The sequence below is a fragment of the Sarcophilus harrisii genome, chromosome 1 (assembly GCF_902635505.1).
Source record: "Sarcophilus harrisii chromosome 1, mSarHar1.11, whole genome shotgun sequence".
NCBI classification, from domain to species: domain Eukaryota; kingdom Metazoa; phylum Chordata; class Mammalia; order Dasyuromorphia; family Dasyuridae; genus Sarcophilus; species Sarcophilus harrisii.
In genome coordinates, this window is record NC_045426.1 from 495,065,451 (window position 1) to 495,137,539 (window position 72,089).

Here is a 72,089-nt window from a genome sequence, read left to right on the forward strand (position 1 = left end):
ATAAAAAGAAGAAAACTGATGTGAAGTCTTTTAACATCAGTAAGTCCTATCAAGGCACCAGCAGAGCAAGGAACAGTGGGAAAGCTAAGGATGATGAGGAAGTGAGTTAGACTTTAGCAGTATTTTCTTTTATTTTTTCTCAAAAGTATTGTATTTTTCCAAATACTTGTAAAGATAGTTTTCATCATTCATTTTTTTTGTTGTTGTTGTTGAGGTAATTGGGATTAAGTGACTTGCCCAGGGTCACACAGCCAGGAAGTATAAAGTGTCTGAGGTCACATTTGAACTCAGGTCCTCCTGATTTCAGGGATGGTGCTCTATCCACTACACCAACTAGCTGCCCCTCAGCATTCATTTTTATAAGATTTGGTGTTTTAAAATTTTCTCCTTTCCCTTCCTTACCTCCTTCCTCCCCAGGACAGCAAGCAAGGACAGGTTAAATATGTGCAAGTCTTTTAAACATATTTCTGTATTTGTCATGTGCAATAAAAATCAGACTGAAAGGGAAAAAATGAGAAAGGAAAAAAACCAAAGATAAACATATTATGCTTCAATTCATATTCAGTCTCCATAATTCTTTCTCTGGATGTGGATGGTATTTTCCATCCCAAATCTTGAAATTATCTTGAATCACCTCATTGTTGAGAAGAGCCAAATCCATTACAGTTGATCATCACATAATCTTGTTGTCACTGTGTACAATGTCCTCTTGGCTTTGCTCACTTCACTCAGCATCATTTTATGTAAGTCTTTCCAGACTTTTCTGAAATCATCTTTGTCATCATTTTTTATGGAACAATTATTTTCCATTACATTCATATATTATAAGTTATTCACCATTTCCCCAACTGATAAACATTCACTCAATTTCCAGGTTTTTTGCCACAACCAAAAGATCTGCTATAAAAATTTTTGCACATATAGGTCCTTTCTGCTCTTTTATGATCTCTTTGAGATACAGATCCAGCAGTAAGATGGCTGCATCAAAGGGTATGCAGTTTTATAGCTCTTTGGGCATAGTTCCAAATTGCTCTCCAGAATGGTTGGATCATTTCACAACTCCACCAACAATGCATTAGTCAGACCTTAGGTTTCATTAGAACCATGTGCTTGGGGGATTTCATCCCACATGAAATACTCTGTGAATTCTTCTGAGACATAGAAACTGCTTTCCTTTATTCTCTGTTTCTACACATCCCACTCTGTATCATGCTGCACTCATTGTTTCCACTCTTTTGGTTTTCATGGTGGTTTTCGCGTCATGAACACCAAATTCTCCCTCAATTGTGGTTAAGGAGTTAGTGAGTTGTCCAGGTACTTTGATTTCTATAGTTCCCCCTCCAGCAGAAAGCAGTGTGACAGAAGATGGTGCCCAAAATCACTATCAATGAAATGATTTTTCATTGAATGAAGTTGAAGCTGCTATTCTTTGTCCTGAAAAGTCAATCCTTGCACCCAAAAGAGAAACAAAAGAGTCTTCTCCCAAGAGACGGACCTTTCTCTCAGGAACCTCAATAACCATCCAAAAATATCCTGAATTTCTGAATTCTAAATCAAAATAAACTCATATCAGTGAGATTCACATGTTTTTTACTTAAAATACTTGTGATAAATAAAATCCAACATACCCAGATTGAGACCTAGTTTTCTGTCTTATGATTTTATGACTTATAAGATTATAGGACCATGGATTTCAATCTAGAAGTGTTCCAACTCCTTTGTTTTACACATCATAAAGCAGGATTAGTGACAAGTGAATGATATTTATTTTTTAAAAATTTAAGTCATTTGATTTAGTATATGGAGGGGATTTGGCTTTTGGTAGACTTAAAAAATTTAAAATTCCTGAACTAATTTCATACTTTCTCTGATGCCCCAGGAGTACTTATATGTCAATCTCAGGCTTACCCTATCATTGTCTCTCTATGTCCTGGGATTTTCCATTATGTTTGATAAACTGTTTTTTTGTCCTAATTTGCCACATACTCTTGTGGGATAATCTTTATACAATCAAAGCTCAAACTGATCCCCAAAATCAAGTTTAATTATTTGTATTGATAAACTTGACCCTGGTTTTTATCTGTTTTGGAATGATTTCTTACTGATTTATGTATAAACTACTTGTAAGTCTTGTTGATTTATAACTGGTGTTCTAAGTATGATTTTAATAGGAATAAATATTATATTTCCCTTCAAATCATTTCCAAGAATGGGAATGGGATAAAGCTCCAGACCTGGAGCTCATTTCAAATGGCTACCTCTATTCAACTTCCCTTATAGGTAGAGAGGAAGGATAGGAAGTGAGTGAATGAAAAGCACTTATTAAAGATTTCTGTGCCAAACACTGGGGAATACAAATTTAAAAAATCAATATAGTAAAGCTTACTGCCCTCAGAAAGCTTACATTTTAATAGGATGAGACAAGACATATAGGGGACTGGTAGTCAGGGAAAGGAATCTTTGAAATCAAGATTCAAAATCTACTTTGACATTCCTTTTCCTTAGGGTCAGTGGGTCAGAAGATTATAGGATCATAGATTTAGAGCTGGAAGGAAACTTAGAGGCTATCTATTCCAACTCTTATTTTACAGGTGAGAACACTAAAATCTGAGCACAGGTTCTCTGATTACAAATCTAATATTTCTTCCACTGTATCTGAGCCAATAGATATTTATTGTTAAGGGAAATCATCAGGTCCTACAAGAAGAACATTCATGGAGGAAAAGGCTATAGTCCAAGCCATGATTCAAGAGAGAATGAACCAGAGGTCATGGTTCCTCAGCTCAAGTTGATTGGGAAAAACCTAACTTAATGGTATAAATAGGAGATAGTAATGGGATCTGAAGCAATGGCCTAAACTAAGGGAGCACAGACTGAGGAGAAACACACTAAGAAGCAGTAGGTGGCAGTTTATCTCAGGCATCTTCCTTTTGCAAGATAGCCAGGCTCAGCTCAAGTGATCTCCCTTCTGTACAACCTTCCCTGATCTTACCTCCTCCACCTCCAAATCTCTACCCCATTTAGCAGTAAATATTTCATTTTGCATGTTACATAAAATTTGGTTGAAAACTCTCTCAGGTATGAGATGGTTGTTATCATATGTGTCTCTACTTTTATTTTATTCTTTGTGTTTTTCTTTGTCCATTTCTCCTTTCCAGTCACTCAAATAAGAAAGGAAAGGGGAAGGATATTATTCTTCCATGTTACTGAATATTTCTCTAGCTTCCCCAGCATCTTACACAAAGGTGTTTGATAACTGTAGGTGAAGTTGAAATTGACTAGACGCGGGGGTCCTCAAAACTTTTTAAATAGGGAGCCAGTTCACTGTCCCTCAGACTGTTGGAGGGCTGGACTATAGTAAAAACAAAAACTTTGTTTTGTGGGCCTTCAAATAAAGAAACTTCATAGCCCTGGGTGAGGGGAATAAATGTCCTCAGCTGCTGCATCTGGCCCACGGGCCTGTAGTTTGAGGACCCCTACACGGTAGGGGCTCAAGTTCATCACTCCTTGAAGTTCATGTATTTTCAGGCACTGGGAGGCACAAAAGCTATGAATCAGAATAGCTGACTATATAGGAGCGTTTCTGACACTACTGGACTTGAAGGAAGAGAATTAAACAGATAGAATGGATAGGGAATAAGGTAACATGAAGATGCCGTCTTGTCCATTTGATTAATTTCTAGATAAGACTTCCTTGAAACTACTCCCAGAAAGATGGCTATCCATTTTATAAACTAAGAAACTTTTTTTTTTAAATAAGAAAGCAATTATACACAAGTGGCTCCAATTCCAGTATTTTGCTGTGTTTTTATAAAAGAATGCCTACATAGGTGGGGAGCAGTAATGGTTGTCAAGTCAGAATGCCATAAAAAGAAATCATTGTATTTCCCAACTTGCCCCCATATTTTCCAGTTTCCTATTGATTTTTCTTCTTTATTTAAACAAACAAACAAACAAACATTACAGATTCTAAATCTCTGGGTTGTTCCTGGGAGCAGACAAAGTCAGTATTGGTCAGATTTGGAGGTTAGAAATGCCAATAATGTTCTTTTGAGATGCCAAGTTATTACTTATTACTGTAATAACTGTTAAGTTAAATAAAAAAGAACTATATGAATTCGTTGTTTGACAGATTACAGATGGCTTCTATTTATTTTAGCTTTGCTTTTTTTTTTGTAATAAAAGCTATTCTATTTAATTATTAATTTGTCTGATATTTCTGGTAATTCTAAGCTATAAATGACTATTAGCAGAAAAAATACCTACCAACCACCAAGGATTTTTTTCCCTATTGGTTCTTGATTCCTGGTAGAACACCCACCCACGTGCATGGACGCATGCACATGCACACACACACACACACACACACACACACATACAAAGAGAGAGAGGCAGAGAGAGAGACAGAGACAGAGATAGAGAGAGACAGAGAGACAGAGAGAGACACAGTCAGAGAGAGAGAGAGAAAGAGAGAGACAGAGAGAGAGTGAGAAAGAGAGAGAGAGAGAGAGAAAGAGAGACAGAGAAACAGAGAGAGAGAGAGAGAGAGAGAGAGAGAGAGAGAGACAGACAGACAGACAGACAGAGAGAGAGACAGAGAGACAGAGAGAGAGAAGGGGAAGAAGAGAGAATTATACAGATACCCAAATTTGGCCTGAATAAATATAATATATTTAACCATTAGTAATTTGATGTGAAAAAAAATCATTACCCTTTTTTTGGGAAGGAGTTGGTTATTTTGCTATTGTAGTCAATAGGTAACATTATATAGCACTTTGTGGTTTACAATGTACTTTTCTTGGAATTATACTGGTTAAGTGGCTTGTAAGTGGCAGAGTCAGTCTTATGAATCTCTCTGGTATCTTTTCCATTATGCTTTACTGACTAATTAAAGTCTCATGGCATTATAAGGGCTAACAAGGGCATGACCAGAAGTTGCTTGTTCATGAAATTTAACTGTGATTGTTAAATTATTTGCAAATTATAAAATAAGTAGTTGGTAGATATGTCCAAGAGTTTCTAAAATTGATTTTCTTATAACTCCTTCATCTTACATCTTTACTCCCCTGCCAGCCTAATCATCTCCATTTCTATTATTGGCTATTTTCAGTGTAAATTTTAGAACTATAAGTACAAATGCTATTACTTTGTACTTCTTATTCTTATGTCTTACTCTTTCCCCCATTTCTGGAAAAAAACTCTTCTAAAATTACTACATTATTAAAGTGGGGTACAAAGTACAATGGCATGTATAACAAGCATACCATAGTAGTCATTTTCTTGATTTAGGAAAAAAAGGATGCCATTCATGGTCATATGGAACTACCTACTTATCCCATGGTTCTTATGGTTAGGCCCTTTTAAAACTATAGGGGTCCCTACTAGAGCATTTACTCTCACTAGCCAGCCAGTTGATACTGTTATCTCAAAGCAAAGTTTTTTTCTTTTGAAAATGAGTAGTAAGAACAATGGCTATAAAATATTCTTTTCATAAACCTGGAAAATGGAAGCAGGAAAAGTGGGTAGGTATATTAAGTAAAGTGGCAGAGAGGCATACATAGGAAATGCATCCTGCCAAGGAATCTCACACCTTTAGCCTCATAGAATTCTAATGAGCAAATACAATTTTGTAAGTAAATATTTGCAAACCTTTTAGCATGGTTCATGGTATACCACAGGTGGTTAATAAATATTTTATTCCTTTCCCCTTCCCCAATATTTTTTTCCCACTTCATGGTATCTTCATTCTGCTTTCCTTTGACTAGGACTTGGGTAGACCTGTTCTTTTTAGGGGCTAATTCTGATCTTTCATTTGAACTCTGTTGGACATGCTGCTTCCTCTAAAGTAAATGCTATTATAATGTAGGAGGAGGAGAAAAGGAAGGACTTGTTCTCATCTACCTTAGGAGGCTTATTTCATAGTACTACCTTTCATAAACACTACATTATAGCTAGACCAGAGTACTAGTCAGTGATAAAACATGATCCTCTATGAGCCACATCTGTACATTCTCAGTTACCATTTCTGGGAAATGTTCTCTCATAATCTTAGTTCATTTCAATTCAATTTGACAAATGTCAAAAAAAAACCCATCTTGTGCAAGTGACTGTGATAGAACTCAAGGATGCATAGGCCTTTTCCCAAATTGTTCCTGTCCACAAGGATCTTACTGGGGGTAGGAAGGTAGGGAGAATATATCATATACATAGATAACCAAAGAAAAAGTTGTGTACAAAATGGCAAAGGTACAAAAAGGCAAAATAATAACTTGTGGCTTAGATCAATAGAGGTCTCATATATGAAATGACATCTTAATTAAGTTTTAAAAAACATAGATAAGGGGGCAGCTAGGTGGTGTAGTGGATAGAGCACTAGCCCTGAAGTCAGGAGGACCTGAGTTCAAATCTGGTCTCAGACACTTAACACTTCCTAGATGTGTGATCCTGGACAAGTTTCTTAACCCCAATTGCCTCAGGGGGAAAAAAAGCAAAAACACAGGTAAGGAAACAGTACAATCTAGGCATTAGAGACCACTCATGCAAAAATATAGAAACAGGATTTTATAAGGGATAGAAAATATATCTTTTTAATTGGAACAGTGAGAATCTTTACACAAGAGCAAGATGAAAAAAGACTGGAAAGGACTTTTGATTGTGGAGGACCTTATATGTCATACACTTGTTAGCTATTGAAATTTTTGAGTAGAAGAATGGCAACATCAGGTTGTTTTTAAAAGGGCAATTTGGCAATTATTTGGAGGATGGAATGGAGGGGAGAGAGAGAGAGAGAGAGAGAGAGAGAGAGAGAGAGAGAGAGAGAAAGAGAGAGGGAGGTGTGGTGGTGGTGGAGGAATTAGGTCATTGCAATAGTTGAGAAGAGAAATGATGAGGGCCTGAACATGGGGTAGTATTTGAGAGAGTTGAGAAAAGGAGACAAAATGATCTCTTTCTTGGAAATTGAAACCATTTTCATTTATTTTCAGAACTGGCAGAGTTGAGAATGGAGATTAAAAAAAATACTGATTCAACTTTGGGGGAAGAGTTGAGAAGCAAAACCTGGATTTTAGCATTTCAGTTGATTTGATTATAAATCGTAGGTGACACTTCATAACATAGGTCTTCCATGATCTTTATTTGTGCCTTACTCTTTTTCCTCTCAATAAAATACGAAAGCACAGCTTTTTGGTACTATTACCATTCTCTTTTCTCCCTAGTTACCAGAAGAGGAAAATATTTTGACTCTACCTCTTGGTAGAATATACTCTTCTCTTTTGGAGGATGGAACAGCAGGAATCATATCAACTCTTCAATTTTTTTGTAGAGAGTCAGTTAACAGGTTCCTATATGCTAGGCATTGTTTGAAGTGTTAATTAGTGGTGGATAAAAGGCTACTTTTTGCTGAAGAAAGGACTATTGATTTTTCTTTTCTTTTTATTTCTTTCTGCTAGAAATGAAAAAGTTTGCATGGCCTTGTGCAAGGAAGGTCCATCTCAGCCCAAGAAAAGTAATCTATTACCATCTTGCTCTTAAAAATAGTTTCCTGCCTTATATTTGAAAAGAATTCTTTTTTCTTAACATGGAAATGATATTTTATAAATTTTTTATATTTGTACTGAGCTATGAATTTTTATTATTAATCCATTTACTTGATATGTCTGAATTTGTACTGGATTTGTATATTTGTTAATTGAATTAAGAATTTTTATTATCTTTTATAAACAAAATTATCTTTATAATGAAATTTCATTGGTCTTGAATTGGTCTGTGGGATAAAAATCCTTATTCCAGTTTTTTTTTTTTCCAGCAATGGCAGCAGTGTAGCTGGCAAAATCTGTGGTACTTTCAGGATTTGAAGAACAACTGGACAGATGGTTCTCTGATATGAGGAGGGAGCAGATCCTGGTGTGTCCATGATTATCCTCAGTGTATCTGATTTTAACAAAAGAGTAAATTATAGAAAAGTCCCATTTCTTCCCCTCAGCCTACATATATGGATTCAAGTACATGTAAAAAAAGCTTAATTTTAGAACTGTTTTATAGATAATCCAGATTTATGTTCATAAGGGTAAATAACTTCATATCTTTATAGAAAGCTTACAAAAATATTGTGATTTTAAATAAACATCAGTATGAATTATACATATTATAAATTATAACAAAACACTATGAAATATTTTGTTAGATACATTAACATAATAATAATAATAAAAATAATTTATGTTTATATACTACGTTAGGACAGTTAGATGGTTCAGTGGACGGATAACCAAGACTGAAGTCAGGAAGATTCATCTTCCTGAGTTCAAATCCTGCCTCAGACACTTACTAGCTGGATGACCCTGAACAAATCACTTAACCATGTATGTTTCATTTTCCTCATTTGTAAAATTATCTGGAGAGAAAATAATAAATCACTCCAGTATCTTTGCCAAGAAAACTCCAAATGGGGTCACAAAGAGTTGGACTGAAACAACTGAATAAAAACAACAACAAAGTACTTTAAGGATTACAAATAGCAGACAATCATTTCTTTCTCACAACCTGGCTGTAGTGTAGAACTTTCTTCCCTTCCTTCCTTCCTTCCTTCCTTCCTTCCTTCCTTCCTTCCTTCCTTCCTTCCTTCCTTCCCTTCTTCCATGGTCCCTTCCTTCCTTCCTTCCTTCCTTCCTTCCTTCCTTCCTTCCTTCCTTCCTTCCTTCCTTCCTTCCTTCTTTCCCTTCATTTCTTCCTCCCTCCTTCCCTCACCTCTCTCTCTTCTCATTGAACTTGTGATTTTATTGGTAAAGGAGACTTTCAGTAAAGAAACTCTCTCTATAGCTTCACTGCTATTTAGAAACTTAGTTTCCTGGAGGTACACAGCTATCAGAGGTAGAATTTGAGCACAGTTTTTTCCCCTGATTGTAAGGCTAGTTTTCTCCCTACTATGCCACACTTTCTCTTTTAGTTGACAATGTTTGGTATTCCCATACAGTATTTTACCTAAGTTCTGAGCAGGTCTATCTCTGTTTAGCTTCTTAGGTGAGACTAGAATGGGTGAGTTCAGAGTAGTCTGTCCATAGATAAGTTAAGTAGGCAAGCATAATTATCCCCATTTCACATATGAGGAAATTGGGTAACAGGCTAGGAAGATTGCCCAAGATTTCACAAAAATCAAATGAGAGAGTTCTAGAATTGAGAGATGCATCTTCCAATCTAGATTCATTACTCTTTTCTTTATGGCATAATGTCTTATTGGGCAGGATATGAGCATATTTTAAAATCAAATTATAGCTTTTTTAAAATGTTCAATTTATAGTTGCACATTAAAAAAATTCTCTGAGTTTGATCAACTCCAGGATATTCATTTTTGAATAAAATAGCCAGTCATTTTAGTTTTGTATAATAAGGTTTTGAAAGACAGAGCAGCACTAGGACAAGATGATCAAAGTTTTACTCAAGGGCAGGAAATTAAAGGGCACTAACACTGCTATCCTAGAGTACATTTCCTTTACTGGGGAAATCAGCATTATTGTGCAGTTTAGGAAGCTTTATAATAAAATGGAACACGCACAATTCTCTAACAATAACACTCCAAATGAGTAGATTGTTGTTTTATTTCCTCTCAATAAATCATGAGAACATTAGCTTCTTGGCTCTGCTACTATATTTTCTTCTTGGTGTCCAGAGAAGAAAAACCACCATTTCACAATACTCCTGACATCTTTCCCTAGCCCCTTGTCTTAGGCCTACTTTTAACTTTTAACTTACTTACCTACTTTAACTCTTTTGAAATATATATCAGATATCAGCTTTGAAAATCATGATTAGCTCATGTGTTTAGGTCTCCCAAGACTTCATGGTGGACCAAATGGAAATCAAGTATTGGGCTCCAAAAGAATTCAACGTTCTCAATTATTTTTTCTATTGTCCTTTTCTATTTTTTTGAAAGGAATATGTCTTTTGGGGAATTCAGTCTTTTGGCTAACAAGAAGTTTCTTATCTTTTTGCTATGACCAACAGTAAAAATAGGTGAAAGAGCTTAATCAGGAAAAGCAAATGCATTCTGGGTCATTGTTTTCCTAGCAAAATAGAATTTTTGTATACTTAATGATTAAAAAAAAAAACTCATCAAGGTAGCAATTTAATTTAGCCAGTCTAGTTTAAGTTATGAAAGGAGAGATACAAAGGAAAATTTTTGTTAATGAAAAAAGTATTATCTTTTTTCAAGACATTTGGTTTACAGATTCGTAGAGACTAATATATTCAGAGCATTATAGGCTTTGAACCAGATGGGACTGAAGATGTTATCAAGGCTAATCCCCTCACCTTTTAATTTATAAGGAAAATGAGGCCCAGAGAATTTAACAGAGTTGTCCACAGTCATATAATAAGTAGCAGACTGAGATTCAAATGCAGAACTTCTGATTATAAATTCAGTTCTCTTTCAACTACTCCATATTGCTTTTATATAATTAATCTATGTAGTACATAGATGAGTATATTATAATTATAATATAATGATCCAATTCAAGGTTATTTCTGACTGACTTGAAAACTAATTATTTTTTAGATTTGTCTTTTATTTCCTTAAAAGCATAGTGCTTGACACATAATAAGCTCTATATAAATGTTAACTATTATTGTTGTTGTTGCTGTTATCCAAACCTGTGCAGAATAAAAGAAGAGTCAGAAGATTTTCTAATGCAGTACCTGGAGAAAAAAAGATTAATGGTCTTGCCATCAGGAATTAGACTAACTCTTTCAGAGTTTTTTCTCTGAATTCAGAACCAATCCTTCATTTGAAAAGAATTGTGATCTCTTTCATTGTTCTCTATATGTCATTCTTAGTGATGCAGTCCTCATTAACTGTGACATTAGGAATATAACATTAAACATCAATGTAAACAACCATATTTTCTAAAAAATTATTTGCATTTAAATTCATTGATTTCATGAAAAATAAAGAACTGAATGCTCATAGATTTTCATGTAGCAGCTTTATATATAATTGAAAAAAAAATGGAAGCAACCTAAATGTCTAGTGATAGGAGGAATGGTTAAATAAATTGTGATACATAAATATAATGGAATATTTTTGTTTTTCCTTAGAAAATTAATATTCATTGCTTTATGAATCATGTTGGGAGAGAAAAATCAGAAGAAAAGGGAAAAACCAAGGGAGAGAAAAAACAACAGATAAAAGAAATGAACATAGCATGGGTTGATTTACATTCCATCTCCATAGTTCTTTTTCTGGATTCAAATGGAGTTTTCTATCCAAAGTTTACTGGGATTTCCTTGAACCACTGAAAAGAACCAGGTCTTTCATAGTTGATCATTGAGCATTCTTGCTATTATTATGTACAGCGTATTCTGGTTTTGCTTGTTTCACTCAGCATCAGTTCATGTAAATCTTTCCAAACCTTTCTAAAATCAGCTTGTTCATTACTTTTTATAGAACAATATTTCAATATAATGGAATATTAATAAGAAATAATAACAGATAGTGTTTATATAGTGCTTTAAGATTTGAAAAGCACTGTATATCTTATCTCATTTAATCCTTCCTATAATCTTGTGAGTTAGATACTATTATTATTATTATTATTATTGCCATTTTAAAAATGCACTTGAAAGGGTTAAATGTTTTGCTCAGGCTCCCACAAGTGTGAAAGGCAGAATTTGAACTCAGATTTCTTGTGGTTTTATCCATTGTAGTAGCAAAATAATGCTAATTACAAAAAAAACCTGAAAAAAAAACCCCTCAACCCATTCTGATTTTTCTAAATTCTATAAAGTGGTTGCCCTGAGAGTTGATCATATGCCAACAGGCCATTTCTATTTATTTCTGATGTGGGAGCTGGTACCCACTACCAGACACATTATCAGCGAGAGAACTGTTAACATACAAATCTCTTAGAACACAGAAAACTCATTTCTGTTATCTTTCATACTGAGTGAGTTCCATGCCTAAGGTCAACTTTATCAAATAGAGACTATATGGTATGATTTAAGGTATAGTCCTTAAAATGAGATCTATCCTTTCCATTTCTATAACTAAAAAAATTGTCATAGTTATATTGTGGAATGAATGAATGTTTGGATAGTTGAATATAAGCTCCTTATTTTGTCTTTGTATTTTTACTCCTCATGATAAACTTGTTAAGTTTATCGTTCATTGTATTATTCATTGTTAATGAATAGGATGATTGAATTAAGACAACCCATTTTGATTCCTCTTATAAGAACAACCAAAACCAACCTGTTAGTGTAGGCCCCAGTGGGGTGTAAACAGATAACATGCCAATCTAATATCTAAAGTCTTTAGAGGCAATTCTGATGTAATTTTTTTCTATTCTTCCTGTTACAACTCTGCTTCTGAATATATATCATGTGATCATCAACTTAGAGCTAAAAGGAACTTTGGAAACCATCTGGTCCAATTCCTTTATTTTCCAGATGAGGAAACAGATTTAATGAAGTGATCTTGCCCAAGGTCACCTTGGGAGTAAAAAGTAGAGTTGGAATTTGAACTCAGATCTTTTGACTTCAAATTCAGTATTTTTGCCTTTGAACCGCATCCCTCCTTTTCCTCTGAGAAAATACCAGAAAGTGAGGAGCAGATACATCAAAAAAAAAAAGCAAGTATCCCTTTCAGCAAAATAAAATAGTAATCCCTGGCATCCCACAGAATCCTTCAGCCTCTATATGCTTTGGATCAGCAGAGAGATCTATCCTACTGCTTCCTACATTCTCATTTTTCACATCAAACATGGCAACTCTTCCATCTTGAATTTGAAATTCACATACCCATAGCAACAATATATTCTAGATGTTCCTGATAGACATAACCTAAATAAAAAAAGCTCTAGGCTTCTAAAATTTTAAAGTTGAGAGAGAATTTAGATATCTAGTCCATATTTTGAGCTGGAATTGAAGCGGTGATTTGAGAACTACCTAACTAAACTATCAAAGAGACACCCCATAGCTTGGTGTGATGGATAATGCTGGCCCTAGAGTTAAGAAGACCTAAGTTCAAATCCTGCCTTAGACATTTAATAGCTATGTGACCTTGGACAAATCAATTTCCTCATCTACAAGAAAAAAAGGCAGGACCCAGTGACTTCTAAGGTCTCTTCTAGATTTGAATCTCCTCTAGAAATAGGAATAATAATAGTATCTACTTCATAGGGTTATAAAGAACAAAGGAGAAAATACACATAAAATTCTTTATAAGACATAATGAGATAGCACATGTACATGCTAGCTCTTCTTCTTGTTATTATTATATATGATGGTCCATGTCCAGGACTGGCCATCGGATGTTTCATTCCAGATGCTGGGTGTTCTCCGTTTGGTTCCGTGTCCCCACACATAGAAGCTGAGTTCCCTGGTGTCTACATGTTTCAGAGGCTGTATTCTTTGCTCTCTGCTACCCTTTACTGATCTTCAGCTATAGTCCCTCTCCAGGGATGACTGCTACTCTGTTTCCATTGACTAGGATGCAACTACCAAAATCCTGTTCCTTTATAAGGATGGAATGGCTCTGCTTTACTGAGGAATTCAGTTGATCAGGTAGATTACCCTAAATTTGTTCTAACCATATGGTGTCTCAGAACTCTAGGGCCCACACTAAAACTTCTCTAATGGTTCCTTTGTAAATTTTCACTAACCCACTTTAAAACATAGATTAAGGTAGGGCTTTCATGAAATATATCTATTATGTAATAAAGATAAAAGGTATTACTGTGCCAGTTGGGGTAGATCCCAACGCCTTCTACTGCTTAGGTGAGTTCCTTTCCAGCCCAGCCCTACCTAGCTTCTACATCAACTAAATTTATTTTTAAAAAGTTCCATCTGAAGGTTCCTTCTTAGTGTTTGATAGTGCTTGCTTCAGAAACTAGAATTGCTAAATAGCAATTACTCCTGCAAAATTACCCCAGCAAATACCCCTGCCTAGAGGATATCTATCCTACTATACAAAGTATTTTCTTGAACATTAGTTCCCAAATTTTGTGTAATAAGGCCTTTATTTTTTACATAAAAATTGTTGCATACTTTCACTTTTTATAAAATAATGTACTCAATTTGTTTAGCTTTTATTTTATTCAAATAAAATTAAACATTTACCATAATTTATATCAACATTTAAAGAAACATTAAATATTCATTAAAATAACAATTTGCAAAGATTTTTACTGATAAAAACAATTTTATAGTCATAATTAATAACAATATAATAACATTATTAAATGTTTAGAGGTAGCATGGCAAAGTGTTAACCTCAAAGTCAGGAAGAATAAGGTTCAAGAGATGCCTCAAGCATCAATTAGCTATGTGGACAAATTACTTAGACACTTAGTGCTTCAGGTAGCTAAGACAATAAATTACATGTATGTTGAGGGAGTTTTCCTAAAGAGGAATTCTCTAAACTACTAAAGATGATTATTCTTGTAGCAATCTGACAAATTGTACATAAGATCTGATGTCGATAGAGATCAAAATGAAAGTTTTAACCTACTCCATTCTTCTGACCTGGCCAGAGTCAGTCTGACCTCGATGAGGCAGCCGGGGACCCTCAGACTCTTGGGACTCCCTTTATTGGTGCTGGACAAATTGCAGATACTCAATCAGCTTTAGCTCTACTATAGCTCAGAACTCCTGAACATTCAAGCAAAATTTAAATATTGTACAGCCTTGGTCTCCCTGGCAACAAGGACAAGAGGTAAAAAGTAGTCTATCATTGAATTCTTTTTTACCCCCCCTGGGATTAAATGACTTGGCCAGGTCACACAGCCAGGAAGTATTAAGTGCCTGAGATCAGATTTGAACTCTGCTCCTCCTGACTTTAGGAGTAGTGCTCTATCCACTGTACCAACTAGCTGCCCCTATATCATTAAGTTCTAAACAAAGACTGTGTAACTTTGAGTTTATACCCTTCAGGTTCAAAATAGCAAGAAGCCCATAGGAACTACTCAAGTCATGAGCCTATGATCATTATGATCAGTGATAGGAAGGTGGGGTAGATGGTGATAATATTAAGAAGACATACAGCAGCTCAAACTGGTCCAGTCTGCTCTGAATTCACTATTAAGAGTAAATTTGCTGTTAGTCTCATTTTTCTTAACCTTGATTTGAACTTTGCTTATATTTTTAAAAGTAAATATATTCATGAATTGTATCTGGAAAATTCAATAATCTTATCCATTGTTTTGTACCTGTCCCACTAGATCTTTTGTTCTAGCCAGAGAACACATTCCATAGTTCGTGAAACTCTGCTGGAAGTCTCATCCTTCATGATCACAATATTATATTCAAACGTCACTTCTATGAAATAACCTATTAGCTCAGTGACTCACCTCTTAATAATCAAGCATAATCTGCATTTCAGATCTAATTACCAATTTCATTTAGCATATGCTTACTATGCACAAAGTTGATTTAGCAATCCCATTAATTATGTGTAACTTGACTTAAGTAAAAGAAGTCTGGTGCATGACTAATCTTGCCTCCTCTCTCTACCATGGTTCTTACAGGTCTTGTTTCTTTTATCTTTTTTGCTTAAGGTTTTGGTATGGCTCTAATTTCTCTTCTTCATTCTTGACTTGCTTTCATCTCCTTACTTTTCTTTTCCTTTTCCAGAAACCTGGAGGCAAAAGATCTGCAGGATATTTGGAAAAAAGTCTTGACAGATTCTTGGCACTAAATAAGGTAAAAGAACAACTATTTCTTTTTTAAAAAAATTTAGATATGAATTTATTTGCACAAAAAGTATTTTATATTAATTTTCATATAGTTCCTGTGTTTGTTTGGCAAGTATACACTCAGGTATTTTGTACTGTCTAGATATTTTAAGTGGCCTATAACAATATTGAATTATATTGCTGACAGTGTAATTTCTCTATTTTTCACTTTTGATTAAATCTTTTTCAACTTTAACTTTGTCTGAGTTCAAAATTGTTATCCCTGCTTTTTAAAAATACTAAATTCTGCTCCTGTCCTTTATTTTATCCTTTTTAGAACCTCTCATTTTTATTTTTTAGTTAAAGGTTTTTATTTTCAAAACATATGCATGAATAATTTTTCAACATTGACTCTTGGAAAACCTTGTGTTCCAAATTTTTCTCCCTTTCTCTCCCCTCCCCTAGTTCCAAGTAATCTAATATATGTTAAACATGTTAAAAATATGTTAAATCCAATATATATATATATATATATATATATATATATTTATACTATTATCATGCTGCACAAGAAAAATCAGATCAAAAAGAAAAAAATGAGAAAGAAGACAAAAGGCAAGCAAACGACAAAAAGTGACAATGCTATGTTGTGCTCCATTCTCAGTGGACACACAAAAGTGAACACAAAAAAAAGAGAACACAGTCCACTCTTTGGGTGTAGATGGCTCTCTTCTTCACAAGATTTTTGGAAATAGCCTTAATCATCTCATTTTTTAAAAGAGTCACTTCCATCAAAACTGATCATAGTATAATCTTTAAAAAAATTTTTTTTATTATAGCTTTTTATTTACAAGTTATATGCATGGGTAATTTTACAGCATTGACAATTGCCAAAGCTTTTGTTCCAATTTTTCCCCTCCTTCCCCCCCATCCTCTCCCCCTGATGGTAGGTTGACCAATACATGTTAAATATGTTAAAGTATAAATTAAATACAATATAAGCATACATGTCCTAACAGTTATTTTTCTGTACAAAAAGAATTGGAGTTTGAAATAGTGTACTGATCATAGTATAATCTTGTTGTTGCTGTTTACAATGATGGCCTGGTTCTGCTCCTTTCACTTAGCATCAGTTCATGTAAGTCTCCCTAGGCCTCTCTGAAATCAAATGCCGATCATTTCTTATAAAATGATAATATTCCATAGCATTCCTATATCATAACTTATTCAGCCATTCTTCAACTGTTGAGTATCCACTCAGTTTTCAGTTTCTTGCCATTACAAAAAGGGCTGCCACAAACAATTTTGCACATGTAGGTCCCTTCCCCTCCTTTAAGATATTTTTGGGATATAAGGCCAGTACAGACACTGCTGGATCAAAGGATATGAACATTTTGATACCCCTTTGGGCATAGTTCCAAATTGCTCTCCAGAATGGTTGGATCAGTTCACAACTCCAGCAACAATGTATTAGTGTTCCAGCTTTCCCACATCCTCTCCAACATTCATCATTACCTTTTCCTATCATCTAGCCAATCTGAGAGAAGAACACTTAATTCTTTTTTTAAGGTAACTTTTTTTATTGAAGTTTTTTACTTTCAAAACATATGCAAGGATAATTTTTCAACATTGATCCTTGAAAAATCTTTTGTTCCAATTTCCCCATCTTCCCCCCCACTCCATCCCTAGATGGCATGTAAGCCAATATATGTTAAATGTGGTAAAGATAAATTAAATCAAATATAGGCATGCATATTTATACAATTATCTTTCTGCATAAGAAAAATCAGATCAAAAACAAAACAAAAGAGAAAGAAAATAAAATGCAAGCAAATTATAACAAAAAGAGTGAAAATGCTATGTTGTGATCTACCCTCAGTTCCCACAGTCCTCACTCTGGGTGTAGAAGGCTCTCATCATCACAAGACCATTGGAACTTGTGATGACCACGTATTTTAAAATCAGCCAGAGTCAGGAATTCAGGTTAAGGGAAAATCTTCAATCTTTATTCTCAGTAGAGGTGAAGAAGGATGGGAGGTGAAGGGGGATCAGAGGTGAAGGGGGTTTCACAATCTCAATGTGTGCAGCTGAGTCAAGAAACCACCAGACCAGAAGCCAGCCAGCAGTCTCTCCCCGCTTCTCCCTGCCCCTCTGCTTCCACCCATCAAAATCGTCATTTCCTATACAACACATCAGGACTTGAACAGAGAGTGGGCGGGGGCCATTCTTTCTCCAAGCATATATATTAATAGAGTATGGTCCAATTACTATTTAGCCTCACATGCTTGGGACCTCAGTGCATCAACTCAAGCTTCAGCCCATTACATCTCCTGCTTTCTTTTGTTTTAGAACACAGGTGGTCATGCCATCCCTGACTCCTCAGGGAGATCAGAGCCCCCAAGGGGAGGTGATCACACCCTCCCTGACTTCTCAGGAAAGGAGGTGAAAGCACCAAAAAGGAGATGATCACAACCCCCCTGATTTCTCAGGAAGGGAGGTGAAAGCACTAAAAAGGAGATGATCACGCCCTCCCTGACATCTCAGGAAGGATGATGAAAAGCACCAAAGGGAAGTGGGGGTTGCTAGCGGGTCTCTGGGCTAAAGGGTATTATTATGCACAAACCCATCAGCATAGGAGGTATTACACAAGCACATAGCAATAACGCAGAGGCTATTGGTGATGACCCTCCCCTCAGTCAGTGCAGGCTCGATGTGGTGCAACAAACATGAATTGTACACGCAAGTAGTGGAATAGTAAATAATATAAATCAACACGGTGTTGTAAAAGATTGCCAGAAATCCTAGAAGGAGGATATGTAAACAACAGTCACACATACACCTTCTTCATTAGCCAAAAGATAGTCCAAAACCAATCTATTGTCCATTGCTTCACATGTCAGGAAATCCAATGATCCCCCTAAGTTTTTGAAGTCCTGCAAAAGTCTTTTTATGTGTTAGGGAATCCAATGATTCCAGCAGATTTTGAAGTCCTGTAACAGTCTTATCATTTCTCAGAGAATCCAATGATTCCTGAGGGTTTTCAAGTCCTATGTCTCAGAGAATCCAATGATTCCTGAGGGTTTTCAAGTCCTACAACAATCTTATCATGTCTCAGAGAATCCAATGATTCCTGAGGATTTTCAAATCTTATGTCTCAGAGAATCCAATGATTCCTGAGGGTTTTCAAGTCCTACAACAATCTGATGTCTCAATCCAATGATTCCTGTGGGTTTTCAAGTCCTACAACAATCTTATCATGTCTCAGAGAATCCAATGATTCCTGAGGGTTTTCAAGTCCAACAATTTTTGATGTCCATGAGTCAGACACCATAACTGCCATGCTCTTTCAATGGTGAGCACAATCAGCAACAGAACCACACAATACATTTCAAGGGTCTTCTCCATCTCTCTGCAATGGACAAGGTGAAGGCAGCTCGTTGGCACCCATCTGATTCCTTTTCCACCTACAGAGATACAAGCAAACCTTCTTCCCCAAGCAGTTAGCCTATCTGGTCCCTTCCATTCACCACTTTCTGGGTCTCTCCACATCACCTGGCGATTATCTAAAGATAGTGGAGCTGCTCGCACTGGACACTGCCCTTCCAGTGGGTTATAAAACCTGTTTGCTGGAGCCAGTGCATCTTTGTCAAAAATCAAGAAGTTAATAGTATAAAGGGTTAGATTTATCTCAGGCTTCCCCATTTGGATATTTCTAGAGCTTTTTTTTCTTTCTTCTAGGAATCATAGGGTTTTTTAAGGCCAACTGCATTATATTGTATAAATACAATGCCTCGATGGAAATTGAATGAGGACCATTTTCATTGTAATATGGGGAGATATGTAATATGCCCAATTAATGTCCAATTATCTCGAAAGATTTGTTCTTCCTCTAAGAATCAAAGGGAGGTGTGTTTTAATGTACCCAGAAGTCTAGCTATTTGTTCCCAAGTTATAAGTAGTCCTTGGTCTTCTATCAGCTTAAGCATGCTTTCTATAGCACCACTCCCAAGTGGGGGGGGGGGGGGGGGGGGGGAGAATCTTTAGCTAGCATCTGTCCCATTTCAGCCAAAAAAAGGTTACTAGTTTACTCTTTAAGAAAATAAGTTCCCCCTTTGTCTATTATACTCACTCAAGTTCCTGGTCACTGGAGACTTCTTCATTGAAAATAGGGTCCTTGGGCCCCACGTTGGGCGCCAAATGTGATGACCACATATTATAAAATCAGCCAGAGTCAGGAATTCAGGTTAAGGGAAAATCTTCAATCTTTATTCTCAGTAGAGGTGAAGAAGGATCGGAGGTGAAGGAGGATCAGAGGTATGGGGGGGGTTCACGATCTCAATGTGTGCAACTGAGTCAAGAAACCAGCCAGACCAGAAGTCAGGCAGCAGTCTCTCCCTGCTTCTCTCCACCCCTCTGCCTCCACCCACCAAAGTTGTCATTTCCTATACAACACATCAGGACTTGCACAAAGAGTGGGTGGGGGCCATTCTTTCTCCAAGCATATATATTAATAGAGTAAGGTCCAATTACTATTTAGCCTCATGTGCTTGGGACCTCAGTGCATCAACTCGAACTTCAGCCCATTACAGGAACTGACATGAATCATCTCATTGTTGAAAAGAGCCACATCCATCAGAGTTGATCATCGTATAATCTTGTTGTTGCCATGTATAATGATCTCCTGGTTTTGCTCATTTCTCTTAGTATCAGTTCATGTAAGTCTCTCCAGGCCTCTCTGAAATCATCCATTTCTTAAAGAACAATAATATTCCATAACATTCATATAGCACAACTTATTCAATTTTCCAACTGAGGGGCATCAACTCAGTTTTCACTACAAAGAGAGATGCCACAAACAGTCCTGCACGTGTAGGTCCCTTTCCCTTCTTTAAGATCTCTTTGGGATATAAACCCAGGAGAAATACTGCTGTGTTTGCTGTTGTCAAAGAGTATGCAAAGTTTGATAACTTTATGAAGATATTCCAAACTGCTCTCCAGAATGGTTAGATTCATTCGCAATTCCAACAACAATGTATCAGTGTCCCAGTTTTTCCACATCCCCTCCAACATTTTCATTATCTTTTCCTGTCATCTTAGCCAATCTGAGAGGTGTGTAGTGGTATCTCAGAGATGGCTTAATTATTAATAAGAAGAGAGGAAGCTAGGAGCATAGTAAAAGCCTGTACAGCCTGCCTTCCTTTACACCCTCCTATGCTGCCCCCCAGGGAAGAACCCTCATGGTTTGAGACCCAATGAAATTTGGCAAATAGATATGACCCATTATAAATCTTTTGGTTGCCTTTCTTTGACCCATGTTGTGGTTTCTTTTATCCATGTTGCACTTTTGCAATACCAGCAGCAAAAGAGGCAACCTGAGTGGTCACTGAATTCCTTATACAGGCATTTGCAATTATGAGTGTGCCTCAAGCAATAAAAACAGATAATGGACCTGCATATTCTTCTAAAAATTTTGCACACTTTTGTGCACAGTATCAGATTTTACACACCACTGGTATACCTTCTAATCCTCAAGGACAGGCAATAGTAGAGAGGAAAAACAGAGACATTAAGATGCTCCTCCAAAAACAAAAGAAAGGGGGAGCCACAGGTAAACCTAGAGAACTTGTAAATTTAGCCCTTTATACTATTAACTTCTTGATTTTTGACAAAGATGCATTGGTTCCAGCAGACAGGTTTTATAACCAACCAGAAGGGCAGTGTCCAGTGCAAGAAGCTCCAGTATCTTTAGATAATCACCAGGTGATGTGGAGAGACCCAGAAAGTGATGAATGGAAGGGACCAGATAGGTTAACTGCTTGGGGGAGAGGGTTGCTTGTATCTCTACAGATAGAGAAGGAATCAGATGGGTGCCAATGCTTGTCCATTGGAGAGAGAGAGACAGAGCAGACCCTTGAAATGAAGGAGAAGACCCAAGAAACATCAGGTGGTTCTGTTGCTGATTGTACCCACCACTAAAAGAGCATGGTAGTTATGGCATTTGACTCATGGACATTAAAAATTGTTAATGAGACTAATGTAGGACTTGAAAATCCTCAGGAATCATTGGATTCTCTGAGACATGATAAGACTGTTGTAGGAGTTGAAAACCCTCAGGAATCATTGGATTTCTGAGAAATGATAAGACTGTTGCAGGACTTCAAAAACTTGCAGGGATCATTGGATTCCCTGACACATGAAGCAATGGACAATAGACTGGTTTTGGATTATCTCTTGGCTACTGAAGAAGGCTTTTGTGGGACTATTGTTTACATACCCTCCTTCTAGGACTTCTGAAAATCTTTTACAACACCATGTTGATTTATATTGTTTGTTATACCACTACTTGCATGTACAATTCATGTTTGTTATACCACCTTGAGCATGCACTGGTTGTGGGGAGAGTCACCACTAATAGCCTGTGGTTTATTGCTATGTGCTTGTGTAATACGTCCCATGCTGATGGGTTTGTGCATACCTGTTTCTAATAAGACTCTTCAGCCCAGAAACCCGCTAACAATATCTGATATGACTCCTCACTTCCCTTTAGGGTTTTTCATCTTTCTTCCTGAAAAGTTGGGTGTGTGTGTAATCACTTCCTTTTTGGCATTTTCACCTCCCTTCCTGAGAAGTCAAGGGGGGTGTGACCACCTGTGTTCTAAAACAAAAGAAAGAGAGAGATGTAAAGGGCTAAAACTCTCGAGTTCATGAGTTCTTGAGTTCATGAGGTAGGACAACTGAGTACTTAAGGCTAACTACTGATTAGACAATATTCTATAAGCATATGCTTGGAAAATGGCCCTTCCCACTATTCTGTGCTGGCTCGATAATTGGTGTATACAGAGAATTGTAGGAGGGACAAGGGGATGGAGTAAGACTAGCCAGGATCACTTTGGCTGTAGACGAGGAAGAAGGAGGTCCTGGAGATTCTGCGTCCATCCAATTCACTTCTACCTTTAAAGACCAAGAATAAAGACCAAGGACTTCTGCTTATCCTGACTCCAGTTGATTCTAAGTTATCCAGGCTGCTAACTCAGTCATCACACTCCCCCTTTCTTATACCTTTCCCCTACCACCTTCCCTTTTCCCCTTTCCCCTTCCATTTTTCTATAAGGTGAGAGAAGTTTCTCAGTGAAACCAAATATTGTCTAATATTCTTTCTTTGAGCCAAATCTAATGAGAGTAATATTCACAAAATGTTCATTATCCTCCCTTCTTTCCCTCAATTATAATAGGTTTTCTTTGCCTTTTCCTGAGATGTAATTTCTCTCATTTTACCTCCACTTTCCCCTTTTTTCCCAGTACAGTTCCCTTTCCACCAGTTTCTTTTTTATAATGATAAAATCAGATTATACATGCACTCTCTATGTATACCCATAACAGAAATACAATTCTCAAGAGTTCTTTTCTTTTTACCTTTTTATGCTTCTCCTGAGTTCTATATTTAGAGTTCTATATTTTTTGTTTAGCTCTGGTGTTTTCATCAGAAATAAGTGAATTTCATCTGTTTCATTGAGTGTCCATCTTCTTCCCTGATAGAGAAAGCTCAGTTTAGCAGGGTAATTTATTCTTGGTTGCATTCCAAGTTTTTTCACTTTTTGAAATATCAGATTCCAGGCCCTTTGATCCTTTAAAATGGAAGCTGCTAAGTCCTGAGTAATCCTTATTGTAACTCCTTGGTATTTGAATTGTTTCTTTCTGGCTGCTTGTAGTATTTTTTTCCTTGGTCTGATATTTCTGAAATCTAGCCATGATATTCCTTAGAATTTTAATTTTGGGGTCTCTTTCAAGAGGTGTTTGGTGAAGTTTTTCAATGATTATTTTATCTTCTGATTCTATTACATCTGGGCAGTTCTCTTTGATGATTTTCGATGATTTCCTGAAAAAGTGTCTAGGCTCTCTTTTTTTTTCCATCATGATTTTCAGGGAGTCCAATAATCCTTAGATTATCTCTCTGAGGTCTATTTTCTAGGTCTGTTGTCTTCCCAAGTAGGTATTTAACATTTTTTCTTATTGTTTATTCATTTGGTTTTGCTTGACTGTTTCTTGATGTCTCATTGAGTCATTCATTTCCATTTGTTCAGTTCTAATTTTTAATGAATTATTTTCTTAATTTGCTTTTTTAAACTTCTTTTTGTATTTGTCCAATTGAGTTTTTAAATGAGCTGCTTTGTTCTATGGAATTTTTTTCCATTTCACAAATTTTTTTAAGGAGTTATTTTCTTTTTCCAATTCATAAATTCTGTTTTCCTGGGAGTTCTTTACCTTTTCCAATTCACAAATTCTGTTTCCCTGGGAGTTCTTTATCTTTTTCATTTCACATTTCAGGGAGTTGTTTTCTTTTTCCACTTTGTCAAATCTTTCTTTTAATGAGTTATATGTCTTTTCCAGTCCCTCTTTCCAAACCCTTTCCTTACCCCATTTTTCTTCTAGCTCTCTTTTAAGATTCTTTTAAATTTCTTCTAGGAGAGTCTTGTGTGGTGGGGACCAGATTATATCACCCTTTGGGGCTTCACCTGGAAACAATCTGCTTTTAGTCTTCTCAGAGTTTGAAATATGTTTTCTTTCTCTATAGAAGCTGTCTATAATTAGAGCTTGCTTTGCCTTTTTACTAAATTTTTTTTTAATGTTGGGATCTGCTTTTAGGGTAAGAAGATTCCAAGCTTCCTCTACAGACCCAGAAGTGATAGCGGCTGCACTGGGATTAGTCTGAGTCACTCCCAGTGCTGGGTGGGTGTAGCTAGGTCCCATGAGACTCTGGCACTTTGGGGTACCCTCTTTATCTTTTGTGTTTGTGTTGGATGTTTTATAACTTCACTGCTGATCTACTGGCTTGTAACCAGGGCAGAGTAGCCAACATTGTTGTAGAGTCCTCCTCATAGATTCTTCATCCCATGGAGATTGCACCTCACCTCTGCCTACTCGGTGTGCACTGGCTTCCATGCTCAGCTTCACTGCCTCTGCCTGGTCTCCTCTCATGCTTGTGCCCAATAAAAACAAACCTTTTCTGGTGATCTTTGAAATTATCTTCTGCTGGTAATTTGCTGTACTGGATCCTACCAGTCAAACACTATTTCAGAGGCTGAATTTTGTAATTAATATAAGGGTAGTAGGAGAGCTCAGAAAGAAGCGTGTGTCCTCTCTGCCATGTTGGGCCAGAACTCTGAACTTGAAACAAGGATTCTTACAAGGTGTTAAGTCAGTGGAATTGATAAAGACAATAGTTATCTAATTTAGCATGGTGCTTAACATTCTCTAGTTCAGTACGTGTACTTAATACTTAATATAGTTCCAAAAGATTCACACCTATGATAATGGAATATATAACAGCCAACAAAGGCTGAGACCGATTCATTCTATTGTCTACCCTTTTGGTGGCTAAAGCACAAACCTTTGGACTCAGAGAGATTTATTCACTTCATCTCACACTGCCTTGGTGGCAGACTCTCCTCCTTCACCTCTCTACTGAAACCAAGATCTGGAAGGCCTCCAGAAAGCTAGCTGAGTCCCAAGTGAAGGAGATAGGATTTTGAAGGAAAAAATAAAGGATTTGGACTTTAACACCTGGCTGTTCTCATGGTGATTACTGAACTGAAAAGAAGGCTGCTCCAGAGACCTTAAGAAAACTGAACCAATAACATTACTCTGTCATCTTGGCTCCATCCCCTAGAACACATAATTCTTAAAGAGGCAATGCATCTATACTGAAAATAAAATCAAATGCAAGGTCTTACTTAGAATTGGCTGTTATGATACTTATTCTTTTGCCACCCATATTAGAGTTTTGTGTGTATATGTGTATGTATGTTGGAAGGGGAACCAATCAGCAAAAACAATAGCTCCAAGAAAAAAAAATTCAAGCCATCTACTTTTAAGGATGCGCGCTTTCTCTCTCTCTCTCAATCTGTCTCTGTCTCTCTATAAAAGAAGTCCCAAGGGCTTCCCTACCAAAATGAACATTTTTTCCTTCCCACATTACACTGGCAATCATGATGCTTTCAGTTGCTGCATGATACTATAGTTTCTTCCTTGTCCTTTAAAAATTTATATTTTATTTTCCCCCAATTACACGTACATTTTTTGAACATTTGTTTAAAAAAATTTTTGTATTCCAAATTCTTTTCCCCTTTTCCTCCCCTCTCTTCACTGAAAAGGCAAGCAATTTTATGTAGGTTATGCATGTGCAGTCATGCAAAACATGTTACTGTATGTTCAATATTGTAGTTAACTTGTTGAGTGTTACTGTAAATTCTCTATTAGGATGTTATTTTTCTCTTAAATAGGATTTTTAAAATTATTTATTTATTTAAAACTTAAATACACAACAGAAAAAGAAAAAAAAATACATCATTCTGTGCACAGCAGGACAAGAGAGAATTCAAAATATAAAGCAATAAATTTCCATTTCCAGAAATTCTATATAACTATTAGACATAGTGTTCAGAGTTGTCCATCTTTTCTTTGCTTCCCTATAGGTTTTCTTTTGTCCTCTACAGTGAACTTTAAACTTTATTCCCCCCTTTATCCTCCTCTCAAGTCACCCAAGAAGGCTACAATTAAATATGGATATGTATCTATCTATCTAATTTATCTTCATACATATATGCATATATACACAAATATATATGTACATAGATATCTGTAATTCTATACATATATATTCATATACATGTATGTAAGATTGTATTATAATTATTTCCATTTGTATTCTATTTCTCTGAATAGGATAATATCTTCCTTCATAAGTCCAAGTCTTTCCATATTTTTCTAAATCCATCAACTCATCATTTCTTATGCCAATATTCCAACTTTATACTGTCTAGTTATTTTAAATGATCTAAAACAATATTGATTAATATGATTGACCTATAGTGTGGTTTCTCTGTTTTTTTCTTGATTAAATCTATTTGAACTTTAACTTTGTCTGAGACAAATGATTTCTATCCCTGTTTTTTAAAACCTAATAAATTCTATTCCTCATCTTTATTATTATATTTATGTGTATTTCTTATTTTCTATTCTTCCTGACTCCTCTGCTTTACTTCTACTTACTACCTTGCCTTTCGATTGCTTAACCAAACTTACCATCAAGGATCCCAGCCTTTCCCGTTGACCTCTTGTTTCTATCTGAATTTAGAAGACTTTTATAGACTTCCAAATATATATGTTGTTCCCTCCTTATCCCATTCCCATTAAACTACATACTGTTCTGTATTCTCTAATCCTATTCCCTCACCCTCTAATTTTTAAAAAATAATTTTGAAGACTTATTCTCTTCTAAATATATATGTTGTTTTTTAAGCCTGATCTGAGTAGGGTTCCCTCTAAAAACCCCTGCTTATTCTCCCTTTCTCCTTAGCCTCTTATTCTTTGTAGATATTTATGTCTTGTTCTCTCTTTAACCCATTTCTAAGGAGAATAGGGTTCCAGAACTACCATCTATTTTCTTCCTTCTAATTCCTCTGTCAATTCTTCCTCTTATATCTCATTTGTATAAGATAATTACTCTTCTTAGCATTTCCTACATAGTTCCTACACAGTTCTTATGAATTCTTTATGGGCAGGTAACCATTTGATGTTACTCTTTGGAGGTAGGGAAAACTTTTTTTTTGCTTCAGTATCCTCCTCTGAAGACAAATCCTGATTGTCTATTCCCATAGTAACTTTCTGCAGTTGGGTTATTTCTCTTTTGCCTGCTCATATTTTCTTTTTTTAAGAAGCATGTTACTGTAATCACCTCTAGTCCTGGGGAGTGAGGTCTCTGACCTCAATTCCTCCTTTAGGTCTCCTCTATGACCTAGAACTGAAACCAAGAACCCTTTTGTAAGTATTCCCAGCCAGCAGCATCCCAGCCCCAGTGCTAATGCACTCACAGGGAATGTGCTTGTTCCTTCAGATCCAGTATTTCTGTGAACAGCTGGGTCTGATGTCCCTTATCAGCAGAGGTTCTCTCAGTCTTTTTCAGCTTACACTCTGATCCACACTGTCCAGGAAGTGAAAAGTCCTGTGGTTGGAACTCAAGATACATATCAACCCAGCTAGCTGCTCATTGCTTTCTGTTTTAGTGGAGATAGTCTGGAGGAGTTTACATTTACATGGACCAAATCTATGTCCAAGGTTTTTCTTTGAATCTTTTCTGATTTTCCCAGTAGGACCACTATTTTGTCTCAACTTTTGTTTATTTTTATCACTCTGCACTCACTCTGATGCACTATTTTATCCTGTTTGTGGAGAAAATCTGGAGAGCTTGGAATTTTCTGATTATTCTGCTATCTTCCCAGAATCCTCTCCCTTAAACATGATTTTAAGAACTCCCCTACATTCCTAAGTGAGATTTTTATGAAATGGAAGCCACATTTTTTTTTCCCCAAGAAGGAAGCCAAGTCTAAATTTACAGTGTCAGTTACGAGGAAAAAGTAAAGTGTGTTTTGAATGCCACCTTTTAGGCTTACACATATTTGTAAAGCACGATTACATGAGAATTTGATATGATTCTTATACTTTTAAGACAACTTTTTTACTCTTGCAACTGCTAAAAGATGTTCGATTCCTATTAAGTTAAATATAAGCCCCTTGAGTATTTGATTTTGAAATCAAACTCATTAATGAAGAAAATTCCTCCCTGTTTATTAAACTAAAACTATGGAAAAGGTCTAAGATGTCTTTATAACACAGATTTATAACCTAACTAGAGAAAACAGAAATGATCAAATATGTAGGTTAGCAACAGTCTCCTTGGAAGAAGAAAGGTGGTAAAAAATTTTTTTCAGTGAAATAATGATGTTACAGATTTTCAAATGGCCTCTATATGTAGCAAAAAACCTCACCCCAACTTATTCCAAGTGATAATTTTGTTTGTTACTCTAATCGTTGTGTATTTTCCAGTAGAAAGGATAGATTTGCAAAAAACAAAAACAACCAAAAAAAGGTTTTCGTAATTACTTGTGAAGAAATTGCTTTTTACAAAGCAACATTAATAACAATGATAAAGATTCCGAGGTGTCATCACAAATATACCTATACTTAAATCCAATCTACTAAAATTTTAGTCTATGTTTCATCTTGGCATTGCTTCAATGCCTGGTAGAGGCTTTTCCAGTAGAGTGCAAACACTATCAGTTTCTACCAAAATAGAAAGGCCTCCAACAAGTGGGGTGAGAGTGCAGGATATTTAGCCCTTTGTCTACAAATATAATTCATCAACTTGTTATTAGATATATCCTATAGGCAAGTTACTGTGCTACAACCTACAGATGATACAAAGGGGAAAATTTTAAAAATTTATACAAAAGTTATAACTCTATGGAGTTTATAACCTTCTGGGAATTTATATGTTAGGAGGTTGGGGGAAAGGGGTGTTTATTATAGCATAAACATATATAAGCATAATGATGAAAGGAACTGTTCAGTAATTCAGGCCTGATAGACTGGTTCAGTGGTTTAGATCCTGGACTGGAATGAAATGAAATATCTGAAAATCATATAATAGTAAAAAAGGAAGTTTACTTTGCCTTGACCTGGATGTAGCAAGGACATAACACTGATTAAGCTGAGTACAACTTCTGTGCCAGGGCATTTCATTTGTTGTAGTGGCAGGTCACTGTCAAGGAAAGAAAAAAACCTGACTCTTTATGTTCTGAATTTTGTATTTAAGTTTCCTGAAAGCTGTAAAAACAGTTCCACCTTTGGTCCCCTGGGCTAATTGAATCTCCAGTATGGTTTCAATAGTTTTAAAGGAAAAATAAGGTTCTGGAGTATGACCTTAAGAAAAGCTAGTCCAACTAAGTAGTGATTGCTCTTAATATTGGAGCAAAGGAGAAATGAGATAAAAGGTGTTAGGCATCTTAACTGTAAGGTTCAAAAAAAGGCTTCATAGAGGAAGTAGCACTTGAGTGACCTTTGAAGAAAGATAACAATCCTTAAGCCCAAGAAGAAGAGGGAACATATTCTAGGCATATATCTAGAATATTCACATGAGTATATTTTGGGCAAAGGCATAGAAATAGGAGATAATATGTAGAATTTAGGAAATAGCATATTCCTGAGACATCATAGTACAGGGGAAAGACTTATGAGTCTGATGTCTATGTCATGGCTTCAAATTCTATATTTCCTATTCATTACCTACGAAATTTTGTGCAAATCACTTACCCTCCATGGTCTCCATTTCCCTCACCTGTAAAATGAGATAGTAAGGATTGTTGATTTCAGTTTAGGAGCTTAGGCTAGATAGCTTCTGAGGTCTTCATCTATCTAGAAATTGAACAATTTGTCTTGCCCCAGTCTGCCAGGGTTTTGACCAATTCAGCAGAGATACCATTTCCTTTGATGTTCAAGCCCTACTGAACTGAAATGTTGTGCTATGTGGGAAGTTAGTTGAGCTTAGGATAAGAGTGATTCTTCTACTATTGAAATAGACATTCTCCCCAACAGTGGTCTTTATTAGGACTTTCTGAAGAAAGGACATTATTGTTATGCACTCTCAGACTTATGAGTTGCTTTAATCACTTGTATCCACCACATTTGTATTTCTTTGTCATCATATTTTAACTTGCTGCCCACTTTTCTCCTTCTCTGTAGACCCTGTATGTTTTTATGGGAGAGTATACCATGGGTTTTTTTTTTTGGCATGATGTTTTGTAACTATTCTTATTGTACCATTTGAGTAAATGTCTTTTCTAAATGTAAATTGAATCTACTGGCTTATTGTTAATTGGAAGCATGAAGATGAAGACTTGTGAGCTACAGTTCAAGAAATTGTCATTCCTATATAGGATTATTCCCAGAACTCAAGCTAACAGTTGCCTCTCTAGGGATCTAACCTGCTAGTATAAAGTCAAACTGGAAGATTGAACTTAGAAGGGATGCTAGGATATGCTACATTCTCATTTAACTGGCAGTTGCAAAGAGAGTATTGATGGAAAAATTATTCACGTTAATAAAATCTTGAGTATTTTGAGGTATTGAAATTTTAACTATGAATGACTGCTGCTGGGCCTTTAGGAATGAAAAGCAGCAGCAGAAAGCCCACAGAGTTAAGTCTTGTGGTTTACACATAAATTCAGAATTTAATTTAATTCAATCAAATTAACATTTATAACATATCTACCATGTGCAAGGCATTGCTTTAGATAGACATAACACATCTTTTGCTTTGAGAGACTGTAATTATATGGGGAGGAAAGAAAAATAGGAGAGAAGATCATGATTGAACCTGCAATTTTATTGATTTAGGGAATTATTAGATGAAGCTACTTTACCAACTTAGTTCAGCATTGCTTTACAATTCATAGAGAGAAAGAAATGTGCACAAAAATTATTCAGGGACAATGATAGTGCAAAGGAGATGTCTGGATCAAGAGCCAAAAGAAATTTGAAGGAGGAAGAAATCATTTTCAACTGTTTGTGGGGGTGTAATTTAAGGAGATGGAAATTCTAGAAATGGTTTGTAGAAGAAGTGATACCTTAGTTATTCCTTAAAGGAAGGAGGATTTTGACAAATAGAAATGGGTAGGGAAGTCAGGGAAAACATGAGGAAAAGATGAGAGGGATGGATGAAAATGAAGAGAGAGGATAGCACTTAGAGGGGAAATTTGAGAGGTAGTTTGTAACAAAATTTCAATGGTAGATTGAGTTAGAGGATTAAGAATTCATATTTGGTTGGTAACTGGAGCCACTGGAGGTTTGTGAGCAAGCATATGACATAATCAAATCAGTTCTTTGGGAGGATTAATTTGGGAGAAGTGTGGAGTATTGATTGGGGAAAGAATGGGTTGGAGATAGGAAGACAAGTAAGAAAGATGTTACAGTAATCTAGGTGATGTAACACCTCATTTACAGCTAGAGGCCCACATGTATCTTATCCTATGTATGAGGCACATTGTGGATATGATTAAGTATCCATACAAACCAAAGCTCATGAACCCCCGTATCAATATATTACTTTTACCAAGCAAATAAGTTAACTATTAATTCAAAACAAAAGGCATTAATTAAATAGTATAGCAGACAGAGACTGGGCATATGTGGTAGAGGAAAATACCAGAAGCATGCTGCTTTATTTTCTTTCCTGTATACAGAGGAGCATACACATTCATAGATTATTACTAGTGGGAGAGGAAATAGATGTAGGGAAAGCATTTGAAGAACAGAAATGGGGGGACAAACATATAGGAAACACATATGATCAAAGAAGATTAATGCCCCAAGAAATTGACATCTATTTTAAACCACCAATCCCCTCTAGTGGAGTCACTGGGTCAGCTACTTTCTCTACTAAGTTCCTTTGATGATTTCTTCTTTCTGTAGTACTCTGAGGGGATTCTTCATTGCTTTTGGTTGTTTCTACTACTATTCAATTCCTCTTTTGGTTCTAGGTCTCTCCCCTCTTATGATAATTGCTCTTTGCTGGTCATTAGTTATCATATATCTTCTTTCCAGACTGGAGAAGGAGAAACCTACTACATCTTTATCTAAATAGCCTCAGGGATCAAATTTATCTATTTTTTTAGTTAAAAAAATGGCAGTTAACCCTAAAATCTGTCATTTCTTAGAATGATTTCCTCTCCTAATGAAATCTTTCAGTCTAATTCTTCTTTGAATTATGGTTATAAAATGCCTTATACTCCCTATCATTCCCTTGACCTGGCAGCTCACTCCCAGGTATTATATTGAACAAAACTGAAACATAAAGCTGTAGTGAGGAAATTATCCTCAATTTCCATTATGCCTATTATTCTCCGTGTAAATCATAAGGCCTGAAATGGGAGAAGACTAAAAGGATTAATGACCTTTGCCTTGCTTCCCACTAGCAAATATATCATTACTTTTTTAGTATTGTAGATTTAGGACCAGAAGGGACCTTATGGGTCATTTAATCCAACTCTGTCATTTTATAGATCAGTAAAATATGACTTGAAGAGCTTAAGTAACAGCACAGGTCCTAGAACTTCATACCCAGTACATTTTCCATTGCATCATGCTGTGAAGAAATAAGGTTCTGAATTAGGGAAGTCATCATTAATGTGAAAAGGAAAGAATAGATATAAGTGCTATTTTGATGGTAGAAATAACAGGAAGTGGCAAATAGTTGAACGACCTTGAGGTTTTGAGCCTAGATGACTAGGATGGTGGTGGTACCATTATCAGAAAGAGGGAAGTCAGGAGAAATGACACATTTTGTGAGTCAGATATATCAATTTGGGACATGAGATAGAAATGTTGTTGGATGCTTTTAAGACCTTTAAGCAAGACATTACTGATATATAGATTTCTTTGGGGACTTTTTGAAGGTCCTAACTCAATTAGGGAAGGAGCAGTTACTCTTTTGTACTTATTCTCCAAGTTATTCCCAGAATCTTCATCAAAAATCACTTGAGAAAATACTTTTGCATATGTTTTTGGAATCCTCTGGCCACAGGTTCATAGTTTTCTCTTCACCTTGACTGATAGCTTGGTCTAGTAAGGCCCATAGAATGAATAAATGAAAAAAATTTAAATGTTAATTTATGTGCTAAGAGCTGGAGTTAAAAATGGAAATGCAAGACAATTTCTACTTTCACAGACATCACATTTTAATTGGTAGAGACAATACAAGAAGGATGGTTTAGCTGCAGGTTGGATGGCCCAGGATTCTCTAGAAAAAATTCAAAGATAATTTTTGAGAATCTGGAAGATATAGTGACAGGTCCAAACATAGGGCTTTGTGTTTTTCTATCTTACAGGAAGGACCCCAGTCATCCAAGTGGTATAAATGGCCATATCTATCTAGCAACAGTGTGTGTGTATGTGTGTATGTGTAAGTACCAAATTCACCATGGTTGGGAAGGAGAGAATGGGTCAGAGGTTCATTCAGAGGGATGGGGATTCTGGGTTCCTATCCAAAAGTGAGTGAATTGGAGGGGATGGAGTTAGTTCCTATCTAAGGGGAAAAAGTAAAAAGGAGCATCAGTGGGAAAGTGTGTATGTGGGATGAAATTAAAAGAAATTAAAGATTTCCCAGTGGGTGGAATATGGGCTATGTGAATAGATTGGAGTGGGGAAAATAGCCTTCCTACTATTTCCTACTATTTCTACTCTGTGCAGGCTCAAGATAAGAAATAGGGAGGATATTTCCTCTTCATGTTCCCAAAAGGTATATTATACCACCAGAAGAGAACTAGGCATAATGCTGCATATTAAAACTTGGGTAACCTGCAAGCCAATGTTTATTGGCCAAGCCTACATATGGTCCTATATATGTAGAAGAGATGAAACTTTTGGAACACGTCCCAGAGTAAAATAGGTTTCTAATCTTTGCTTCTGGTACCTAAAACAGATGGAAAAATTATTTTGTACAATGACCATGCTTTTTTTTTCTTTCCTAGGCAGAGATGCTTATGTGGCTTGAATGAGCTTCTTTTGCTGATTGCTGTCAGAATGCATGAAACATCAAGTTCTGAAGGTCAGTGAAATCAGAGATACATTATGGGTAAGATCATCAACCACTTTGTCCAAGGATGTATGATACATTCAGTCCAGTAAGTGGTAGTCATGATGCACTATTATATGGAACATTTGGATTTCCTTACAGGTGTAATTTGCATGACATGAGTCATTAGTCATTGAATTTACTGGAAGAGTTAGGAAAAACAACCTGGAAGTTTGTCTTGAAGCTGAATATAATCTTGTAACTCATTCTCTTTAGCAACAGGGTAAAGGGATATTCAGCACAGTTATTTATATAGAGAGGAATCATTTGTTTTCTTAGCCTGGTAATAGACTGAAAATAGAAATAGAGAAATATTTTCTATAAGTATTGAATTGTCATTTAGCATTTTTTAGGCCTATGGAATAAAGAGACAGTCTGTGGGAAAGGAGAGTCTTGATTATTGTCTAAAATGACTTCATAGCCTCAGTTGGCAGATAGGAAAAAAGAGATGAAAAGTAAAGGCATTTTGAAGGAAAGTTATTCTTAAATTTAAAAAATTTGAGGAGAAGAAGAAGAAGCTATCTCTTTTGAATGAACTGGGTGCTCCCAGGTGGGCTGTTTAAAGCCAAAAAGTGTTCTATTCATCTTTGAATTGTATTTCCCATTACCCATCCCAAATTTGTTCTCCCAGAAAAAATAATCCTTTAAAAGGATGTAAAAGATCCCTTCCCCCTAAAGGGGGAGCAAGGAATCCTGGCTAAGAAGACTGATAGAGAGCATTGCATAGACATATGGTATTTAATTTTATGAAATCATCTGCAGGTTTAATATTTCTCAGTAAATATATCAGAAATGTCAGTTCATCTTTTCAGCAAATAGAATCTCAGTACTTCACATGCAGAGGATTTCTTCTTTAAACTGTTTATTGGTTGGGCACCCTGGTTTTGAAACTGGGAGCCTAAATATAAGCAGTGAGCAGTGGGGATCTTTTTGGAAAGGGTTATAAGATTTAATAACTTTCAACTTGCATATATTTTGTCAGATTAACACAATAAATTATATGTTTAATAATCCTTATATCCCTAACAGGTCTTTGAGGCCTAAAGCAAGTAGTTAATGACATAGCTGCATTTTGAAATTCAGGACCCTTTACTGAGGGTTATAACATTATGGCAGAGAATAGAGAACACTTTCATCCTGTTAAATGATTTATCCAGAGACACTCACCCATTATATCAAACTGGATTTGAACTAAGAATTGGGTTTGGAGCCTGACACTTAAAGGTTATATGACTTTGGACAAGTCATTTATACTCTCACTGCCCCCAGGCAATTCTTTAAACTACAAGTTGCGATGCACTTGTTCATCTATGGAGTTTTCTCCCTGGACCACAGTGAGAAAAACAGATCCTATCGTCCCTCCCCATTCCTCTTCTTTCTCCCTCCAAAAGCCTCCAAACCAAAACAACCAAAACCAAAAATAAACAAACAAAAAAAACAAACCAAGATATTCTTACTTTTCTTGTTAGTGGCAATCCCAAGTACAAATCAGTCCCTCTTTTTCACTGTCAATAATGACTAAGAAATTAAAGCTAGAGAAGAAGGTAAATTACCTACTTAAGGGCATCAAAGAAAAAGCTTCAGGCCATAAAACTTCCCAAGTACAGAGTCAGGTGATAATTGAGGGTGTAACTAGAAGGGACAATTATGTCAAATACAAGTATAGAGAATAGAGTATAGAGAAAGACGCATGTGTGCCTAACACTCTCCCTTCCTTTCTACACCTACCTTAGAGCAAAAACGGCGGAACCGTAGAAAATGAGTTAGGCAATTTGGTAAAAAGAAAAAAAAGTTCTGGTAACTGCACAGGGAGCTAGCTCAGACATAAATTTGAAACAACTGTGGATTCGAAGGGGCAAAAAAGAATGAACTCTCTACTCTATCTTTTAGCCCCCAAAGAGTAATTAGCCAATTGAAACTTCTTTTGCTCAGAATTTAGTCCTTCGGTCCCGACTTCATTGTGTATGCCTGTGAATACAAAGCTTAAGAATCTTTTTCGTTTTACGAAGTCAGACAATGGGATCTGGGTCTCTTGAGGTATGGATTCCAAGGGTCTTAGGTCAGATCTTCAGACAGGAGGAAGCTTAAATAGAGTGGATTAGAAATTTGCTCAAATAGTTTCAGTTCAGAGATTAAGTAGTTTTTTTGCATTTAGGAATTCCCTTCCGTTGCTTTCCTCCTTCCCCCCGCCCTACCCCCAACCAGTAAATCCTTATTTGCAGAGTTCACCCCTTCTTTAACAGAACTTGAAGTAAACAAATTCCCCACATGATGGCTCCCTTTCCTTACATTGAATAGTGGACTTCCTCAAGGAGTATTGGAACATTTCCATTATATCTACAAATTAAACACAAGTGAGAATCCCCAGGAGAAAAAAGAGTAGGGGTTTTAATAGGGTTCACCTTTGATACCATCCCTTCTGAAGACAAGAGTGCTAAAATCGGTAATAATTTCAGACATTTCCTGAAATTTATTTGGACAGGCTCATGACTTTTAGGTGTCTGTCATGGGATGGAGTGTTTCATATACGTATGTATATGTACATGCACACCTGTATCAAATATAAATATATGTATGATATAGACACACATATAGGACAAGTAAATATGACTTTAGCATCAATAAATGAACAAACAAATGTAAGCAAGAGAGTTAATTATTACAGGACATTTGATCTTAACTAGGAATATGGAATATGCTAGTAGTTTGGTTAACTAGAAATTCCTAATCATTACCCAGGAACATAAGAAAATAATTTTTTTTTGTCTCTTGGGAAAAGCATGAAAGAAAAGAAAGGGGAAAATAAAAGGGAAGTAAGAAGAGGGAGGGAGAGAGGGAAAGAGGGAGAGAGTGAGACAGAGAAAGAGAGACAGAGACAGTCATAGAGACATAGATATAGAGTCAGACAGACAAAAACAGAGATTTAAGTAGTCAGTTTTTACATTTTGGAAAATTCAAGTTGAAATGAAATGGTCTTTTAAAAATATTAGATTCAAATTACAGAAATAGGAAATGAACAAAATTATCATTTTATCTATTCTTTGAGATCCAAATCTTTAGTGACTATTAATAGTTATATTTCTAACTTTGTAGGAAATGTAGGAATGTAGAAAACTTACATTTTTGCACAGGATGGGAATGATTAGGATCGGCTAAATTTATCCAAAAACTTAGAAGAATCCTGTAGCTGTGGTCTTTCCTCTTTCGTGTCATTTTCAGTAACAAAAACAACAACAACAACAAGCTAGTAGATTAAAGAGTTCCCAGAGGAGGGATTCCCATTAAGAGTCCCTGAGCAAATAAACTTTTAATAGGAAGCCTCGAGCTTTTCCAGTCTGTGTTCACTTCACCACACAGAACTCTAGGCACAGATTTAATTTTGTTGTGTGCCATAAAGAAAGTGAAAACCATATTCCCTACTGTCCCAAATTCACACAATGTCCTTTTTTCTTCATGTAAAAACAACAGAACACCTAACAGTTTTCACTTTTTAATAGTGTTAGATGTAAAAGGTTAAAAAAATAAAGCCCACTAATGACTCAAGATTAAAGGAACATTATAAAACCCTTGGATAATCTTTTCTCGGAAGAAAAGGCCCAAAAAGTTTCCATCATTGAGAAAAATAATGTTACATTCACTGCAAATTGGAAATTTTCTTTTTATCATTATCGTGACTTTTTTATGGTGAAAACTGCCCACATGGAATAGTTCTTTCAGAAATTTATCACATATCAGGGCTTTCGTGACAACAAGCCGGAGAGGCGTTTTCTGAATTTCGTGGCTTTAGCATCCGGACGGTTCAGTACCCCAGAGCTTGGACAGCTCCGCACCCTAGAGCTTGGACAGCTCCACTCTGGGAACTTAATGTACTTTGAACTAATCATTCCACCCACTAGCCAGCCTGTCAATTAAATTTAGTCTAATTAGAGGTTTTCCGAAAATTCTCCAAGACTTCAAACCATTTTTTTTTTAAAACAAAGCAAATCTCTTAATTTAATTTTCTGTCTGTAAGAATATATGCAAAAGATAAAGACACTTGAATTAAACATTTCATAAGAGAGGGTTTTATCTCTTTTAATTCGGGTGACTGAATCTCTGGAGGGATTTGACAAAATAGTAACAGTAACCAAAATGGACATGGTTTAAAAAAAATTAACTTTCTGATCCCCTTAATTCTATGTATTAATTTTTTATTCTTAAGAATCATGCGAATTTGAGAAGCATCAAAATAATTAGACTTCTTAAAAATGGAATGTGTGAGTGAGAGGTGTTTATGAGAAGTTGATGACTCTGGATCATCTCATCCATGAGGACAGCACAGAATAGTTAATATATTCCTTGAGGAATTGGGATAGTGACGTCTTTTTCTGATACCCGATCATTACGTGACTGAGAGAAAAAAAAAAGGGAAGTCATTTCATGAATAAAAATCGGAGCGCAACAGTACAACAAACAATATTCCACTCGTAAAGGTAACAGGCAGGCAAATGTTTACAAAGAGGGCTCGACTAAAACTGCATTTGAAATTTTTTTTTTCTATTTGAATATATACATATATACATCTATCTATCTATATATATATACGAACACAGAAAGCTGATCACCTTCGAAGTCACCGACAGAAGAAGAAAGCTACAGCTTCAGCCACAGTCAGAGGGACTATACTGAAGAAACGGAGCTGCCGAATTGAAGAGCTTCCTGAGAGCTATACACACCACTGACTACGCAGCTTTCCCTTCCTTCCTTCCTTCCTTCCTTCCTTCCTTCCTTCCTTCCTTCCTTCCTTCCTTCCTTCCTTCCTTCCTTCCTTCCTTCCTTCCTTCCTTCCTTCCTTCCTTCCCTTCCTGTTATATTTTCTTTTTTTTTCTTTTCTCTTTTCTTTTCCTCTTGCCTTTGCTCCTCCGGATCTCTAGTTATCTCTAACTCTTTTTCCTCTCTGCCCCCTCTCCTTCCAGTGTCACACGCCCTCTTAGTTCTGTATGTCTGCAAACTTTTGAACAGAATCCTCGCATCAGCAAACAAGTCCTCCTCCTCCTCCTGCTATCTTGCTGCTCCTGTTCCTGCTCTTTCCTGCAGCTTTTCTTTAGACAGGAGAGAGAGGAGGTGATGCCATTTACATTGTGAACTATTTCGACCGAAACTTGGAGGAACAATTTGCTCGCTGTCCTAATTGGAATCAAACGCTTTTCGTGAAGAGGTTTAAGAGTTGAATGGTAAGGAAAACAAAACTCAAACTAATTCTCTCCTCAGCGCCGGTGGAAGAGTTAGTTTTTCATTAGCAAGCTCTTTGGTTTAGTTATTGAATAGTGTGTGTGTGTGTGCGCGTGTGTTTCTGTAGTGAAAGGGAAAGGGAGGTGGTATAGACGTTTGCTAAAACGCGATCCCAGAACAGAAAGGAAAGTATTTCTTCTCCGGCTCCCCGCCCCCAACAATTTGTTTAGTGGCCTAAGAGATAAAACAAACGGAGTGTTTTGACAGATGTTTTTCCCCTCCCCCTTGCTTGTACACAGAATGGCAATGTGTAGCAAAGCGACCCTAGCTTTGCTGATCTATGGAATACTAATGCATAGCAGCGTCTACTGCTCACCTACAGCCGGACTCCAGTTTCCTGCTTTCAGGTAGGTACTTGCTGTTTTCTCCCCAGTATCAGTTTCTCCTCCCCTGAACGCCTATGCCCGCCTCCCCGGGGTAGTCTTGGTCTCCACTTGTTTAATTGCTACGAGATACACTACACCAAAGGAACAGGTTTCCCCTTGCACTTACCTTATAGCTTTGGGGTTGGCGAGTGGGCTGTTTCCACTGTTTCTTTCCCTAATCCAGGACCGAGATCAGGGGAGGTAGTGGTCCCTCCGCATCACTCCTCTCCCTCCACCCTCCCTCGTCCCCTCCTCTCTGTCAGGTGGACCCACCAGAGTAAAGACCTTATATCTCTCAGACTAAAAGACCCCATAATAGGGCTTGGATCGTTATCTACGACTCTTATGATCCTTGGGGGGGGGGCACAAAAACATAATTTCTTCCCTGGAAAGGTCAAGACTGGATGTGCACAAATCCTATGATTTAATATTTTTTTTTCTTTTTGTGCTTTTGTTCTTTACTGTCAGTTCTCTTTCTCCTCTCCTCTCTTCTCCTCTCCTCTCCTCTCCTCTCCTCTCCTCTCCTCTCCTCTCCTGTCCTCTCCTCTCCTCTCCTGTCCTCTTCTCTCCTCTCCTCTCTTTTCTCCTCTCTTCTCTCTCTCTCTCTCTCTCTCTCTCTCTCTCTCTCTCTCTCTCTCTCTCTCTCTCCCCCTCTCTCTCCTCTTTGTCTCTGAACTCTCTCTTCGGTGATGTACTTAAGGGATGGATAGTATATCTCGGGAAGATTTTCTGTCGATTGAGTTTACTACTGTGTTTTTCGTCTCTAATAGTCTTTCGGAGTGATTGGTGATGGTTGGGGGAGGGGCTGGAAAGACTATCATAGAGAAGGAGAGAAAGAAAGGGACGAGTAAAAAAGGAGGAACACAATAAGAACGGAAGAGGGATAAAGAAAGGCAAGTGGGGAGGAGGAAGTGAGATTACCCAGACTGAGGTTTCTGGGGTTCTCTCTCTTCCCCCCCCCCCCCTTTCCTATAATCTCTGGTTTCTAAATGCGTCTGCGCTACTCAGATGCTCTGGGTTATCGCCTTTTTCTCAGGCTTGAGTCCAGGCGAGAGAGCCAGAAGGCGTACGTAGCTTTTTTATTTGATAGAAAAAGCCGTTTTTAAGTTTGCCGGAGTCGGGTCAGAAATCTGCGGTTCTTCAGACCCCTGAACTATCACTCCACAGGGTTCCTCAAAAAAGAATACACATACTTTTAGTAACAGAATTCCTTTACCTAGTAACGTGTTTTACTTAATCTGTTGTTCATTTGAAGAGTGGGATATTAGGAAGAAGAACTTTGTCTGGCTTTTAATGTTTTTTGCAAGGTGGGCCAACTTGATTTGGAAAAAGGCAGGATGAGAGACAAACATGCAGGTCTTGGGTGGGAACAGTTAGGGGTCAGCCAGCTTTTAGCTTTTCTTATGGGATATCTGGAGACTAAATAAATAAATAAAGGCAGAGGGGGAGGAGGGGAAGTTCTGTCTGGTGTAAATTCAATTCAGAAAGGAGGACAGAGTGGGAAAATGTAAGTACGGGTAGATCAAGATTTTCCCTATAGACTGACTTTAGCAATGAGGTTTTTGAGATTTTCTCATTTCTACTTTAAAATATCTCGCTCCTTCCTCCCTCTCTCCCTCCCCCTCCCCTCCCCCTCTCCTCTCTCTCTCTCTCTCTCTCTCTCTCTCTCTCTCTCTCTCTCAATCATAAATTCTTAACCATAGCTCTAAGAAATTTTTTTCATACTTCCCCAATTTGCTCCCCAAGGCTCTCGGATGCATATGTAGGATAGGCTCATTTTGGAACAACCACATTGCCCTAGTAGTTGTCAAATTTTTCTGTTTTATTCAAGCGGCGGCTCTGAGGTGGAGTCATGATAGTCTTTCCAGGACCTTAGAACGAACCAGCTCCTTACCTCACCCCTATGGCAACTTTAAAAGGGGTGGTTATACATTTACAATCAAGTTGTTCTTCCTTCTAATCCCCCCTTTCCTATTCCCTCTTCCCTAAAAGTCCCGAGATAGAAAGAGGCTGAGAGTGGAAATGGATGTGCTGGTGGGAGTGGGGGTAGGGAAGGAGTGGGAATTGCATTCAGAGCTACTTGGTTCCCAGATGCTAGAACTGCGCAGTTTCCACGAACTCTGAGGCATCTGAAGAAACCGAGTGCGGATCTCTAGCCAGAATGAGCAGAAGTCAAACATTTTAAGTTTTTGGACATTTATAATTCATGTCCCTGCTAGAGTCTTGCAGGCCCGAAATAGCAGCTGGAGACTCACAGTGACCTAAATCAGGCCTCGGAGAAGAGTTCCCCAGAGCCCAGAGCTAGGAGGGCCCGGGTTAACACTTCATCAAACCCCACTCAAACCCTATTTTGGAGCTTTAACCCAGCAATAGCTAGTATTACAGCAGCCCCTTCTTTTCCTACAGTTCCTTCAATTTCAATTCCCTTGCTCCTCCTCTCCCCCGCCCCTTTCCTGCAGGCAACATTTTTTGCAGCTTTGATAGCGATGGGGGTGGGGGGAGGAGGTTGTAATATATATATATATATATACATATATATATATATATGTATATATATATATATATATATATATATATATATATATATACAGACACACACACACACACACACACACGACTGACCAGTTGAGACATAATTTGGTTCTAATACCACTAGCCTCTACTTAAGAGCCCTAGGTTCCGAGTCCAGCCCGGTTACTCAGTCCTTTTGTCCCGAGGCACTGAGCGTTCTTCTCGTACATCATTGCCCCAGTTTGTCTGGGGGGTTGGGTATTAGAAAAAGGCGGATGATTCTGAAGTCTCACAACTAGCCTGGGCGAAGGAACAATAACGATTTACGCCTTCTCCGCAAGTCCTGGCCAAAAAAAGGGAAAAAAAAATATCTTCGTCGAGAGAGTGAATTGAAAATCCTCCTTCCTGGAGGCGGGGAACGACCAGTAACTGAACCCTTTTCCTTTCCTTTCCTTTTTTTTAATTTTTTTTAATTTTTTTTTTTTTTAGCAGACTGGAGGATGAAGCTTATGATGAGGATGGGAACACGCTGCAGGACTTCGCCTTTGATAATAACCGTTTGGGCTTAGGAAACACTGCATCCATGCTGGGGGACGTGTACACTCTCTATTATCCACCGGAAGAGAGGTGACTGTCCCCGGATTGATTAAGAGTTTGCATGGAGAGGACTCAATAACCCCGAGATAATGGATTGTGGGAAGGGGAGGTGGTGTGTTTGCGTTATTTATTTATATTTTATTAATAAGAAAAGTTCCTAAATATTTCTTCAGCCTAAAGAAGCTGATGCAGAAACGAGAAAGTTTCTTGAGTGTTTTTGCGTGCGTGTATGTGTTTTGGGGATAGCTTTGGTCATATGAGAATGGTCAAGAATATATGTATGTAAGAGAATCCGTGTTCGAAGAGTCCAGAGAAACGGCCAACAGATTCCGCTACTTATTCCTCTCGGAATTCACAAACTCTTTTCTAAAGACCCTGCCCAGAGACGCGGAAGGAGTCGTTTTCAAACTATAGGCGGTCCCAACCCAATAGCCAGACAACTACAGTTCCCACCCAATTTCCAGGGCTGGACTTTTGTGATCTGATTTTTGCATCTTCTTCTTCCATCCTTTTTAGAGAAACGGATGATATATTGAATAAAGCCTATCGAAAAGTTCTGGGTCAACTGTCTGCGAGGAAGTACCTGCATTCTCTCATGGCCAAACGCATAGGGTAAGAGTTTACTAAGAGTTAAAGGAGGCGCACGCGCGTGAGTGCACGTGCATGTCTATTTAGTGGGCTTAGTGTCTGTGCATGCGTGTTTTCGTGTACGTCTGTGCGTTGTTCCGCTAGAGGATGTGCGTCCGCGCCTCTTTAGCGCTTTTTATTATCGGGCGAATACCTAGCCATTCATTATCTGAACTGATTGTCTCCACGCCAAAGCCCTGAACAGGAGTTAAGTGAAGAAAAAAATCGAGTTATGAGGGAAGGTGAGAAATAGGGAGAACGCAAAACGATTTTAAGAAGGGAGAAATAAATTACTATGTTTAAAGATTTCAGGTATTACTGGAGGAATTGTAACCATTACCTCCAAACACACGGAAACACATGGATTGTCTAGCTTTTGTTGTAAAAATAAATTAAAGTTAAAACAACACCTTATGGGGTGCTTTAAAAATAAATAGTTTTTACTCATGCCAGACAAGTTCAAATCCTGGATCCTATGTGGTGTACATTTCAGCAGAAGGGAACGTTTTAATAAAGCCCAAGGGAAAACAGATTACACTTTCACAGTAAATAATTCATGAGATGAAAAATATTGTCTACAGCCTGCCGTCTGACATTATTATTGGGACTTTCAGTTTTAGAGGCGAAGATCTTTCTTTGTTTCTCTGAAAGTGCTGTGTCTTTGGAACCACACCCAAAGTAGATATTTAGGAGCTTTTAAAATAAATACTTGTTTTAATGAAAACTGTTTGCGGACGATCAGTTAGCTTAAGTTTTTCAGGAATGTTAGATTTAAATCTGAATCTCTGCTCTGCTCTCTTGGAGGAAAAAAGCATACTGAGTCAGAAATCAAAGGGCTTTCCAATTATTTGTGTGACCTTTAGGAAAGCCATCTTTCCTCTTTAGATATGAGTTTATTACTGTCTCTAAGATCACTTCCACTTCTAAATCCATATGAGAAATGGTCAGAAAATACTCTCTTGATAAGAGGGGAACGTGGCAAACTCTCCCCAACTGCTTTCTATAAATATCCACTAAAAGGAGTGGCGGAGCTGGAGGGATAAGTGTGAGGGAACCCCTAATAGCTCCAGGTGTGGGGGGTGGGGCGGGTCCAAATGATTCACGTGTTGCGACAGTCTCTGTTCTCCCCAGTCCTCCAGCTGGCCGCCCACCCTTATCTTTCTCCCTCTGCCTTTCTTTTTGCCATCCTAGGATGGGTAGCGGTGTGGAGGACGATACTGAACCGCTTTCCAAGCGCCACTCCGACGGGATCTTCACGGACAGCTACAGCCGCTATCGGAAACAAATGGCTGTCAAGAAATACTTGGCAGCGGTCCTGGGGAAAAGGTATAAACAGAGAGTTAAAAACAAAGGACGCCGCATAGCGTTTTTGTAGCGATGAGTTACCTACCAGCCACCCTGTGTGTACAGTCCTCTTAACAGAATGAAAAATCATTTCCAAAAATTGACTGAACAATCATCGCGCCTGTGTTCTATCTAAACATGTATTTATGTATGAAGTAAAGCCATTAAATGAATATTTTGATAATAATATTGTTTTTCTTTTGTACAAAGCACTAGAGAACTCACAGATCTACTTTGTGGACCAATCATTTAAGTTATATATACTATTATAAATATATATAAATATAATAGAGAGCAATTCATATAAAGCGTGCACAAGGAATGACAAAATTCGCCTGAGCTGTTTATGTTTTTATATAAAAAAAGACAATCATTGTTTTGGATATTACTCCTATTTTTGTAACTGGAATTAAAAGGATAGTATTTTTATCCACGACAGGGGTGAAGATATTAATACTGACCATTTGCTACTGTACATAAACACTGATGCCCTCTACAAGGGGATTATAAGATTAATGATTTGGGAGAATTGCTGAAGCACATTCTTCCCTCCCCATGAGTCTCCTTAAAAAAAAAAAAAGAAAAAAGAAAAAAAAAAAAAGAAAGGCTGTTTTAATCCAAGCCTATCAAAGGGGCACTATCTCCCTTTCAATTTTCTGCTTTCTTTGATTCCACTTTTATATGTATTTGTGTCTCCTCAAATAGTGAGTTTAGAAGTTAATTCTCTTGTGGTGAAACAACAGCTCTCTCTAAATTGTTCCTCTCTGTTGACTAAGAGCAGTTCAGTAAAGAGGAGTTAAGGAGGGAGGGGAGGCAAAGAAGGGTGACTTGTAAAAAATAACGAGCCCCTTCTCATTTTCTGTTCTTTATAGATCAGTTACCGGACCAAAAATCTGAAATTAAAATAACTGAATCAAAGAGTTGGAAATTTAGGCACAGAAAGAGTCACTTGAGGCAGAAAAGGAAAACCTCAGAGAATTTTGAGCGGTCATAGGGTCTGAGTATCTTGAGGCAAATATAGTCCCACTAACTGACCTTGGGCAGCTCGGTATTGGAACTTGATACAAAGTATAATGTGTTTCTCTCCAGTGCTGTCCATGCTTCTCATCGTGTGAAATGGCCAGGGTTCTCTCCTTTGAACTATATTCAATTGGAGTTGCTCCTTTCTTTGTTGTTTTCCTGTAGATCCTTCTTCCCCATCCCCCTCCTGCAATTTAATCATTGTTTACCCTTTTCATTCACTTCTTTAAAAATTGTGAGTGCTTGTTCTCACTCTTTTGTTCTGTTTTATGCAAGCTCTTATTGTAAAGTTTAGGAACCCCTGTTGTAGCTATCACTAAATAATTATGCACTAACTACAAAAGTTTTGTTCCTTGTTTATTGAGTTTGGAGGTAAAATGTATTTTTCTACATTATGGCTTACTGCTTAGTAAAATTTATTTCGTAAATCAATTTTGTCATATTAAAATGTGTAGTGTTCACATACTGTTCAGTTCTACCCAATGATAAATCATTTTAACATCATCTTTATATGTATGAGTACTATCTTACTTTTTTTTTTTTTTTGTCAAGAGTGAGACAAAATAGCCTCTATCAGTTCCAGAGAATTTCCTGGTCCTCTTTGACTAAAGAAGGCCTGTCTATTTGCTTCTTGTCATGACACTGAACATATTCTAGAGGAATCTCTATACAAAAATATCCCAACCTAATCTCCTCCCCAAAAAAGTAACATCAGAGAATCCAGTCAGTTACTCCCCCAAATTTGTCACTGATTTCTTTAAAAAAAAAAAAAAAAGACAACATGTAAAGTTTAAAAAAGCTTTCATTTTCCTTTACGATTTGATCAGTATGAAGACATAAATCAAAGAAAACAGAATTGGATTTGCAATCCCAAGTCGGATGGATACTGCAAGCGGATCGCATTGCAAACAGTAGTACCACAGAGACATTCGATCTGTGCCCAAGTCTTGTGTATGAAATCAGTCCCTTTAATTTTGCATTCTCCTCAGGCAATGTGACGCAGGATGCAGTTTGCAGCTTTCGTGCCTTTCTTCGCCTTTTAAATCGCCACGAACACAGATGGCTATTTAGTGGCCCTACAATGCTGCAACACATCAGCTTGCATTTTAGTCTTAATTATTTATTTCTTTGGTAATGGGCAGACTTTTCTGTGTTTGTGTCAGCTATAGTAGTGAAATAGGACTCTAGTTAACATTTTATTTATGAAGTATAATTTAATGTTCCAGTGGCTAGCTGCAAACATTATATAGATATCACATAGATTAACCTTTTGTATACTTTTTAGTAAGCCAAGAGCCTTACCAAATTGGATCAGATTTAAGCTACAGTCATCATTTAGGTAGATGTCAGTCTTGAAGATCTTATTTTGTGTGCAACTGATTATAAAAACTTAAACAAGTATGACTACACACATGATATCTATAACTAGGACTTTGATAACTGTTATATAAGTGTGTAAAATTTGTATTAATAAATTTTTGTAAACAATGCAACCTCGTCTAATGTTTGGAGAAAAAAGACATCTAGAGAAAAATGTGAAATCTTTATACCCTTAAAATTTTTCTAAAGTAATAGATTTTCTTTAGAAAAAAATATTTTTTCCTGTTTAGAATACATATCTATCTATATAATTACCTATGTATTTTCATGAACCAACATTTGGTTGATGAGTTACTGGATTCAAGTAATTTAAAATAGCTGTTGAACATGGAATATAGAACATAGAAGATATAAGTTGCTAAATAGTTGAAAATATTGGAACATTAATAAAAGACACAACTAAGATTAAATTGGGTCCTTAAGGAACATTTATTTTATAACATTTTAAATGCTAGAGAGCATAGATTAGCAGCATGGGATAAAAGATCTTCTGTGTCTCTTTATTAAGTAATTTTGTACATTTAAAATGCTTTTTTTTTTGCATTTAAAGTTAATTTAAAGCATCTGTTTTGGAAGTTTAAACAATATGTAGCAAGAGATAGGAAAAAAGTTTCATTAAAAATGCACTTGTAGCAATCAAAAAGCATTTTTGCATAGAGTTAATTAATTAACTTTAAAAGGAGTTATATCTACTTGGCTAGAGGAAAAGTATAAAGGCATTTGGAAATTATAATATTTATCAATTCACATTAATAGGATCTTGAAAGCAAAAATAGAAGCTTGAGATCACCTACTGGTCTTTAGAGGGACTGGAAAATTTTCAGCATCCTTTGCAAGCTCATGATTATTCTGGTTAAATCAGATGCTGGTATTAAAGTATTTTATAAAAAGTTGCTCATTATTGAATTCATGTTGTCAGACTTCTCATTCTAAGACTATACCAATGGGATTAATCAATAAAAGAGATTATTTAAAAAGAGTAAATAAATTAAAACAATAACAAAAGTTGGCAAGATTTTAAAATTTGTGTTACAAAGTTTCATCTGTATGTTGAGTGAGTGCTTAGAAAATTGTTCTTTAGATCTTAGCTCAGTATAGTTATGTAAGACATTTAAGACAGACTGGTGAGGACCATGTTTTCTATAATCTGTAAACACTAACATATAATAGAAAAAATAATTGTGCTAGGTACTAATTTTAGCCTTTTAGTATTTTTGTTGGATAAAATAGCTTTTCCCCCCCATTAATCACACTCTCTTCCTACTCCCTAAGCAACCAGGTAGTAAGTGATCTTACGGTAATACTATAAAAGGAAAAATGGAAACTCTAAGAGTCAACTTTAAACTTCAGAGAGGGATTCTTCCTTCCTTCCTTCCTTCCTTCCTTCCTTCCTTCCTTCCTTCCTTCCTTCCTTCCTTCCTTCCTTCCTTCCCTCCTTCTTTCCTTCCTTCTTTCCTTCCCTTTCTATCTCTGTTTCTGTCTCTGTCGCTTTGTCTCTCCTTCCTGAATGATTCTTGAGCTGTAGCTCCCAGAGAACAATTCTAACCAAGTTTACTTAAAATGGCAGTATTTTCTTGTGAAGGACAGTTCAAGATAATTATTTTCTTGGTAGATTTGATTCTAAATTTAGTTCCCTTAGAAGATCCATAAGTCAGTATTGTAAGTAAGGCTAGAAACATTCATCTTTTGTTTTATTTTCCTTTTTTCTTTTTTTTTTGTTTGATTGGAAAGGCCCAACTTAATAATAGAGTTTAGAGGTCTGGTTATGGAAAATGGGATAACGAAGAAAAAAGTCTAAGGCGGGGAGGGAGCAAGATTTATGTGAATTTTAATAAATAAATGATAAAGCTTAGTATCCATAAACATATGCAAATCAATGAACTAGGTCCATATATTATCCAGGTACCCACTGGATGTAATTTAGACCCCTTTGGAAGTTTCAGTAATTCTTTTAGGCAATGAAGACTACTGAATTGTCTTGAAAGAATTGAAAGATTCATCTACTAAATATCTCTATTGGATGTCCAGTTATTCCTACAAACCCATGAGTGACCTTTATGTTAATACCCCCAATTTTCTTAGAAAAGCCATGAGAAGGCAAGATTTGAAAATTGTTCCCCTCTATATTTATATTTGTATCCTTATATGTTCAGTTTGTCCCTTGGCTCTTGAAAACATGTGAAGTAACATCACAAAACCCAGACACATATATCACAGTGAACAGAATTTTCTGCCCTTAGAAATAAATGTAATCCCTCACTCCACCACCTTGTATGTTGTAAATTATCTTGCTTACTTGTATACTTAGTTTTATCTTTCAGTAACCCAAAGTTAGATTGATGACTTTTTTTTTTTAATTTTTATGAAATATAAGGTAGCTTTCATTCATCCTCTCTATCCCTAAACAAGTCAGAGTCTCTTAGGATCAGAAATCTAGAATAAAGAGGGGCGGGGCCTTGGAGATCATAGAGATCAACCCTTTCATTGTATAGATAAGGACATTGAGGCCCAGAGAAGTGAAGTGAATCATGCAATATTATATAAACAATGCTTTGTAGAACCAGAATTTGAACTCATCTTCTTTGACTCCAAGTTCAGGATTTTCCTCACTGTACCATGAGGTAGCTCAAATCCTTTCCAATCTTCTTTTGAAGAAAAACAAATCCATTTGTCTTCTCATATCATTTCAACCACCTTAAATTAGATAGTTCATTTTCTATACCTGAAATAATTTTCCTAAATTGGCTTTCTTAGTCTTTCAATTCATTGCGAAAGTGTCAATTCATTAATTTTCCTAAAGCATCCTATTTGTACTAACATTTCTTGGCTCAAAAATATCCAGCGGTTTTTTATTGCTTCCAGAATGAAGTCAAGGGTCTCTAAAATCTAACTCCACTCTATTTAGCCAATCTTTGCTTTCACTACTCCTTAACATGAGTTCTCTGTCGTAAATGGTTTCTTGATTATTTATCAGACACAACTCTGCCTGAAATGTTCTTCTGCTTTTTCTTTGCCATACTAACCATTTTTAAGATTCAAACAGTAGGTCTTTTATAGCACTGTTCTTGATTTTGCCAATTCTTGGGGATCATTTCCTTGTCTAAAATTTTATACTAATTATCTCTATTCGTGTGAATACTTAATCACACACTGCCTCAAATTATTACCTACCTTTTGTATATATGAAAGGATGAGTGAGATTTTAATCCCATTTCAGAAACTCCCAGTTGTGTGACCCTTTAACCTAGTTAACTTGCCAGAAGCTGATTTTACTCATTTATAAAATGGGGATAATAATAACACCTCAAGACAATATTTATAAGTGCTTTGCAAATCTTAAAAAAATCCTTTGCATATATAAGGTATGAGTCTAATTTGCCTTTCCAACTAAATTATTAATTGCTAATAGAAATAAACAATATTTTTTAGATACCTGAAATGATTTGAAGAACATATAATTTCAATAAGTCCTCAGTGAATGAAGTAACTAAAACTTGGAAGAATTTGGCTAAATGTGTCATCAAGAATGTGGGCCTTTTTTTCTTGTTTTTCAATAGGACTAACAACCATGCCAAAAAGAGTATGAGATAAGCTTATTAATGGTGACTCAAGCTTGGAAAAACTTATAGAAAATGAATGCCAAATTAATTATTTATTCCATTAGTATTATGTAGCTAGGGTTTATGATTATGTCAGTAACTAGATTGAAGTTACAAGGGCTCTAGTTTAGTTCTTTGATAAGGGGAAAAATATTGAACTTTCTAACTAAAGAAGGTACCTCAAGGTACCAATACTTCTTTCTAAATTGAGGAAAGAGGGATTTTTTATAATGGTGATTGGGGAATGAACTGTTCTCAAAGTAATAATTAACTGAACAGTTATCTATTGCTGTAAAAGAAACTTCTTTCTTAAACCTAATTATTTAATTTGAAACATGAGGTCACAGACAGCGAAAAGGACATAAATGGGCCTGAAGAGTGCTAATTAAAACCCCCCGAACAATAGTATTTCAATATTACAAAAGGTGATGCCATCAGGTCCCATTTTCTTAGTATTATCTTTGAGCTACATTATAGGAGAGGGTGTGGGTTGGGTGGAATATTACTTATAGACGTTAGAAAAAGCATATAGGATAGTCTAATCAATTTTTTTTCATATACAAAAAGAAAAAAATAAGCCCTCTGCTTAGCTAGATTAGTTTTTGGAAAGCAGACAAATCTGTTCCTAGAATTATTCTTGAAACCTTTTACTTGTGATAACAACCTTGACCAGTCTTGATAACTGGTGGAAAGCCAGGATACTGACTTGAGCATCAAGAGATATAAAGGCAACTGTCTGGTGGAGGATTTCTAAGATAGATACAGAAAAGAGTCACATGGGGTGGGAAGGCATAGATATATCATAATCTGTACCATTGGAAAAGGCACTCACATCAATGATGTTACAGGTCATTTGATGCTTTGAAGAAAGTTTAAGAGAGACTAGCAAGAAAACTATTCAGAACCTATGCCTAGTTATTACTTGTTTTTATGTAAAATAGATAACAAAATATACTACGATCATATGCCTATCAGTTAGGATATCTAATTGTTTAAGCTTATATTTCCTGTATATAAATAAACTCATTTGGAAGCTGTAGTATTTCTTTTTGGCAATTTAGATCTCAAACTACAGTACACTTATTTTCTTTGAGGATACATTTCTGATTGTATGTATTCATATTTTAACATTTTATTATTTAAATACCATAAAGCATTGGGAGAAGAAACAATAAATGTCTTTAAAGAACAAGAAGGTTCATTTCATGAAGAATGGTGACTATTCTCTCTGCTTACTAAGGTAGTCATAACTCATTTTTATATACCAATTTACCATTTAGAAACCACTATTCTTTTAAAAATGTAGATTATTATCTACATTTTTACAAACGAGAAACTTTGGACTTACAGATGTAAAGTGAAATAGCCAGCAGCTTACAGCTGGTAAATGATAGAGCTGGGGGTCTCACCTAAGTTTTTGCACTCCATTGTTTACCTATTTCATTTTCCTTTTTGGCAAAACAGATAAAAATACCTGGAGAATTCAAATTATATGTGAAAGACTTTGTAGTTTAATTAATAGAAGAATTGAGACTGTTCTGACTCAACCACTGCTAATGTAAAAGTCTTTCCTCTTTTCTCTTCCTCCTCCCCTCAAACCTGGACAAACTCTTTAAATGTATACAATGTGTCAGCTGGGCCCCAGTCTTTTATTACTAATGTGCATAATTTTTGGATGAAATTTCTGGTATCTGTCCCTCACTCACAAGAACCTTGGGAATTTCAGCACCATAATCATTTTGAATTTCCCCAAAGAATTATTAATTCCTCTGCAAGCTCTCAAACAAACAAGATTATATATGTGCTCTATCCATTGCTGCTCCTATCAAATACATTTAACTAACAAAAATGCTTAATGGGACTGTATCTCAAACCTTCAATCATCAGGAAAATTCTTTATTTTCTGGATAGTAGAAAATAGTGTTTTTTTCCCCTTTGGTGAATATCATCTTGCCTCAGTACTTATTCAATATACATTATTCAGTGTTAATGAAAGGATAGGTCTGGGATATTCCTGAGAAAATGTGGTATCCTCTTGGGTCAATCTCTCAATTTTCAAGACTAAGGTCTTCAGGTTTATTCTGGTATTCATTTCAATGGTTTTTCCCCCCTCCATTCTGGCTTCTGGGTGCACATTGTTTTCAACAGGGGATATGATAAAGAGGTAATTCTATAGATCTTCATGCTTCTTCATGTCACTGTCTTTTCTCTTTATAATCTGTAAATCTCCTGTAATACTCAGAAACATATCCTTACTTCTGCATATATCCCTGGCATAACCTTGAATGATGGCAGAGAGCTTAAAATTCCTGTATATATACAGATAAAGTAACTGAGGCTGACACAGGGTTATATTATTCCACTAGTGAAAGTTAGAATTAGGATTGTCAGGTCCAGTACTCCTATATCATGCCCACCGACATGAACAGAGCAAGAAATACAAACTGAAAACATGGGATTTCTATGGATGTTTGTATGCTACCTGTACACAATGAATTATGCAAAAAATTTTAAGAGGCCCCTTAATAAGATATATAGATTTTGTTTTATTGTGAAGTCAGAAATCATTAAGTAAAAGGAGGTTTAAATTTATTTTTTTGACATATGCTTCTTGTGTGTCATCCTTGTTCTACTGAATAAATAAATTGTATTCTCCATTATTAATCCTCTGGAATCATGGTCAGTCATTTTGTTGATAAGAATTTTTAAATCTTTCAAAGTTGCTTATGCCCTTACAATGTTGTACAATTGGTCTCCATGCATAGTTTTAATCATTATGGGAATTTGTTTTGCTTGCCTATCTGTATTTGTTGTTAAGTGTTATCTTTTTCTTCTTTTTTTTTTCCACCAATGGGTAGAAGGGAGAAAAATGTTTTTTAATTAAAAACAGTTAAAGAATAAAATACATTATAGCATGCAAACTGCTTCACAGATTATGACTGAGAAACATATCTTTTAAAGGATGCCATGTGATAAGAAGACATAATGTTGGGAAATACATTAGATTTGGAGTTGGGAAACCCAAGTTTGAATCTCAGGACTGTTATTACCTATGTGGCCCTCGGTAAGTCATTTAATCCCTTTGTAATTCATTTTTGTCATTCTTAAAGTAAAGGGATATTACAAGATGATTTTTTTTCCAGCTTTGATTCTTATGACAATGCTATTATTTCAACTGGATAGTGGGGCTCTCCTAGATCGGCTTAAAGCAATCCCACATGATACACTTACTAACTGTGTGATGCTGGGAAAGTCATTTAACTTTTCTGGGGCTCATTTTTTCTCATTTATAAAAAGAAGAGGTGGGACTCGATATTTAAGATTCCTTCCAGCTCTACATTTATAATTATGTAAGCCTATAATTAAAAAATATATTCAGAGGCCTGGTTCAGTTCTTTGGATTTTACCCCTTTTTGATCACTTGGTTATTTATCAATATTCTTAAAGGAGAGAGGGAAGATAAATGAAAAAAAAAGAAAGAGAAAAGCTACTTTGTCAGCTTTTCTCATTGCTAGAAATTCTAGTCTAAGTTTCTACGGACAAGGATCTTGAAAAAGCCAAAATATATTTTCAGGATCATAGATCTGGAATTGAATAAAATAAAATCCTGCTGTATCACAGGTGAGGAAACTGAGGATCAAAGACACTTTTCCCAATATCACACAAGTAGTTAATGGAACTACTGTGATACAAAAGATCTAGTGACTCCAATTTCAATATTCTTTTTTGTGCACCAGGCTCCCGTTATAGAAGGGATTGGTTTTTCCTTATCAGCATGAAAAGAAAGGTGAGCTTTTGTTTAAGATGTAATAAGAGAGTTATTTTCTTCTATCATTAATCCTTTGCATGCAACTCATATTGGAAGAGTGGTTTCCTTACAGCTTCTTACTGAAGGAAGAACGAAAGAGTACAAGTCTAAAGAAAAGGATATGGTGGGGCAGCTAGATGGCTAGAGCACCAGCCCTGAAATCAAGAGAGGCTGAGTTCAAATCTGGTCTCAGAAACTTAATACTTCCTACCTGTGTGATCCTGGGCAAGTCACTTTACCTCAAATGCCTCAGCAAAAAAAAAAAAAAAAAAAAAAAGGCTATAGTTTCTTAAACTAGGAAATTTAATAAGTTGATTTGCTCATTCTTTATTTGCTTATGCTTTAAGACAGGTCACTTCTCTGTGCTACAGTTTCTTCATCTCTAAACAAGAAGGATGGATCAGATAGACTTTAAGTCCCTTTCAGTCTAAATCTATGATTCTAAGGTGTCCTAGACATTATAATAATAGTGATAACAATGACAGCAATAAAATATATATCTTTAAATGAGTCTTGTGTGAATCTATAGTAAGGTAATATGGTTTCCCTTGGGTTATGAAACCCATAATTTCAGGGCTTTGAAATGATGCTTTGGAGAACTTTCCTAGAGCTTCTCAAAATATTACATAGGTATATAATTGGACTTCCTTTCTACTTTGAATGATGTAGGTCTTAAGACCTCAAATCACCAAAAAGAAATCAAGTTGCTGAGAACTATAATTCAGAATACTTTGATTTCAGTAATTCTCAAACCCCTGAGGAGAAATAAATATATTCTGAAAGTAGGGAGAGGTAATCTTAACATCCTCCATGGTTGAAGATATTATTCCTAGTGTCACTCAGTATTATTATAATCATCCTCTATGATCAAAAGTATTGTCACTCAGTAATTAAGTCACTCAATAAATTCCTGCTCCACTTTATTTCTGGAGAAATTTTGTCTTTTATTATAAATGTGCAAGCTTTTGGTTGTCAGAAAATGAAAATGATGTCACCCAAAATGTTTTTTTAAACTGCCAAAAATTGAGGAGTCAAATTTACTGCCCAAGTGCTAAGACTGGCTCAATTTTATGCCTGAAAGTAATTCAGAGTCCTACAATTGATTATGATTTTGTTTTACCCTTAACATATATTATCTTGTGTGGCATTTTCATTTTTAGCTTCCTCACTCCTAAGTTCTGTTGGGAATAGAAATACCCATCTTCAATAAAGGATCAAATTTGCTGGCAGGCCCATGTAGACAAATCACAAGTTGCTCTATTGCTGGCTAGGTGGGGCTGAAAGCTCCTTTCTGAAAGGCTTCCAATAATTGTAAAGCCCCAACCCTGTGGTTCCTTAAAACTGTGTTGGAGTTCAGTGAGTAGAGTGTACTTTTCTCTGTCATTCAGTTTAATTAAGTGGAAGGTTATACTATAATTCTTCTCTTGATTAGCCATGTTCTGTCAGTTGAATAATGAAATGCCTCTCTAAAAATTAATGCTCTGAGACTGAGTAAATATTTGCCAACAGTGTCTAGTCTACTCCTGGCAGAGGAGGGCCTAGGGCATTCAGCTGTAAATAGGTCTTTATTAAGAACTAGTTGGAATTTGTTTAGTAAGAATGCCTGTGGCAAAAAGACTCTGCTGATTTCTTCTTCTTCTTCTTCCTCTTCTTCTCTTTCTTCTTCTTCTTCTTCTTCTTCTTCTTCTTCTTCTTCTTCTTCTTCTTCTTCTTCTTCTTCTTCTTCTTCTTCTTCTTCTTCTTCTTCTTCTTCTTCTTCTTCTTCTTCTTCTTCTCTTTCTTCTTCTCTTTCTTCTTCTTCTTCTTCTTCTTCTTTTTATTAAACCTTAGTTAAAGAGAACTTGGTATTGTTCTTGATGAGAATATTTTCTGGGGTTTTGCTCAGATAGGTGTTTTTTCTCCAAGGAATAATAGAAAATCTTAAAAAGTAACAATTCTCTTTTTACAAGGACCAGGGAATTTGTCAATGTGACCACTTCCTTCACAGATGCAAATTGAAACACAATAATCCTGCCTTTTAATAGAAAGTTTTTGTGACTTGCTATGGTTGGCAGAAAAGAAATTATCAGCTGATGACCACCCTCCTTAGAAGGAAGCTTCTCAGAACTTAAATAGTTTAATTGTTACACAACAGAGCCATATACAGTGCTTCCTGTATGACAGAATCTTGTAGGGCTTGTATTATAATAACTTAGTCTTTGAGAAACCTGCTTCATTTACACATTCTGATGAGACATCAGGCAACTTTGGTGGAAGGGGGGAAAAGCTTGGCTAATTATGTTTATGGAAAGATGAAAAAGAAAGGGAAAGGAAAGAACAAGGCTCAAATCAGTTTACTGTTGAGTGAGATACTTCAGTTTAATTACTGAATATTTATTAAGCTCCTACAATGGGAAATAAAAAGAGGAATAAGAGACTACCTGCCCTCAAGTTATTTAGAATCTTGTAGGGCAGACATGATATGTAGACAAATTATAATCTAAAGAGTAATGGAATAAATGTATAAGAGAGAACAAGATGCCTGTGAAGAAGAGAACATTTCTGGTTGTTGGGAATCAGGAAAGGCTTCTTATGAGAAATGGAATTGAAGCTGAAACTTGTAGTAATGTGTAAAATCAGGAAGTGATGAGAAGCTGAATTAGGCTGGAATATAGGGTAAGTAAATAGGATGAGTGTTAAATTTTTAGAAAAGTAGAAGTCTGTTGTGGATGATCCTATGAATTCTTTCATCTGTCTATACCATTATCTGTCTCATCTCTGATGAGAATATTGTTTATTTTTGGTTAGCGGTGAAGGTGTTAGAAGAGTTAACTTTGCCTTATTGGTATTACTGGATATGTATATATATATATATATATCCAGATAAAGACACACACACACTATATATATATATATGCTTATACATATATATACACACATATAAACATATATGTATATGTATTATTTTGTGAACTGAAAGACTTAAAATTTCATGATTCTACAATTGTTAAAGATCACAAGGAGTGCTCTTCATGTTATTACCTTATGAACTTCTATGCATTTTTTAAATCAGGAAATGATGTTAAAGAGACACAAATATGCTGGTAGGAGACCATGAAATGCCCCATCTATGCTACACAAAATAGAATGAACATCAGTTTATATCACATTAGTATGGCTATTGGAGAAACTGACCAAAGGATGAATGGGACAGGAGTACCTTTTTATTATTATTTAAAGGCATCATCGTCCTGATATTTATTGTATACATTCAGGAATTGGGAAGTAATGTTTTTAATATTTATTCATTGACTGGGCATTCAGAGTATTGCATGTCCAGGTATAGTGTTTTGATCTTCAAATCTTGAGAAGCCTGTACAATAGAAGAGAGGTCATTAGAATAAAAATATGTATGATTAAAGGGATGGAACAATACCTTTAAGCATACTCCCTCAAAGTAGTTAGTGCTATTATTCTACATCAGGGTTTTAAAATTGTGTTTAATAAACTTATTTAAAAGTAGCAGACAAAATAATAATAACCTATTTTCTCTCCTCTATGTCTCATTTTTTTGCAATTTTTTATTTTTTCAATTACATATAAAAATGGTTTTCAGCATTCATTTTTTGTAAGGTTTTGAGTTCCAAATTTTTCTCTCTACCTCGTTTCCTTCCTTCTCTTACCCCTCTCCAAGATAACAAGCAATCTGATATAGGCTATTATAGATGTACAATAATGGTAAACATTTCTACATAACTCATGTTGTGAAAGGAGAATCAGTATAAAAGGTAAAAACCACAAGAAAAAAAAACCAAAAGAAAAATGAAAATAATATGCTTCAATCTGCATTCAGATTCCATGTTTGTTTTTCTAGATGTAGATAGCATTTTCCATCATGAGTCTGTTGGAATTGTCTTGGATCATTATATTGCTGAAAATAGCTAAGTCTACCATAGTTGATCATTATACAATGTTGCTGTTCCTGAGTATAAAATTCTTCTGGTTCTGCTCACTTCATTCAGCATCAGTGCATATATGCCTTTCTAGATTTTTTCTAAACTTTGCCTACTCATTACGTCTTTTAGAACAATAGTATTCTATTACATTCATATACCACAATTTGTTTAGCCATTCCCAATTGATGGGCATCTCCATAATTTCCAGTTCTTTGCCACCACAAAAAGAGCTGCTATGAATATTTTTGAATATATGGGTCCTTCCTCCCCTTTTTAAACAGTCTCTTTGGAATACAGACCTAGTAGTGATAAATAGCTCTGGATCAAAGGGTATGCATAGTTTTATAGCCCTCTGGGCATTGTTCCAAATTGCTTTCCAGAATGGTTGCATCAGTTCACAATTCCACCAACAATTAATATACCAATTTTCCTATATATTCTTCAATATTTATCATTTTTCCTTTCTGTCAGATAAGCCAATCTGATAGTTGTGAGGTGGTACTTCAGAGTCGTTTTAATTTGTATTTCTCTAATCAATAGTAATTGAGAACATTTTTTTCATATGTCCACAAGTAGTTTTAATTTCTTTATCTGAAAGCTGCCTGTTCATATCCTTTGACCATTTATCAATTAAGGAATAACTTGAATTAAGTTTTCTATATAACTGAAAAATAAGGCCTTTACCAGAAGTACTGGCTATAAAAATTGTTTCCCAGCTTTTTGTTTTCTTTCTAATCTTGGTTGCATTGGTTTTATTTGTGCAAAACCTTGTTAATTGAATGTAATCACAATTATACATTTTGCATTTCATAATGTTCTCTATCTCTTATTTGATCATAAATTTTAACCTTTTCCATAGATTTGGTAGATAAATTATTCCTTACTCTCCCAATTTGCTTGTGGTATTACCCTTTATGTCTGAGTCATGTACCCATTTCGACCATGTTGGTGTGAAATATTAGACTAAGATAGTTTGTGCCATACTATTTTTTTTTTCAAACAGCAGATTACTATAGGCATTTATTACTGTGCCTTGTGTACCTAACCTATTCCATTGATTCACCACTCTATTTCTTAGCCAGTGCCAAATAGTTTCAATGATTGATGCTTTATAATACAGTTATAATATAATATAGATGGGTTCACCTAGTCCATCCTCCTTTTATTTTTTCATTAGTTCTCTTAATATTCTTAATTGTTCTTCCAAATGAATTTTGTTATTACTTTTTCTACCTCTATAAAGTATTTTTTGATAGTTTGTTTGGTATGGCACTGAATAAATAAATTAATTTAGGTAGAATTGTAGTTGTTATTATATTAGCTTGGCCTACCCATGAGCAATTGATATTTTCCAGTTGTTAAAATTTGACTTTTTGGAAAAGTTCTGTAATTGTATTCATATAATTCCTGGGTTTTTCTTGGCAGGTAGACTCTCAAAGATTTTATATTGTCTAAGTTGTTTTAAGTGGAATTTCTATTTCTTGATGCTGTGCTTTTTTGGTAATATATAGAAAGGCTGATAATTTATATGGGGTTTATTTTGTATCTCATGACTTTGCTAAAGTTGCAAATTGTTTCAAATAGGTTTTGGTTGATTCTCTAAGTATACCATCAAATCATCTGCAAAGAGTGATAGTTTTGTTTCCTTCTAATTCTAATTCCTTCAGTTTATTTTTTCTCCTCTTATTGTTAAAGCTAATATTTCCAATACAACACAGAATAATAGTGGTTATAATGGGCATCCTTGTTTCATCCCTGATCTTATTTGGAATACTTCTAGCTTTTCTACATTAAATATAATACTTGCTAATGGTTTTAGATAGACATTACTTATTTTAAGGACAACTCTATTCCTATACTCTCCAGTTGTTGTTGTTTTAAAAATAGATAATGTATTTGGTCAAAAGCTTTTTCTGCATTGGTTGAGATAATCATGTGATTTATGTAAGTTTTGTTATTGAGATGATGAATGATGCCAACAATTTTCCTAATATTGAATCAGTCCTGAATTCTGGTATAAAACCCACCTGGTCATAGTATATTATCCTCATGATTAATTTCTGCAATCTCTTTGCTAATATTTTATTCAAAATTTTTGCATCAATATTCATTATAGAAATTGGTCATTTCTTTTTTTATTTTAACTTTTCCTGGTTTAGGGATCAGCACGACATTGGTGTCATAAAAGAAATTTGGTAACATTCCTTCTTTGTCTTTTTTCCAAATACTTTACATAATATTGGAATTAATTGTTCTTTAAATGTGTTGTAGAATTTATCTGCAGATCCATCCAGCCCTGGAGATTTTTTCTTAGAGAGTTCACTGATATCTTGTTCAATTTCTTTGTTGAAAATGGGGTTAAGTATTTTATTTCCTCTTCTGTTAGTTTGGGCAATTTATATTTTTGTGAATATACTTGCATTTCCCTTAAATTACCAAGATTTATTGGCATATAGTTGGTCAAAATAGCTCCTAATTATTGCTTTAATTTCCTCTCTGTTGTTAGCAAATTCTCCCTTTTCACTTGATCTTGGTAATTTGAATTTCTTTTTTTAAAAATCAAAATAGCCAAGAGCTTACATTTTTTATTGATTTTTTTCATAAAACCAGCTTAGTTTTATTGAACTTCTCCTCCTCCTCATCTTCTTCTTCTTCTTCTTCCTCTTCTCCCTCTCTTCTTCCTTCTTCTTTCCTGAGTTCTTATATGTAAGAACTTTCATATGTACACACACACACACACACACACATACACACACACAACACAAACTTTCAGGTTACCAATCAATGAATCAACAAGCATAAATTAGGCAGCTACTATGTGTCATGTGCTGAGGATTAAAATATGACTATATGGACAGATTTAAATATGACTTCCTATCTTCAGCCTAGCTAAGTTTGGAGAAACTTGTCATTGAAATAGCCATGAGATGATTTTAATTTTTTGGTCACAGCAACTTTCAAAGACTATCTTATTACATTGATTGCTATCTGCTAGGTGTGGAAGTAGCATTTATGTATGGTTAAAGTGCTGAAGTAAGTGTGTATATATTTGTATATTTATGAACAATTTAATTCATCAGTATCTCTTGAAGAGTCACATATATAGCTGCACCATACATATAAACACACACACATACACACACACACACACACACACACACACACACACACACACACAAATAGCCAGAGATACCTAAGGGAAAACATGATTGAATTCCTACCAGTTACAATATTTATGTACTGGCTATAGCTAAACTTAGCTCCAACATCGAATTTACAATGACGTCTTTCTTTAACAAGTTTTATAAGAGGGATGATTTAAGTCCAAGGAAATGTAGTGACTCATCCACATAGGGCCAGTAGCTGAGCTATGTTTAGAATAAAGGGGATAGTTGGATCTCCTAGAGCTTGGTTTTTCCTGAGAAGTCACTTTACTCTTTCCTTACCATTCTTCTCTTTTACTTAAAACTTGGGCATACAGCAGAGTACTTAGTGCAGTTCATATTTTCCTTATTTAATTAGTTCACTTCCTTTAGCTCTTCATTTTGGACTCTATTTTTGGGACTCAGGAAGCTTTCTTACATTCACATAGTTTAGACTTATTTTGGTAATTCTGTAATTGTCAGTAAGACATCTTCCCAAGTTTATTTTTGCTTTTATGTCATGAGAAAAGCAAAGACTTTCAACAACCACACTGGGATAGGGGGTGTGTGCATAGAGGAATCACAAAAATATAAATTGAACAGGCTTTTGTGAAAGGAAGGAATCTTGCCACCTCTCAAAGGAGCACATACTCAACAGAAAATGTAGAATATCTCCATATAAGAAAGGAATACCTGGCACATACATATCTTTATACCTAAAAGTTAAATCCATAGAATGGGCGATCTAACAATGCAGTTAGTCTTCTATTACTGAAATACTCAGGGAAAGGCTAGATGGTCATTTGTCAGGATAATTCTTGAGGACTATACCTATAGCAGGTGACAAATGAAACCTCTTTCAATCTTAAGATACAAGGATTCCACCTCAAAATAGGCAATAGAGTGTAATGGAAAGTCTGAAGATCTGGAGTCAGAGGTCCTGGTTTTAAATTCTATTTCTGTCACATTATTTGCATATCCTTAGGCAAGCCATTTAAACTTTAAGGTGTTTAGTTTCTTCATCTCAGGGGAAGAGACATAGATTGTTCTAACATGCCCTTCCAGTTCTAACTGTGGTGAAAGGTAATCCTTTTGGTGCTACAGGAGACTAAAAGAAATGGCTGAATTTTCACCCTTAGAGTACATGGCTTTGTTTCCCTTGGTTTGTGAGATCTTTTTTTCTCTCTACTTGCCTGGATCCTTGCCTTTAAGATTATTTGATACCTTTGGTCAAATTACTTAAAATGGGCTTAATGGTTATCCTCTATTTCCATGTTCTTCTATGTCTCCCCATAGTCTCTTGTCTGTCATCATTGCAGTTTTACTATGGTTTAGTGATCTGAAACATTCTTTGAGTTGCTTTCTTCCACAGGCTTGGGAGCAGGGCTGGTTTTCCCTGTAAGTGATCCTTGCCTCCTATCTCTGAATGTTCATGGATGTTAGGAAGGTCTAACTTCCTTGCTTAATACTTAATACTTTTTTCTCTTGTGGACCAATTTGATATCTCAATCAAAATGCCAAAATCCTTAGGAGGGGTTAACACTTTAAACCATTATCAATCATTAACATCTAAGTGAGAATTATCCATTTCAGAACCTTTGCTTGAATAGATTTTAAAAAGAGAAAGGAAAAGAAAATAGTAATTACTGGCTACAGAGGTAAACCTGGAACAGGTGACAAGGATGAAGGTAAAATGAGGAAGAAGAAGGGGAAGGTCATATTTTGCCAAAGGGAATCAGGAAAGATCTAGAAACCTATCATATAAATGACAAATGAAGGAGATAGGGATATTTAGCTTGAATAAGAGAAAGTTTGAGTGGATCATGGACACTTGAAGGGCTGTCACCTGGAAAACAGATTGTAGGCATTTCTGTATTTGAGACACATGAATATAAGTTATAAGAATCAGATTTTGATTCAGTCCAAGGAAGACATTTCTATTTTCAATATTCAATATTATTCATTCAATAATAAATTCAATATTAAATTGGATATTCAATAATAAAATGAGTTGTCTCCAAAGACAGTGAATTCTCTTTTAATGGATCTGTTCAAGTATAATAATGACTCACATTTATATCATACTTTAAAGTTTGCAAAATACTTCACAAATATTATCTCATTTGATCCTCAAAACAACCCTGGGATGTAGGTGCTAACATGATCCTTATTTCTTATAACATTAGAGAAAGGACAGAGTAATGGTGGCTTAGAGCTGGAAATTAGATAATCCCTAAAAGACCTCATTCCAACTTGAAGATTCAATCTATTTTTGATTGTTTACTTTACAGTTGCATGGGCCAGCCTTGTCAGGGAATGTACATTTTCCAATTTTGCCATCATGAATTCTTATTTCCCCTTTCCTTGGTTTCTAGTCAACAAAATGGTGATAGTGTAGAGTAGAAATGCATTATTATTGAAGAGGTTCGGCACAGGGCAGAGAGTTGTGGGAACTCCTTTTGGTTGGTGTAGAGATTCTTTGTGAAGGAATTCACAAACCTGAAAAATTAGACTTAGTTTATTTTTGGCACTGAGAAGTCAGCCTTTCCTAGGAAGACTGACTTCTTCAGTGGCAAGGTCCTGACAGAGAGAGATAAAGTTCCTAGCAGAGAAATCCTGGCAGACAGGTAAAAAGGGGTGTAATCCTGTTAGGGGAATAGGTGAGAGTGAAAAAGAGGGATTAACGCTGAAAAGAGAGTATCTTCTAAGCAGGCAAGGGAGTCCTTGTAGGCAGCTATACCAAGGAAAGGTCTCTTGGTCTGTCATGATTCTGGCTTTGGCCTCTGCTAGGAAGTGCCCCACATTGTCCCTTTTTATAATTTGAAACTTTGACTAGGGGCTTGGGGCAGTTTGAGTTGAAATCAGACTGAGAGCTTCAAATTGAATAGAAATTTTCCAATTGCATGAGTAGTCCTAGACTAATCTCTAACTCAATAGAGATCGATAGAGATCTAGATTTCCAGTTTGGGCTAAGTAGGAGTGGTCCTGGACTCAACTAGTCCCACCAAGATAACAGAATGAAACCACTTTATCTTGATTCCCTGGGGCTGGTCTCTCTCAGGGGAAAGAGTTTCAAGAAGTTCAAGGAGAGTTCCCTCACTATGAATCTGATTTTTCCTACACAGGGAATGGAGGTTGGATGGAACTGAATTCCTTATATTTTACAGGATAGGATCAAAGAGCTGAAATGGACATCTATCTACTCCAATTATTTCATTTCAGGGAGGAAGAACTGGAGACATAAGGATGTAAAATAACTTGTGTGGATTTACATAGATAGAAAGTGGCAGATTGATAACTTGAACTGCAATCCTCTTGATTTTCATAGTTTTTTTTTTCACTTAGATCATAATTTAATTAAATCCATCAAGCTTCTAAATTTATTTCTTGGTCTCTCAGGATGAAGGGAATATGATGAGTATAAATATTTAATTTTATCCAAGTCTGTATGGAGGATGTTCCAATGGGTTGGGAAACAAAGCTCTTTGTACCCTTCTTTTATGTCCATTAATCTCTAAACCAGGGATCCTTTGTTCTCTTCTCAAACTCTTTACTAGGAGATTGTATAGAAAACTTCCATTTTTTTCTATGCTTTCATCCAAAGATCTTAATGGTGAATAATGAATGGTAAAAAATGGCAAATAATGAATAAAGGCTGGTCTAATGTGATAGCCTCATGTTCTCAGCATTATTAGTTTCCAGTAGAGAATAAGTTAAACAATACATTTTGTTTTCCCCTAGTGAGGCATTAAAATACTGAGATGTTTGAAATATTGAGATGAGATAACTTGGAAGAAAATGAGACAAAGGATAGACTTAATACAGCTTCTCTCACTGGGATTTCTGCTTACATTTAAGATTAGTATATTTTATACCATCGGTCAGTTGATAAATATTTATTAGCACTTGTTAGGTGCCTACTGTGTGCTAGGCAGCAGGTTAGGCACTGTATACAAAGATAAAATTGAAGCAGGACATCACATTTTATTAGAAGAAACTATATATATACTTTGAAAGACTGGATCAGGAATATCTGAGTTCAAATCAGACCTCAGACACTAGCTGTATGACCTTGGGCAAGTCATTTAACCCTGCTTGCCTCAGTTTCCTCATCTGTACAATGAACTGGAGCAGGTAAATGTCAAATTACTCTAGTATCTTTGTCAACAAAACCTCAAATAGGACCATGAAGAGTTGGACATGACTGAAATGACTGAACACATATGCTCATGTGGAAGTATATAATGTATATAAAGAAAATATGAAGTAATTTCAAAGGGGAAGTACTAACTATTGAGGAAGATTAGAAAAGACCTATGATGGAACTTGTACTGAGTTTAGAAAGAATCTAAGGGTTCTAAATGGAAGGTAATGAGAACAAAGAGAAAAGAGAGAACTCACAACAAATGACCCTCATTGTGTTGTGCCACAATTCCCTTTTAATGTCCTGACCCAGTTTCCCAATTGTCCTATTTAGTTACTCTGCCTCAGGTTATAAACTTCCCCTCTTAATGTTTGATGAGATAAAGGTTTTATATCTTTAGGCTATAATCATTCCTTATTAATGTTTGACAGGATAAAGGTCTATCCATTTTGGACATCATTAGAATATCAGTAACCTCTCTAGTACCTCCCTTCATTGTGTCATCCTAGGTGCCTCCCCCCATTAGGTTATCCCCATCCAGGTACCTCCCCCATTATGTCATTGTTTTTGTTATCCTATAAAAAATCTTACTGTCCCAATACTCAGATCTGGATTCTTTGAGACAATAGTCTTGTTCAGCCCTGGGACCAAACATGGATCATTTGGTCCTAGAAAATCTCTCCATTTAGTAAACTATTAAGTTGTTCTCTAATCTCTGTCTTGCTCAGTTTCTCCGGCATTACACTTGTCTAGTAAAATTTCAGATGAGATTCTTAGCTGAGTGAGTGATGGGAGTGTGAAACCTTGGAAAGAGAAGAGGAAGTTTAGAACAGTCACTATGATGAGTGAGATAAAGAATCATTCAGGGAGGAGTAAATGGGATTTCTTTGTTAGAACTCAGTTGAAATTAGATAATATAAATTTGTAGAGGACCAAGTCAGCATTTCTGTGTGCTATGTTTCACCCTTGTTTGGAGGAGAGAAGGTGGATGATGGGAGGAATCCAGGGCTGAAGTTTTCCATGAGCATAGATGGGAGAAGGGAGAGAGTGAAACTCAAGAGATTAGTATAGTTTAGAGTTGTATTAGGCTTACAAAAGACTTGAGATTGGGAAGAGAGGAAAATATAATTAAGAGTGGGGATGATGACCTTGGACAATATTGAAGGGTGGAGGTGAACCTTCAGTGAGGATGAAGAACAAAACACAAGGAAAGAAGGAATGATAGAAGATAATGACTGAATAAAGGAATTTCAGAGTGCTTTGTCATAGATATGATACACATTGGTATAAGCAAACCCTCCTAATTTCTGGGTTGAGGAGTCTTTTCCACTGGATCAGGATTTTACGAATTTTAAAAGTTAAGCCAAAACAGCAATACGTTGATCACATGTAGGTGAGTGAAACCTGGTCCCCATAGATTCCCACTTCTCTGCTGAGAGAAAAGAAGTATGTTTCATTATCAGTTCTTTGGAACCAGCATTTTTAAATTGTAGTTATTTAGACTTTAGCTTCCTTTTAAAAAAATTTACAGTATAGTCACTAAGCATGTTGCTTTCTTTGTCCTATGTATTTTCGTTTAACATAAATTTATGCAAATATTCTATGTTTATCTAAATTCATCTTCATTTTTTATGATGTAATAATATTCCATTAATATTCATGTCAGGGTTTCTCCAATCATTCCCAAATTGAAGAGCATCTATTCTTCTACTTCTTCATTAACGTTAAAAATGTTGCTGGGAATATTTGGATATATTTCTATCTTCCTTGGAATATATGCCAAATAGTGGAATGTCTGGTCAAAGGATATGAACTATTCAATAAAGCTAAAATATTTTCCAGAATGGTTAGACCAATTCACAGTTCTACCAACAGTGTATCTAAGTCTGCTAACAAATAATAACAAATAAATATGTGTTGTGAATTTCTGGGGGGTTTATGCTATGGTGGAGGGAGGTTCTACCCGGAAGTGTGGACTCATGATCATACATGCTCTCCACCTTAACACAGAGAGCTAGTGGACTCAAGACTGTAGAAAAAACATTTTCTTTTTTTCTTTCTTCCTGCACATGACTAATGCAGGAATTCATTTGGCTTGATATATTTATTTGTAACAAGCTTTTTCTTCCCTTCTGAATGGATGGAACAGAGGGAAGAAGTAGAAAGAAAAGAATTCAGAACTGAAACAAAAATAACATTGAAATTATAAATACTAATCCTTTAAAATAAATAACTTCCAAGGGGGAAAAAAAATCCACGCCTACTGATTTCTCTGAAAGCAGCTTGCAGTGAATGTAAGTTCTAGTAAACACCTCCATCATATTCTGCTTGCTGATTTTTCTCTCTAGAGTAGAAGAAGTAATGGACTGATGAAAGAGGTCCAGAAATTTATTTAAAAGATAGTAATGAAAACAAATGAAGTTTTTTCCATCACTGTTTACCAAGAGAATAAAAAGAATATGTACAATTTGGGTGAATTTTCTTTCAACTCATATTATTATTGTCCAAGAAAAGAAGCCATGGGGTCATCCGGCCTCTGACATTTCATTCTATACGCCTCCATTTCCTCTTCGGTAGGCTCTCGAGTCTCATGCATGCTATTGTAGGGCTCTTCCTCTCATCTATTTGCATGATCTCCTTGACATGGAGAAGGTGGGCCTTCTCAGCATTTAATGCCTTTTAGTTTTTCGTGTTTCTGCTTTTCTTCACCCTCACTGTCAGAACTACTCTTCCTATGCTTCTTCTTCTTTTTCTTCTTCTCCTCTTTCTGCTTCTCTTGGTGAAGCTCCATTAGAGTTTTTGGTCTGCTTGTTTGCTCTTCTCCTACAGTATCATCAGGAATATATTCATCTGCATTAGCGATTTCCTTTCCAGCTTCTCCCATACAGTAGGAAAACTTAACAAAGGAATGACAGAACTTATATCCCAATCTTCCTTCTTTCCAATAGGAACCCCAGATATGTGTATGATTGTTGATCCTGACATCTTCCTCATATTTAGAGCAGGCAATAGCTCTCTCTTGTCCTTTGATGACTGTTCCATGTCTTGAATATTCCACATAGTCTTCTGTTTGAGCTAAGAGTAATTCAGAGGGGGGAGCATCCAGATGTTCTTGACCTCCATACTTCTCTAGGATGCTTTCTTTCTGTTCTTTGAAATCTTCTTTCTTGACTTTAAATGATATACAGTAACTCCAGTTTTGTTGGATCTACTTGGAGATGCACTTCAGACCCTTTGTCATAAGCTTCCCAGGCAAACAACTGTGTTTGTGCCATTGAAATGGTATCTCCAGTGTATCGCACAAAATTCTCTCCTGCATAACTAACTTCATCAGGATTCTTTCCTGCATTGGCATAGGGATTCTCTCGCATTGCTCTTGTTTTTGGATCATAGTAGGCAGAATTGGGATTTAAGTTTCTGAAGTATTTAGCAATGTCTTCTCTAATTCTGAGATTCCGGACAGTAATTTGTTTTTTAGAGTCAAAATTTTGTCCAGGCATATCAATGTCATCTGCATATTTATTGTCATCTTCATCTTCACTGTTATGGTCTCTTTCTGGTTAAGAATTTGGTTCTTCCCCGCACTGATGTTTTGGGGAATTTACTTGTTCCATTAACTTTCCTGAGGCTAATTCTTCCTGTAGCTTCTGAGCTTTCAATGTACACTTAGCAAGGTCAACTTTGGCATATTCTTCCACAATCTTCATATGTTCCTCTGAGTTGTAACCATTCCAGCGATCTCTTTTACCGTCATAATCAAACATACGTTGAGGTTGTATGTTCATCTGGTGCTATGTTAGTTCCTGTGAATTTGGCACCAACATGCCTAGGTCTCTCAAAGCAATCTTTTTTTGTGTGTGTCATAGCCATACAATTTTCACATGCTCCTTTGTGATATTTTGTAGTCACAACATTCTCCTTTACACCTCTCTTATACCATTCTCCAGATGAACTGTACTCTTTTTGTTTCTTGGGTTGGGGTCTCTGATGCTTTAGTGTGGGTCTTTTTGATGGATCTATATACTATGGCACAGAGGAGATGTACTGAGGAATGAGGATTGATATCTTTTCCTTCCTCATCCACTTCAGCTGGGGCATTACTGAGCTTTCTCTGTTCTTCTAGCTCTTTCTTCTTTCTCCAGTCTTCCCTTGTCATTTTCTTTGGCTCTTCTAAACCCATGTCCCTTGATCCCCCTGGAGGACCAGAATTTATTGCTTCTGAAACAGCAGCTGACATAGTCCTGGTTATCTTAATTTCTGGATTGAGGAGACTTTTCCACTGGATTCAGGATCAGAGGCTTTTCCACTGAAATCAGGATTGGAGGCTTTTTCACTGAAATCCACTGAAGGGCCTGTCAGTCCCACGTTCAGGGTGCCAAAATGTGGTGGTTTTCTTCTTTAAAATATAATAATTCTCTCTGGGAGAGAGGGCTTTTTGGGGAGGTTTTCTGGAGGCAGCTTTAGTTTCAGTTACAATCACCCAAAAAATGAAGCCAGCTGATAAAAGTTCAGATCTTTTATTGTGTCCTTCAATATAGCCCGGTTAGCTCAGGCCTATCTCTCTGCTTGGTTCCAAGAGCAGCTTTGTCCTTGGTTTCTGCCTCTGCTTTCTTCAGCCTCCAGCCAGCACCAAGGTGGAAGATGCAATGACTCTTCTCTTGCCTTTGAGAGAGGGTTGTGGGCTTCCTCCCAGAGTGCTCCTCTCTGACCCCAGTCAATGTTCCGGAGAAATTCTTTTAAGCTCTAAGAGCTTCCTCCATATATATGATCTCCCAAAGGTTAACTCCTCCTTCTGGAGGCAGGGCTTAAGGAAGGTGTAAATTTGGATATCTCATACTAAACCATGTGAACTCCAATGAGTACTTAAATATTTCTTGCTTCTATGAGCTCTCTAAAAGTGTGAACACAAGCATTGTTGTCTATCAGTATTAGCAACCCATCACCCTGCAAGGATTCCCTCTAAGGTATGAACCAACAAGCACTGTATCAATTCTATTGAGTTAACACCAGGACCCTGACATCACCCTTAAGTTTTCATCTTGTTTCAAGTTGAGTTAACACTAGGATTCCAACACATTGGTGGTAAGATCACTGAGGTGGAGTGGAGGAGCAGGTCATGGAAGTTGAGCAGATTGAGGAGGGTTGTGTTAGAGAAAACATCAAAGTGTACTTTAGACATTTCCAAATATGAGATCAGGAGTTGAGATGGACAGGAGACTCTAAATTAGGCACTGAATGCATTGATAAAGAAGGAGAATGTCTTGGAGGCCAGTAAATAATATTCACTAGTACCTGGATTGGGGGTTAAGTTTGAATAATTTCAAATGAAGAGAAGTAACTGGGTGTGGTAGAGAAAGAGTCTTAGAATGGCAATGGGGAACAAGCAATATCCTGACTCTCTTTGGGATCAATAAATTGGGGGAAGGTAACTGAGAGAAAGTGAAACTAGCACTGGAAAGAATGAGCAGTGTTGCAATTGTAATCCAAGGGAATTCAGGTCTCTGTGAGTGCCAGAAGATAGAAGGAGAATAAAAAGAGATGTAAAATGAAGCAAAGTTTGTTAATCATCAATTGAAGTTCTAAAGAGCTTAGCAGAAAGGATGAATAGATATATAGTGACATAGGTGGTAGATGGGAATGAGAGAATGTACCAAAGGGTTTGAGAGGGGGCAGATTTAGTTTTAGTCAAGATTTCAATCAAAATATCACTAGATGAAAGTAACTTTGCTGAAGAAGGCAGGCACAAAGAATATTCTAGGTCTTGATATGGTTGAGGTATTAGAATGACCTTTCACTTAATTATGGCATGGTCTGACTCTTTATCTCACAGAACTTTTTAGGTAGAGCCTGTTCTTTCTTCCAGAATTCTCCCACAGCAGCCTGCTCTTTCTCTCTTGAGCTGAGCTTGTAGGCACAATTCCAGGTCATAGAACCATATATTTACAGATGAAATTTAACCAAACTTCCTCATTTTTAGTTTTATTTATTTATTTAAAAATTTCCCCCAGTTACATTTAAAACAAAAATTATTTTTGCATTTGTTTTTAAAATTTTTGAGTTCTAGGTTCTCCTCCTTGTCCCCACCCACAGTTAAGAAACCACATATGAAGTTATGCAAAACATTTCCATAAAAGTCAAGTTGTGAAAGAAAACACAGATCTTCCACCCTAATGAAAATAAAAACCCTTAAGAAAAATTAAGTAAAAAAGGGAGAGAG

General features: G+C 36.1%; 1 protein-coding gene and 1 pseudogene across 2 annotated transcripts; one reads left to right on the top strand and one right to left on the bottom strand.

Annotated features, from left to right (window-relative positions):
• Window positions 1–38,547: 38,547 nt before the first annotated feature.
• Window positions 38,548–46,647, top strand: ADCYAP1 (adenylate cyclase activating polypeptide 1). 2 transcript variants are annotated; one of them, XM_012541518.3, is made up of 5 exons: window positions 38,548–39,341; window positions 39,639–39,746; window positions 42,765–42,902; window positions 43,389–43,484; window positions 44,691–46,647. In XM_012541518.3, the coding sequence occupies exons 2-5, from the start codon at window positions 39,640–39,642 to the stop codon at window positions 44,872–44,874; spliced, it is 525 nt and encodes a 174-aa protein (XP_012396972.1). In that variant the 5' UTR covers window positions 38,548–39,341; window position 39,639; the 3' UTR covers window positions 44,875–46,647. The 2 variants fall into 2 exon arrangements, with proteins under 2 accessions (XP_012396972.1, XP_031802429.1); XM_031946569.1 differs by having other exon boundaries at window positions 38,985–39,341; window positions 42,768–42,902.
• Window positions 46,648–68,098: 21,451 nt separating this feature from the next.
• LOC100917824 lies at window positions 68,099–70,116 on the bottom strand (annotated as a pseudogene).
• Between the last annotated feature and the right edge of the window lie 1,973 nt (window positions 70,117–72,089).

Coding starts and splice junctions, on each gene's coding strand:
- ADCYAP1 (XM_012541518.3), top strand. CDS start 39,640: ATGGCAATGTGTAGCAAAGCGACCCTAGCTTTGCTGATCTATGGAATA. Junction 39,747..42,764: donor CTCCAGTTTCCTGCTTTCAG/GTAGGTACTTGC, acceptor TTTTTTTTTTAG/CAGACTGGAGGATGAAGCTT. Junction 43,485..44,690: donor CTCATGGCCAAACGCATAGG/GTAAGAGTTTAC, acceptor TTGCCATCCTAG/GATGGGTAGCGGTGTGGAGG.